The sequence below is a fragment of the Nicotiana tabacum genome, chromosome 17, assembly GCF_000715075.1.
Source record: "Nicotiana tabacum cultivar K326 chromosome 17, ASM71507v2, whole genome shotgun sequence".
NCBI lineage: Eukaryota > Viridiplantae > Streptophyta > Magnoliopsida > Solanales > Solanaceae > Nicotiana > Nicotiana tabacum.
The window spans coordinates 102,882,196-102,954,284 of record NC_134096.1 but is presented as its reverse complement, the minus strand read 5'-3'; the positions used below and the strand labels follow the sequence as shown (position 1 = coordinate 102,954,284).

Genomic DNA, 72,089 nt, shown 5'->3' with positions numbered 1-72,089 from the left:
AGAACTAAAAATAAGGAACCGTACGATAATTTCAAAGAGCAAAAAAAGAACTATGCTGAAAAGTCTACAAATTAATTTAAGTTGTTGTCTTGATTCTTGACACATTATATGCGTAGAACCTGCGCCTGAAATGTGCTAAATTAAGAAATCGTTTTTAACTGATGATAGATTAAATAAATTACCAACTTGAAAATTCATATTAACTTCCAAGAATAGAACAGAAATCGGGACGACCGAAGAGAACCGAAAGAAAAGAAGACATCTGCCACTAACTTCAGCTGTAAAACTGGAGAGACTGAAGAGAAATGGAAAAACTTCTGGCAAAAAATTAAGAAAAGCACATCTGAAATTAATTGTAACCCCCAACTGAGAAGACAAAACGAACTGAAAGGGTAGTCTTCGGAAGACCGAAGAAAAATCATGCAACAGTATAATAGATTAAGGGCAAAAAGAAAAGCAAAAAGAAGAAAATGAAGTCCAAAGAACATCGAAAAGAGGCAGAAAAATAACAACATCAGACATGAATTTGGAAAACACGAAGAGAATTAGAAGAAGATTTGGGCAAAAGATTACTAAAAGAAAAACATACCTGAGATTACTACACTAGTTGAAGAGACGAAGAGAAGATTGTTGGAATAAGAGTAGTCTTGCGTCTGATTTTTGGAATGAGAAAGATTGAAGAAGGATACTTCAAGAGCCAGCAAGAATTAAACACCAAAAAAGTCGTTATTTAAATTAGAGTATCTAAATTACTCTTTTACCCTTGGTCGACCTCTTTTCTATATGATAGAAATTATCATTGTTTTGTCCGGACTATTTACTTAGTGTGAATCTCTTGATGAGAATGAATGCAGAGAATGTTATAAAATAAAGACAGTAAAGTAAAAACAAGTATAGAGAGAAACTAATATATTATTCAATTTTAAATTGATGTACATAATGAACTAAAAACTTCTCTATTTAAAGAAAAAATAAAATTATTGTATAAGTTGCTACTGCAAGCTGTTGTGTAAGCTGCTACTGCAAGTTGTTGTGTAAGCTGCTACTGCAAGTTGTTGTGTAAGCTGCTACTGCAAGCTGCTGTGTAAGCTGCTTGTAAGCTGCTATTGTACCAGATATAGATAATCTTCTACCGGGGGTAATATTTATCTATAACGGAGTACCGAAAGGATAAGCTCATGGTACCAGGTATAGATAATCTTCTACCGGGGGTAATAACCATAACGGAGTACCAAAAGGATAAGCTTCTTCAGGAGACTTATTTCCAATAGAGTACTAAATAGATAAACATATTTACGGCGGAGTCCCATATGGATAAGCTTCTTTATAAAGGAGTACTAAATGAACATCCATAATATAATATATTCATAACACTCTCCATTGGATGTTTATTAAAAGATAATCTGCCTCATTAAAACCTTAATAGGAAAAATCCCATGGAAAAAAAATTCTAGTGAAGGAAAAAGAATACACATATTTAGTAATACGCATAACTAGTTGTCTCATTAAAAACCTTATAAGGAAAATCTCGTGGGAAAAACCTTAGTAAGGAAAAAAGAGTATAGCGCGTATTTTACTCCCCCTCATAAGAACCTTATTTTAAATATTTGAGTCTCCGCATTCCAATCTTGTATACCGTTTTCTCAAAAGTTGAAGTTGGCAAAGATTTAGTGAATAAATCTGTCGGATTGTCACTTGAACGAATTTATTGCACATCAATGTCACCATTTTTTTGAAGATCATGTGTGTAGAATAATTTTGGTGAAATGTGCTTCGTTCTATCTCCTTTTATAAATCCTCCCTTTAATTGGGCTATGCATGCAGCATTGTCTTCGTATAAAATTGTGGATCTTTTATCACATTCCAAACTATATTTTTCTTGAATAAAATGAATCACTAATCTCAACCATACGCATTCCCTACCTTCTTCATGAATAGCTATTATCTCAACATGATTTGAGGAAGTAGCAACAATAGATTCCTTTGTGGAGTGCCATGATATGACAGTACCTCCACATGTAAACACGTACCCGGTTTGAGATCGAGCTTTATGGAGATCAGATAAATAACCTGCATCTGCATAACCAACAAGATCTGCACTACCTTTGTTAGCATAAAACAAACCCATATCAATAGTTCCTTTTAAATATCACAAAATATGCTTAATCCCATTACAATGTCTCTGTGTAGGAGAAGAGCTATATCTTACTAGTAAATTAACAGAAAATGCTATGTCAGGCTTTGTAGCATTAGCAAGATACATAAGTGCACCAATTGCACTGAGATAGGGTGTTTCAGGACCAAGGAGTTCCTCATCCTCTTCTGGAGGCTGGAACGGGTCCTTATTCACTTCAAGTAATCGAACAACCATTGGTATACTCAATGGGTACGCTTTGTCCATGTAAAAGCGTTTTAAAACTCTTTCTGTATAGGCAGATTGATGTATAAAGACCTCGTATGCCAAATGTTCAATTTACAGACCAAGACAATGTTTTGTCTTTCCAAGATCTTTCATCTCAAATTCTTTCTTAAGATATTCAATTGCCTTTTGGAGCTCTTCTGGAGTTCCAACAAAATTTATGTCATCAACATAAACAGCAAATATAACAAATTCTGATGCTATTATCTTTATAAAAATACATGGACAAATAACATCATTTATGTAACCCTCTTTCAACAAATATTCACTAAGGCGATTATACCACATGCGCCCAAATTGCTTTAAACCGTACAAAGATCTTTGCAATCTGATTGAATACATTTCTCGAGATTTTGAATTTGCTTCAGGCATTTTAAATCCTTCAGGTATTTTCATGTAAATCTCATTATCAAGTGACCTGTACAGATAAGCTGTAATCACATCCATCAGATGTATATCAAGCCATTCACGTAAGGCTAAACTGATGAGATATCGAAATGTTATGGCATCCATAACAGGTGAATATGTTTCTTCATAATCGACTCCAGGTCGTTGTGAGAATCCTTGTGCGATAAGGCGAGCCTTGTATCTTTCAACTTTATTTTTGTCATTCCTTTTTCGCACAAAAAATCATTTATGACCAACTGGTTTTATACCAGCAGGTGATTGGACTACTGGTCCAAAGACCTCTCTTTTAGCAAGTGCGTTCAATTCTGATTGAATTGCCCCTTGTCATTTTGGCCAATCAGATCTTTGATGACATTCTTCGACAGATCGGGGTTCAAAATCCTCACTATCTTGCATAATGTTAAGTGCAACATTATATGCAAAAATATTATCCACCACTATTTCAGATCGATTTAAATTAATCCCATCACCAGTAGAACTTATTAAAAGTTCCTCACTCACTTGAGTCTCGGGTTCATTGATTTCTTCAGGAATCTCAGAACTAATCAGATCTTGGGTCTCTTCAGGAGATCCCTTCATAATATCATTTTGATCATTTGTCGATTTTCTTTTTCTAGGATTTCGATCCTTAGAACACAAAGGCCTACCACGCTTCAGGCGTGCTTTAGGTTCACTAGCTCTCATGCTAGTAGATGGTCCTGCTGGGACATCAATTCAGATAGGCACATTCTCTGCAGGGATATATGAATTAATTATCCTTTTCAAATCAGTAAATGCGTCTGGCATTTGATTTGCTATATTTTGTAAATGGATGATCTTTTATACCTCCTGATTACATATAGGGGTACGTGGGTCAAAATGAGATAATGATGAAACTTTTCACACAATTTTTCTTTTGATTTTCTTTTTCTCTCCCCTAATTTTGGAAAATTTATTTCATCAAACCGACAATCTGCAAATCGTGAAGTAAATAAATCTCCTATCAATGGTTCAAGATAGCGAATAATAGAAGGTGATTCAAACCCAATATATATTCCTAACCTTCTCTGTGGGCCCATCTTACTACGTTATTGTCACGACCCGAAATCCATAAAGGTCGTGATGGCGCCAGACACCACTATCGGGCAAGCCAATAATGAATACTTAAATGGATTCTCATTTTCGTTACTTTTGAAATCATATTTTCCTTCAATTTAAATAGCAAAAGATGGAGTTTACAAAGTAAATAATATTATTTTCAAAAATTTCAATACAAGACAACCCATAATCATCCCAAAATCCGGTGTCACAAGTTCATGATCATTTACTAAGAATGTAAAATAAAATACAACAGCTGTCCGGAATACAATTGGACAGAAAAAATGTAAGTACTCTGAAGGAGACTCTGTTGGCTACGGAACGTTGTATAGAATGAAACTCACCTAGGTCCCGCCATAATCGCGCCTTTGCGCCCACAAGGCCGCTAAACATATGTGTACCTGCACAAAAATGTGCAGCAACCATCAAGTGTAGCATGAGTACGTAAATCAACGCGTACCCAGTAAGTATTCCGCCTAACCTCGAAGAAGTAGTGATGAGGGGTCAACTCAGACACTTACTATGGGCTATAATCAATATACCAATGATGATAAATTATGAATTTTTATGAGGCAACGGTAAACACAATTACATGAGACACGTAAATAATTCTCTTGTTAATAGGGGATTTCTAAATTTATCTTCATCTTTTAACAATTTATATCTCCGACCAATGAGGCCATATCAATTGTCAATAATTCCAAACAATCAATTAAGTCATGCGCAAATCATGCCGAGGTCGTACGGCCCGATCCAACATAATATTTAAACTGTGCACTGCCAGAGGGTCGAATGACGCGAACCATAGATGCATCTATAAATTTCCCCACTCGCGAATCATACATGCGATGCGGTCCCCGCTCGCGAATCATACGTGCGACGCGATCAAATATAAATTTAACATTAAAATCATATCTCTTTCTTGATTCTTTTCAAACTAATGAAAATTCAGCTTGTAGCTTTTTAAGAAAACTACCCCGCTCGCGAATCATACATGCGACACAGTTACACATAAATTCTTCAGCTATTATATTATTCCTCAATTCTTTTCGAAATTTCGAAGTTCAAATGAAACCTTTTAAATATTAAGTTCTTCAATTTCAACTCCTTTTAAAATATTTAATAAGCAGACTCAATCTCGCTCCCTCTCAAGGCAAACAATAAACATAAATCAATAACAATATCAACAAGGCATGATGTGAATCTAAAACTACCCGGACTTAGGCATAACTAGTAGCTACGTGCGAACTCTCGTCATCTCGTGCGTATGTAGCCCCCACAAATAGAAGCACACAATAATTTAGTTCACCTATGGGGTTAATTCCCTCTTATAAGGTTAGAAATGAGATTTACCTCGCTCTAAAGTTTCATAACCAGCTTCTGAGCCCTTCAAACAACTCGAATCGATGCCCAACGCCCCAAAACTAGCCAATAATTATGCAAACCCATTAATATACACTCAAATTCTCAATATAATCCAATTTATAATAATTTCTAACCCCGATTGAAAAGTCGATGAAAATTACCCTCGGGCCCGCGTGCCCGGATTCCAAAATTTTTCGAAGATAAAGTTTACCGATAGCCTCACGAACTCATATATATAATTTCTATCCAATTCCATAACCATTTTCGTGGTTAAAATCTCATTTTTATAAAAATCTAGGTTTTTTATCTAAACCTTTGATTTTCAAGATTTATAAGTTATAATCCACCCAAAATCTATGTAGTTAACTCAAAGTGTGTAGAATTAACTTATCTTCAAGTTGCTGGTTGAAATCCCCTCTCAAAATGCTCCACAATCGCCCAGAACATGAAGAAATAATGGCTAAAAATACGCAACTCTGGACTTAAATGAAGGTTCTGCCTTCTACGATTTTCGCACCTGCGGAGTTACACTCGCACCTGCGGAACATTGCTCGCTTATGTGCAAACGCAAGTGCGCCCATCCCTTCGCACCTGCGCATCCATCCGCTTCTGAGCGCCAATCCTTCGCACCTGCACGTTCGCAAGTACACCAATATACTTCGCATCTGCGGTTGCTTGGCAGCTCCTTTCCTTCGCACCTACGGCTTGTGGTTCACACCTGCGGCTGCCCATGCGCAGGTGCGATCATACCAGAAGCTGGAAGCTTCAGCTCTTCTTCAAAATTCCAAAATTGGTCTGAGCCTCGTCCGGTTAACACTCGGGGGCCCCGGGGTCCCGCCCGAACATACCAACAAGTTTAAAATTATAAAACGGACTCGCTCGAACTCTCGGAACATGTAAAACAACATCAAATCTAAAAATCATATCCCAAACCAAATTGATTCAACTTAGAAATTTCAAATTCTTCAAACTTACTCCGAACGGGCCGAAATATACTTAAACTACTTAGAACGACACCAAATTTTGCGTGCAAGTCTTAAATCACCATACGGACCTACTCCAACTTCTAGAATCAGATTCCGACCCCGATATCAAAAACTCCATTTCCGGCCAAACTTCTCAAAATATTCAAATTTCTAGCTTTAGCCAAATGACTCCAAAATGACATACGGACCTTCGAATCCACTTCCGGATGAGCTCCCGATACCAGAATCACCATACGGAGCTATTCCCAGACTCAGAATCACAAACGTACATCGATAACATAAAATTCACCTCCACCCCAAATTCATGAAATTCTTCCAAAGTGCTAACTTCCACAATAGGTGCTGAAACGCTCCCGGGGCATCCAAAACCCAATCCGAACATACGCCCAAGTCCGAAATCATCATACGAACCTGCTGGACACTTCAAATCCCGATTCCGAGGCCGTTTACTCTAAAATCCAATGTTAGTCAATTCTTCTAACTTAAAGCTTTCGAAATGAAAATTTTCTTTCCAATTCAACTCCGAACTTCCCGAAATTCAATCCCGACCATGCGTACAAGTCATAATACCTGAAGTGAAGCTGCTCATGGCCTCAAACCGCCGAACGACGTACTAGAGCTCAAAACGACTGGTCGGGTCGTTATATTCTCTCCCACTTAAACATACGTTCGTCCTCGAACGTGCTAAGAATTGCGCTGGAGTTGTCCGAAATCACTGTTTAACACCTCGTGCACCTACCCGTGCTACCACAACTCAGTTGAGCACATTAGCTCGATCAAATCTGAAGATATTCTCTTTTATTTAGGCAAATAAGCCTTAGAGCCCAGTTCCAACATCCGAAATTCTCTGCCAGGCCGACTTCCCACATACGAACACTGTATCAATCACCACACGATGTACTAGAACATGACTGCATATCTTTGATGAATTCACACCATGCACCGCAACATTTACATGACCATAATAATATTCTTTGATCATAATAGCCGAAATCTCACGAATCTGATGCTCACAATACACCTCATGACATATATAAGTCTTGTTTCAACTCTGGCAACCACGACGGAAGAGATGTGTAGAAATGCATAACCAACTGCCGAGTCAACAAACCATTGAACCTCTCCTCTTGACTAGAATCATCACCTCATTATGAACCAAATAATGGTATTTTCTCTTTACTATACTTCATATAATCCGATCGCACTGATCTCGGATCCAATAATCTCATCTCATCCCAGTACAAGCTGCTCAGGCAATAAGCCACATCAGACACGGTCAAAAGTCTCGTGTGATGCCATAATGTGCCAACAAGCTACCAACTCGAATGTGATACATAAGGAAAATGAATCTATGGAAGGGACTACTCAACCCGCATAACTAATTAGACAACCGAAAAGGTGTTATGAACCTTCCCCAGAAAATGAGAAACAAAACACACAAGAATAGATAGAGGGAATTGTACTCAACATTACACTGTTGCGGCGTGCAACCCGATCCAAACAACATACACGTGGCGGCGTGCCACCCGATCCACACATAAAATCTACATAAAGAGATACTTACCGAGCTAGAATGCTCATTACTATAAAATACACGAATATCGGCCACAAGCACGCTAAGTGCATAATACCATCCCTGGGGAGACAGATAGCGCAATAGGCTACAAAACTCAAGCACAACTAAGGTGCGATATATGATTTGAATCTCGAGAGCCATCCTGCTCACATAACACCATCGTTATGCGGAACCTCAACACATAAGAAATTTACCAAGCCGTTTCACAACTCACACGACACAATATAGTATTACATGAAATAGCCAACGATGAAACGACATCCAACGTCCGAATACTCCTCCATAAGGAGCGCTATGCCAAAATGAACACATCCGGCCTGACATTGAACCCATATTCACTTTTAAATCCATCTTTAGACCTCAAGCCGATTCTAATCGCACCATACTTGGCTAATAACCTTTTAAGGGTCCATAATAACCCCTCTTTCCCATAACACATAAGAACAACAATCATAACCGGAACAAACTTCCACAGTCCACCACCAAATGAACCGAGCGCCCTCCAGGCATAAATTCCCAATTAGCGATATTACCAAAATCTTCATACTTGGTTTCCATTCTTCAATCAATCAAGTGACTACATGTCACACTTATACAATCTTCCTGTGGGATATGCTCCTATGACCTTCCGCACCAGGTAACAAGTCTGTACATTCATACTACCGGTCACACCAATTGCTGAAAAGTGAATCAAGGATCTGTAAATCAATACATAAGGCCTCTTATACATGACATCGAACTTAGGTGACACCGAAACAATACCATCTTACTTTAAACATCTGTATACTTTTTCCTGCTCATCCGAGCTCATGACATCCTTGTCAACACCGAACCGAAATCTAGAATCCTCAACTTTTGAATCCCTTGCTACTTGATGCACTTAATCACGCAAATGCGCAAGAGTACAAGAATTCCATCATAACTCCTGAACCACTAATAGGGTAAACACTTCATCATATAGAAACCCTCTACTTAACTCATTTCAAGGGAACCATTGCAACACGTGACTAAATTCTCTTATCCGCAGAAAATACCAACCTAAGTAGTGGTCTAAACCACCATAACTCTTCTGGGATCCATCTGCACATAATAGGCCATAATATTCGAAAGCCTCCAAATAAGATCAGTTACGGCGACCATCAAACCTCGCACGTACCGTCACCAATCACATGAGTAACCCGACACACTGAAAGAGCTGATCATTGCCATCATATGCCAATTCAACCATTGCTAATCGATCTGACTCCTTCTAATTTACCCTGGACTTGCCTTAGGGATAATAATAGCTCCATTCAAAAAATAGCGAACTCAATCTGCACTCGTCCTGAGCGATCCCATTTCACAAGACCACACTGACTCAAAACTCACGAACCATTTCATACCCTCCTTGTGTGCATGATCACGTCTTCAACTGATACACCCATTCTGATAATTCTTCTATAAATCCCAAGTTAAATGCTCTCATTCCTCTCATGACACCCCGTAGACCAAAGATAACACGGAACACTCCAAGCTCCTTTATCATAATCCGCTGCAAAAGCTCGATACTCAACTATACTACAAGCTCGAAATCCTTAGGCACCACACTTTACATTTGAATCCATAAGGACCGTTGTTGAGAGTCACCCATTCTGACCTGGTCCCGAATATAATCAACCCTAAGGCTCTGCTAGCACATGAACACTCTCTCAATAAGTACCCGGTTGAATCATTTTCCTTGTACATCACATCTACACGAAACATAGGCGATGAGTCTTTCCAAAAACCTGAACATGAATCGATAAGGCCAAATACAACACACATTCCTCAAATCCTTTGCTCAAATTGCCACTGATGTTTTCTTTCCTTAGTCGCAATAACCCACTAATACACCGATAACTAGAAACCGCACAAGTTGACAACTACGTAATCCAACCGTAGATGGTGAGGCTCTCCCACTTAGCCTGAAGCTACCATTGTATAACTCTAGAACCCGCCAAGATTCATTCTTTGAACTGATCTTGCACAACCAACTCGCCAAATTCCTCGAAATCTTTTTGTTAAACCTTTTATGAACACTCCGAACCACTAGCCACATTTACATATTCGGTATCTTACTGGGTAGCCAGTAGAATTCTTCGCAGAAGCTTCGTCAACACCACACGACCGCTAACCTACTCGTAGTAGATAACCCATCTGAGCATGTGCTCATTCACCAGTTGTACAAATCTGTCCACCCCTCACGGACATCAACTAAAGGTGCGACAATACCTTCAAATCCAAAGTCATGTTGTATCCTCCTTCATATCAAGCAACTCCTTTCTGTTGTATCCCATCTCCCGCCGTATAATAGCCAATATTTCAAATTAAGTCCGTAGACCTAGTCACTGACCACCATGAATCCCAAATCACTCTAAACTTTCCTCAAGACGTGTAGCTATCCTATCACAGAACCCACATGCTACTCTGTCACTCTCCCACTTTGGTCAAACTCACTCCTTTAAGCAACTACCCGACTCTTGTTTCTCACACTTGGCCTTCTATAAGTTTATCCACCGCAAGGCATCTCCCACATGTCCTTCCTCATCCTTCGCTGCCCAGTTGTTGCCTTAAGTCAAAATCTATTTCTGTAGCACTTGAACCGATAGATCCCTACCAATATTAAACCTTTCCAAAAATCATCTTTCTCGAGTCATCAATACCAGGAAATGTCGATTCGATCTTGAACCCCTGCACACTGCGACTTCTGACAGCCGCTTTCTCGGTACCATTTATAATACTCTGCCCCAAGGCGAATTGAAGGAAACCATAACAGTGGCAAACTTAACACATTATAACCAATCAAGGATGATGACGCCACATCACAGGCGAAGATTCTGCCATGTTCGAAAATATCAAGTCCCGCTACTCCATCAACCCAAGTCTGAACATTCTTAGTTCGATTGCCTTTCCTCCGTCGGAAGTAAAATACCGAATCTCTGAATAATGCACTAAGTAAACCTCCTTTCAAGTCATTCAATGCCCCGACACATAGGTAAGCATCCTACCATCACATCAATGCTGTGCGATAACAACTCATGAGCTTCATCGCAACATGTGCATAGCCTCAAAGCTCTCAGAAGTACAACTACTGAGCTGAAATAACAGAATATCCTTCTACAAGGCGACGACAATAGCAAAAATCAACTATGCAGGGAGAAACATCCCGCACCATATCTGTAGTACCTTTACAATTCCTCAATTCCCGATTTATAACCAGCGCTTCACGTCGCATAAGATTGAATAGGAAAGAAATGAAGGCATAAGCCTCAAAGGAATCAAATCACACGATGAGAAATCAAGAAGGGAAGTGCTCCTAATAGCCCTGTAGCCTCTCGAAAATAAGTACAGACGTCTCCGTACCGATCCGCAAGAACTCGCTCATGACTCTTGAGATCTAAGTGAACCTAGTGCTCTAATACCATATTGTCACAACCCGAAATCTATAAAGGTCGTGATGGCGCCGGACACCACTGTCAGGCAAGCCAACAATGAATACTTAAATGGGTTCTCATTTTCGTTACTTTTGAAATCATATTTTCCTTCAATTTAAATAGCAAAAGATGGAGTTTACAAAGTAAATAATATTATTTTCAACAATTTCAATACAAGACAACCCATAATCATCCCAAAACCCGGTGTCACGAGTGCATGATCATTTACTAAGAATGTAAAATAAAATACAACGGCTGTCCGGAATACAATTGGACAAGAAAAATATAAGTACTCTGAAGGAGACTCTGTTGGCTACGGAACGTCGTATAGAATGCAGCTCACCTAAGTCCCTGCCATAATCATGCCTCTGCGCCCGCAAGGCCGCTAAACATATGTATACCTGCAGAAAAATATGCAGCGTGCAGCAAGTGAAGCGTGAGTACGTAAATCAACGAGTACCCAGTAAGTATCCTGCCTAACCTCGAAGAAGTAGTGACGAGAGGTCGACTCGGACACTTACTATGGGATATAATCAATATCCCAATGATATGATAAATTATGGATTTTTATGAGGCTACGGTAAACACAATAACATGAGACAGGTAAATAATTCTCTTGTTAATAGGGGATTTCCAAATTTATCTTCATCTTTTAACAATTTATATCTCCGGACAATGAGGCCATATCAATTATCAATAATTCCAAACAATCAACTAAGTCATGCGCAAATCATGCCGAGGTCGTACGGCCCGATCCAACATAATATTTAAACCGTGCACTGCCAGATGGTCGAATGGCGCAAACCATAGATGCATCTATAAATTTCCCCGCTCGCGAATCATACATGCGACACGGTCCCCGCTCGCGAATCATACATGCTATGCGGTCAAATATAAATTTAACATTAAAATCATATCTCTTTCTTGATTCTTTTCAAACTAATGGAAATTCAGCTTGTAGCTTTTTAAGAAAATTACCCCGCTCGCGAATAATACATGCGACGCGGTTACACATAGATTCTTCAGCTATTATATTATTCCTCAATTCTTTTCAAAATTTTGAAGTTCAAATGAAACCTTTTAAATCTTAAGTTCTTTAATTTCAACTCCTTTCAAAACATTTAATAAGCAGACTCAATCTCGTTCCCTCTCAAGGCAAACAATAAACATAAATCAATAACAATATCAACAAGGCATGATGTGAGCCTAAAACTACTCGGACGCAGGCATAGCTAGTAGCTACGTACGAACTCTCATCACCTCGTGCGTACATAGCCACCACAAATAGAAGCACATAATATTTTAGTTTACCTATGGGGTTAATTCCCTCTTACGAGGTTAGAAAGGAGACTTACCTCGCTCCGAAGTTCCATAACCGGCTTCCGAGCCCTTCAAACAACTCGAATTGATGCCCAACGCCCCAAAACTAGACAATAATTATGCAAACCCATTAATATACACTCAAATTCTCAATATAATCCAATTTATAATAATTTCTAACCCCAATCGAAAAGTCGATAAAAATTACCCTCGGGCCCGCGTGCCCGGATTCCGAAATTTTTCGAAGATAAAGTTTACCCATAGCCTCACGAACTCATATATATAATTTTCATCCAATTCCATAACCATTTTCATGGTTAAAATCGCATTTTTATAAAAATCTAGGTTTTTCATCTAAACCTTTGATTTCAAAGATTTATAAGTTATAATCTACCCAAAATCTATGTATTTAACTTAAAGTGTGTAGAACTAACTTACCTTCAAGTTGCTAGTTGAAATCCCCTCTCAAAATGCTCCACAATCGCCCAGAACATAAAGAAATAATGGCTAAAAATACGCAACTCCGGACTTAAATGAAGGTTCTGCCTTTTGCGATTTTCGCAATTGCGGTTCCGCACCTGCGGAACAATGCTTGCTTCTGCGCAAACGCAGGTGCGCCCGTCCCTTTGCACCTGCGCATCCATCCGCTTCTACGCGCATATCCTTCGCACATGCGCATTCGCAGGTGCACCAATATACTTCGCATATGTGGTTGCTGGGCAGCTCCTTTCCTTCGCACCTGCGGCTGCCCATGCGCAGGTGCGATCATACCAGAAGCTGGAAGCTTCAGCTCTTCTTCAAAATTTCAAAATTGGTCTGAGCCTCGTCCCGTTAACACTCGGGGCCCCCAGGGTCCCGCTCGAACATACCAACAAGTTTGAAATCATAAAACGGACTCGCTCGAACTCTCGAAACGTGTAAAACAACATCAAAACTAAAAATCATATCCAAACCAAATTGATTCAACTTAGAAATTTCAAATTCTTCAAACTTACTCCAAACGCGCTGAAATATACTTAAACTACTCGGAATGACTCCAAATTTTGCGTGCAAGTCTTAAATCACCATACGGACCTACTCCAACTTCCAGAATCGGATTCCGACCCCGATATCAAAAAGTCCACTTCCGGTCAAACTTCTCAAAACCTTCAAATTTTTAGCTTTAGCCAAATGACTCCAAAATGATCTACGGACCTACGAATCCACTTCCAGACGCGCTCCCAATACCAGAATCACCATACAGAGCTATTCCTAGACTCGGAATCCCAAACGGACATCAATAATATAAAATTCACCTCCACCCCAAATTCATGAAATTCTTCCAAAGTGCTAACTTCCACAATAGGTGCCGAAATGCTCCTGGGGCATCCAAAACCCGATCCGAACATACGCCCAAGTCCGAAATCATCATACGAACCTGCTGGATACTTTAAATCCCGATTCTGAGGCCGTTTACTCTAAAATCTAATCTTAGTCAATTCTTCCAACTTAATTTCGAAATGAGAATTTTCTTTCCAATTCAACTCTGAACTTCCCGAAATTCAATCCCGACCACGCGTACAAGTCATAATACCTGAAGTGAAACTGCTCATGGCCTGAAATCGCCGAACGATGCGCTACAGCTCAAAATGACTGGTCGGGTCGTTACAGCTATGGTGGTGCTACTGGTACATATACAACACATCCGAAAATTCATAGATGGGTAATATTTGGTTCATGACCAAAAACTAATTATGACAGAGAATATTTATTATAATATATTGGTCTGAGACGGATAGGTGATGTTGCATGCAAGATAGCATGACCCCAAACAACAGTGGGCAATTTTGTTTTCATATGTAGTGGTCTTGCTATCAATTGCAGGCGTTTAATAAATGACTCTGCAAGACTATTTTGAGTATGAATATAAGCTACAGGATATTCAACTTTTATCCCAAATAATAGACAATAATCATCAAAAGCTTGAGATGAGAATTCTCCAGCATTATCAAGGCGAATAGTCTTTATAGGATAATCTGGGAATTGTGCCCTTAATCGAATTATTTGGGCTAATAGATTTGCAAACACCATGTTGCGAGATAATAGTAGGCGCACATGAGACCATCTTGAAGATGCATCTATTAGGACCATAAAATATCTAAACAGCCCACTTGGTGGGTGAATAGGTCCACATATATCTCTACGTATATGTTCTAAAAAGGCAGGGGATTCAATGCCAACCTTTATTGGTGATGGTCTAGTGATCATTTTGCCTTGATAACAAGCATCACAAGAAAATTCATTATTTGTAAGAATCTTCAGGTTCTTTAATGGATGCCCACTCGAATTTTCAGTAATTTGTCTCATCATTATTGATCCAGGATGGCCCAAACGGCCATGCCAAAGCACAAAAATATTTGAATCAGTAAACTTCTGGTTTACGATAGAGTGTGCTTCAACTGTACTAATCTTTGAATAGTATAAGTGTAACGACCCGACCGGTTGTTTTGACTATTGCAATCCCGTTCCCCTATTTACTGCTCAAATTATGAATTACAGTTGTTATTTGGCTTGCCGGGGTAATTGGTTTGGGTTCGGTGAGGTTTTGAAATGATTTAGAGCGCTTAGTTCCAAGGTTTAGAATTTAAGTTGAAAAGGTTGACCGGATGTTAACTTATGTGTAACGACCCCGGAGAAATTTTGCTAAGGAAATTAAGGTTTGGTGGTGCCGATGTGTAAAGAAAAATTTTGTCGGAAAATGATCATTTCTGCGACCATTATGCGGTCGCAGAATCACTCTGCGGACCGTATAATGGTCGCAAAGTAGATCAGGAGAGGGGCAAGATTTGAGAAAAATCTGTGGTGCACTATGCGACCGCAAACTATTTTGCGGTGTATTATGCGACCGCGAAACAAGTATGCGTGCCGCATAATGACTGCAGACCGAGTCAGTAACGCCCAGCTTTGGAGGCCAATTTATGCGGCGGATATGCGGACCGCATACCTGTTATGCGATCGCATAACTGTGTCGGAGCTTCCATTCTTTCTAATTTTTGACCCGACCCAACTTCGATTTATAGCCCTTGAAGCTCATTTTTGAGCCAAAAATCTGATATTTTGGAGAGAGATGAGAGCATTTTAGAGAGAGAAAGTGAAAACTTAGTGATTTATCCATCAATTCTTGTTCAAGGTTTGAAGATTTCACAAGGATCTTGCTAGGGCTTCAAAGAGGTAAGAATTTCTTTCCCTAATTCTTCAATTTTGGATTTAGAGTAAAGATGGATGATTAATAGTATGATTCTTGGGTGTAGAGTATCATATATACATACCAATAAGGTTGTGGAAAGATTGTTAAGTTCAAATGGGTAAGGATTGGGTTAAAAATGGTAGAAATCTTCATAGATTTTAATTGAAAAGAGTTGGTGTCGGATTTTGGTGAAATTTATATGGTTGGACTTGTGGTTGAATGAGCGTTCATATTCTGTAACTTTTGTTGGGTTCCGAGATGTGGGCCCTACGGGTGATTTTTGAGTTAATTTCGGATTTTATTAGAAAAATTAGTATTTCCTTATGGAATTAATTACAATAATTTGTATTGACTGATTCGAATTAATTGTGGCTAGATACGAGGCTTTTGGAGACCAATTCTCGTGGCAAGGGCATAGCGGAATAAATAAGTACACGGGTTGAGGTAAGTAACAATTATAAATCTGGTCCTGAGGGTATGAAACCCCGGATTTTGGTATCATGTGATTATTTTAGAGGTGGCACACATGCTAGGTGACGGGCGTATGAGCGTGCACCGAGGGGATTGTGACTTGGTCTATCCCGGGAAATTATAAAGTTTAATAATTTATTGTTAGCTATATGATCTCTATGTGTTGAAGAAATTTGACTATAAATCATCTTAGAAATCATGCTTAGGCTATGTTATAATACTGTTGAGACCCGTAGAGGTCGCGTACTTGTTGAATTATTTGCTAATTGATGTCTTGTACTCAGTCATGATTTTTCTTGCATATTATACCTTAGTTTTTCAGGATATTTGTTGATATACTATGTTATCTTTGTTTGGGCTGATCTTTGTGATTTCTGAGAGCCCGAGAGACTTGAGAGGTTGAGGACTAAGTAAGGCCGAGGGCCTGTCGGTGAGGTAAGGATATTATGGCACGTGAGTTGTTCGTGCAGGATATTATAGCACGTGAGTTGTCTATGCAACACGTGAGTTGTCTGTGCAGATTATGGTGCTTGGGCTGTAGGATCCCCTCCAGAGTCTGTACACATCCCAAGTGAGTGCGGGTACCCATTGAGTGTGAGTGCTGAGGGCTGAGAGCTGAGTGGTTGAGCTATTGTGATGAGTTGAGTGACTGTTGCCTGAGAGGCTGTACTTGCTTTGCATTTGTTGTTGCACTTGGTTGCCATCTGTCATTGTTGTGAAATCTCTGAAAGAATTTATATCCGGATTACTTGAAATTAAACTGTATAAATTGATTTGACTTAAACTGCCGGATTTGAAAACATGTCTATTCTTTGCTGGAACTACTGAAAGTGAACTATGACTGTGTAGCTCGTCATTATCTTCAGTTCCTTAGTTATTATTGTTACTTGCTGAGTTGGTTGTACTCATACTACACCCTGCACTTCGTGTGCAGATCCAGGTATTCCTGAACATAGCGGGTGTTGATCATTTCGCGCAGTTGACTTTCAGGAGATTTTGAGGTAGTTGCCGTGTTCCGCAGACCTTGTCTCTCCTTCTCTATCTCCTTGTTTACTGTATTTGGTCTCAGACTATTGTAGACCGTATTTTCCAGACTTGTACTCATATTAGATGCTCATGTACTCAGTGACATCAGATTTTGGGAGTGTTGTATCAGAAATTTCTAGATTTTTGGTATTGTATTAAATGTTACGTTTTTAAATTTAAAGGAAATCATGGGTTATTGATGTTATCGGCTTGCCTAGTACTGGGATAGACGCCATCACGACAGGTTAGGATTTTTGGGTCGTGACAATAAGCCAGAAGATAAAGTTGGTAACTTTTTTACAATGCATTTCTGGCCAGAAACATTGTTTGTAATATAAAGATATTCCATATTTATTTCATCTATTGTCTCAACATGATACCCATTTCGGCGGATAGCTATAAAACTCAACAAGTTTCTTCGAGACTTGGAGGAGAATAATGCATTGTTTATAATAAGTTATGTTCCCTTAGACAGAAATATAGTAGCTCTTCCGGAGCCTTCCATCAAACTTATATTATCAGAAATTATTGAAACATTTACTTTTTCCTTATGCAAATAAGAAAAGTATTTCTAATCTTTAAATATGGCATGAGTTGTTCCACTATCAATTATACAAATATCTTCATGATTGGTATTTGATCCAAATATAATTTGAGGACTATCCATATTCTTCAAAATGACATAAATAAAATAAATATGACAGTAAACATCATTATCAAAGTATAACTTTTGTTTATGTACAACAAATACATAACCATACTATCTACTACAAACAACAAAAATTAAAATATTTATATTTCTACAGATTCATCACCAATCACATGACTTGTTTCTCCTTCCGGGAGTGCAAAGTAATCAGCTACATACAAATGCATGAAGTCTAAATTATATTCAGAAATAAAATTTGCCTCAGTATTTTTCTCTGTCTTCTTCAGGGAGGCTTGATAAAGCTCAACTAGGTGCTTTAACGTGCGACAGGTACGTGACCAGTGCCCTTTTCCTCCACATCTATAGCATGTATTTTCTGCCTTTGTTGCTTGCACCGCTTCATGCTTTTGTTCCTTCCTTTTTCACTGCTGGATGGTGAGGAGAGTTCTTTAGTGCATTCTTATTACCATAATTAGAGTTTCTTACCCGACCACGGCCATGACCACGACTAGGGCCACGTCCTCTTCCACGTTTAGCTTGGTGGAAGTTCGTCTCATTCACTTCAGGGAATGGACAAGAACCAGTAGGTCGGCTTTCATAATTTTTCATTAATAGCCCATTATGTTGCTCGGCTACAAGAAGATGTGAGATAAGTTCAGAATACTTTTTAAATCCCATCTCTCGATATTGCTGCTGCAGGAGCATATTCGAGGCATGAAAAGTGGTGAAAGTTTTCTCCAACATATCATGATCAGTAATATTATCACCACATAATTTTAATTGGGAAATAATTCTGAACATAGCAGAATTATACTCACTGATAGATTTAAAATCTTGTAGCCTTAGATGAGTCCAATCATAATGTGCCTGTGGAAGAACGACCATCTTCAGGTGGTCATATCTATCTTTCAAATTATTCCACAGTATGACTGGATCTTTAATAGTGAGATATTCCATTTTCAGGCCCTCATCAAGGTGATGGCGTAGGAATATCATTGCTTTGGCACGATCTTGGTTTGATGCCTGATTTTTATCTTTGATAGTGTCTGCCAGACCCATCGCATCAAGATGAATTTCGGCATCAAGCACCCAAGACATGTAGCTTTTGCCCGATATATCCAGGGCTACAAACTCAAGTTTAGAAAGATTTGACATTATTTAGAAAAAGAAAGTTCGTACCTCTGATACTTTCAAAGTATTTGCTCGAGATGGCAGAGTCTCGTGCTGATAACGTGTTATAAAATAAAGACTGTAAAGTAAAGACAAGTATAGAGAGAAACTGATATATTATTCAAACTTCAAACTTATGTACATAATGAACTGAATTCTCCTCTATTTATAGAAGAAAGGAAGCTGCTGTGTAAGCTGCTACTGCAAGCTGCTGTGTAAGCTGCTTGTAAGCTGCTGTGTAAGCTGCTGTGTAAGCTGCTACTGCAAGCTGCTTGTAAGCTGGTACTATACCAGATATAGATAATCTTCTACCATAGGTAATATTTATCTGTTGTGTAAGCTGCTACTGCAAGCTGTTGTATAAGCTGCTTCTACCGTGGGTAATATTTATCCATAACGGAGTACCGAAAGGATAAGCTCATTGTACCAGATATAGATAATCTTCTACCGGGGGTAATATTTATCCATAACGGAGTACCGAAAAGATAAGTTTCTTCAGGAGGCTTATTTCCAATAGAGTACTAAATAGATAAACATATTTACGGCGGAGTACCATATGGATAAGCATCTTCAGGAAGGTTCTTTATAACGGAGTACTAAATGAACATTCATAATATAATATATTCATAACAGAGAACACTTTCTTTTAGGGTGAAGATCATTTTTATATGTAATTTTTGTTTTCAAATTCAGATATCTTAGTTATTATTTTTCACTTTAAGTAATTTGTCTACAATTCAATTGATGACGTGGCTTATTCTAAAATATGAATTTGTAGAGAAGTTGTTTAAGTTATTGTGAAACCCACCCTGAATTTCAGGTCCAAAACAACCCTAAAGCCATACGATTTTTTATGCTTAAAAACTCGAGCATGTGTGTTTGAGGACTCTAGGATACTTTTTTCGGGGAAAAAAAATGTTTTACTGAAAGATTAATTACCATTTTTATTAATTTAATTACCTTGGCCTCGTTGGATAGTCCTCCACCTCTTTTATCGTGGAGGTTTTTATTTTTCATATGTCCAAGGTCATAGAAATGTCACTTGGTAGATTTTCTATGAGAGTAGTAGTAATTTTGCCCTTTGTAATTTTTGTTTTCATATTACGATATCTTAATTGTTATTTTTACTTTACTTAATTTGTCTATATTTCAAATGATGAGATGCCTCATTCTAAAATAATAGGTGGAGACTTTAATTAATTTGATTAATTCGACGAGCCAGTTTGTCTTGTCTTTCTTTTTAAAACCTGTTATTTGTCAATTCGAAGTTCGAACACTCTTTCATGTTTTAATTCTTTGGGCGAAGTTTTAACCTTGTGGTTCCATATGAATACTTGAGCTGTTTTATTGATATTCTGTAAATTGTGGATTACCAAAAAAAAAAGAAAAAAAAAACATGCTATTGAAATACCAGACTTTGGAACCCCCAGTATTCTCAACAAACTCTCAAAAAATAAACAGAGAATCATTTTTTTTATTTGTAGTATTTATTTTATAAAGCAAATATATTTGTGCTATGTACGGGGAATTGTCACTTTTAGCCCGCGCCAGAAACTATTTACATTTGGTAGCCAAAAAAGTGTATAAAATTTATATAATTTTTGTTTAACATATAAAATGTATATATATATACAAAAAATATATATTTTTGGACTATTATTTTAAGAGTAACTATGCGGTGTCCTTTTCCCCTTTTATATACCATGCATTCCGTTATGGGTTAAAGCCCATACTTTTTGGGATGATTGAAACAACCCACTATCAGAGTCGCCCAAAGTTTTGTGTAGGTTACGATTTTGTCATCATTTTATTTTATGCTGCTTATAAATATTTATTTTGTACTACTTATAAATTTAAGTTTTCAGTATAATATTGTTTCCTTTTTTTTCCCCACCAGCAAATAGTATCTTGGTTGACAAGACAGAGAGATATATCATCAGCGTCATCAGGTCTAGGGTTTTATCGTGGAAGAAAAGAAAAAAAGATTAGGTTCGCTTACTTTGTATTTGTGTATGAACAACTTTTAATCATCAAAACACGCAACGATGTATGTAGTTATTTGTCGTCGATTCTCTTCATTAAAGCTTCTCAGAAAATCCTTCTTTCATTCTTCTTCTTCCTCTTCTTCTCCTCTCTCATACCTCACTACCCATCCTAAAGATCACTCATGTGTACGTAAACCCAAAAATATTAAGCTTCTTCTCTTCAATCTTCAATTGCCATAATAGTAGTATTAGAGATAGTAATTTATATACAACTATCTTATCCATTGTACTATACATTTGTCATAGTTGTCATTGTATTTCCATTCTCCTTTCTTGTTTGGACACGTAGCTGCTCTATGTGCTATATGTAGCCCCCTCTGTAACACTTATGAATTCACTGAAATAGGATATTCTTCTGTTGCATATTTGTTTTTGTCCATTTCTATATAGAGTAATATGGTATGAGAGCATTTTGTCTAACAAACAACCTCTCGATCCATCAGTTTCTTATTCTGCAAGCTTTTCCATTACTTTGCTGCAAGCTTTCCATTTTTGCCTTTGATTCTTACTTCACTCCTCTATAATTAATTTTTTTTATTGATATCTCATTATGTCGCCTTCCTCTGCTAGTACTGAGTCTGCTATCAACACAACCCCTCATGGATCTTCTTCTACTTTTCTTACATCTCCATTGTTCTCTACAAAGAAAGTGAATCTTTAGCTTAATGAAGATTACTACCTGTTATAGAAACAACAAGTTTCACTCATAATCAGGAGTCACAATCTCCACTACCTTCTGGATGACTCTCTTGCTGCTCCTTCAGCCACCATTGTTGAAGAAGGCAAAGCGATCCCAAATCCTGAGTTCCTTACCCACGAGCAACAAGACAGCGCCCTTGCATCTTGGCTACTCGCCTCAGTCAGTCCAAGTCTCCTTCCTTCCCTTGTTGGTTTGACCACCTCTGCCTACATCTGGAAAACACTCACCTAGATCTTTAACACACATACCACCACTAGAATTATGCATCTTTACAGTATGCTCAAGGGTCAACGTAAAGGCAACAAAAGTATGCGTGAATATCTCTCTGGTATCAAATCTCTTTGCGACTCATTGGCAAGTTGTGGCGAACGAGTATCTGATTCGATTCACCTAGCTACCATTTATGACTTGTGTGCAAAATTTAAGGTCAATCAGACTTGATTTGATAGGTTTCGACATTGAATGTAGAAGTTAAAATTTTTTAGTTTCATTAAGCTTGAATTGAGGTATGATTCGTATTTTAGCATTGTTTGATGTGATTTGAGGCCTCGACTAAGTTCGTATGATGTTTTAGGACTTGTTGGTATATTTGGTTGAGATCCTGGGGGCTTGGGTGAGTTTCGGATAGTTAATGAATCAAATTTGGAATTATAACAAAGCTGGGAATTTGTTGCCTACTGATGCAATCGCACCTGCGGAGATTATCTCGCAGGTGCGAGCTCGCAAAAGTGATCCTGGTATCGCATAAGCGTGAGGTCCGCAGAAGCGGACAAAAACTCGCAGAAGCGACAAATTGCACCGGACCGCAAAAGCGGATTGCTGTCCGCATAAGCGAAAGGAGCTACAGAAGCGGGTAGGACCTTGCATCTGCGAGACCGTAGATGAGGTTAAAAATTTCACAGAAGCAAAAAGCCCTGGACAGAATAAAAACAGAGGGGTTGCGAGATTTTGGCATGTTTGGACATTTCCAACACGGGATGAGGCAATTTTTCAGAGGGATTTCACGGGAAAACTTAAGGTAAGTCATTTGTGATTATTGTTAGTCAATAATATTGAATTATCATCGAGTATTTCAACTAGATAACGTGTTTTTGAGGTGAAATTCGAGGATTTGGGCCTAGAGGTTTGAAAATAAGATTTGAGGATTTGAAGGTCGAGTTGATGTCAGAATTTGGTAAATTTGGTATGGTTAGACTCGTGGTTGAATGGGCGTTCATATTTTATAACTTTTGTTGGGTTCCGAGACGTGGGTCCCACTGATAAATTTTGAATCAAATTTCAGATTTTGTTGGAAAATTAGTATTTTCATATGGAATTGATTCCTATAATTTGTGTTGACTGTATCGAATTAATTGTGACTAGATTCGAGGCGTACGGAGGCTGATTCGCGAAGCAAAGGCATATTGGAATAATGGACATGCACGGTTTGAGGTAAGTAACACTTCTAAACTTGGTTATGAGGGTATGAATCCCTAAATTACGTATTATATGAATTGTTCGGAGGTGACGCACATGCTAGGTGACGGGCGTGTGAGCGTGCACCATAGAAATTGTGACTTAAATAAATTCCATAGAGTTGCAAATCAAAGAATCATGTCATTATTCATATGTTCCCTACGTGTTAGAGAAATTGAGCTGAAGCTCGTATTAAAGATCATGTTTAAGCTACGTGCTGATATTTTAGGACACACGTGGTCGTGTTGCTGTTGAATTAATTATTTTAAAATATACATTTCATACTCATTCATGTTCATCCATTGTGAGGATATTTATGCGATCGAGCTGCGCGACGCAGCATGCCATATTGGTTTTATACATATTATTATTATATGGATCGGGGCTGCACGCCACAGCAGGCCTTATAGGCTTTATTATTATGAGATCGGACTGTACGCCGCAATAGGCCATATTGGCTTCATATAGCGCTTAGGCTGAAGGAGCCCCTTCGGAGTCTGCACCCCCCACAGCGAGCGCAGTTGATGTTTATATTTGGGATGGACTTCCCAGGGCATGGACTTGCCTTAATTATTTATTTATTTATTTATCTTAGGGATGGATCTTCCTCGGGCATGGATCTTGCCCGAAGTATTTATATTTTTGGACTGGATTGGCCTTATATAGTACTGAGTGGCTGTCTGTCAGTTGATGTATGTATATATATGGATGGATCTTCTCTGGGCTGGATTGGCCATATACAGTACTGAGTAATTAAGTATTTTGAGATTTGTGAGTAGAAGTTTTCCACTGAGGTGCATCACATACAGCACGTACATTGGCATGTAGATATAGAGATGTCATATTCCTCATACCATTGAGAATTGATCAATTTTACTTGTACTGAGTTTAACTGTTAAACTTGAAAGCATGCCTATATTTTTGTACTGTTATTTCTATACTGAACTGTACCTGTTAAGCTTGTCACTACTTTCAGCCCAAAGGTTAGTCTTGTTATTTATTGAGTTGGTTGTACTCATACTACACCATGCACCTCGTGTGCAGATTCAGGTACTTCCGGATATGGCGGCTGCTAGATTTCAGAGTTTCATATGTTGGGACTATCAAGGTAGTTGTTTGGCGTCCGCAGACATTGACTCTCTTTCCTTTTAGTTATTGTATTGTTCTATATTCTCAGACAGTATTTTTATCAGTCAGACTTTATTATCATTTAGATGCTCATGTACTCAGTGACTTCGAATTTTGGGAGTGTATTTATATCTATATTTGTGAGATTTTCTGTTGAATTCAAATATTATGTTTCAAACAAAAAGAAATTTGTGGGTTATTGAGGTTGTCGGCTTGCCTAGTATTAATATAGGCGCCATCACGACAGGTGTGATTTTGGGTCGTGACAGTGACTAGCGTTCTACTTGATGCAGAGGCTCGACAACAAGATAGTATTATTCATCTTTCCGTATCTACTAACCTTGTCACCAACCAGGCAAGTCCCATTTTTACTACTCCTTCCCCACTTCATGGCCTACCTTCTTATCAGCCTCCAAACTGCCAAGCTTCTCCATAACCTACTGCACCTTATCAGCCTCCAAACTACCAAGCTTCTCCACAACCTACTGCACCTTCTCCCTTCCAAGGAAGAGGCCGCAGGAGAGGTACTAGGCATCAGTGTCAATTATGTAGAAAATTAGGACATCTTGTTAATCGGTGCTTCTACAGGTTTGACCTTCGCTTCACTAGTCCTACACCTGGCCAACCTCTTCTATCACCACTAGTTCAACAGCCTTCACAAGCATATCATTCTTATCACTACCAAACATGACCTTCTCCATTCAACCTCTCTTATAACCCCCTTACCCAAACATATTCACCACCTACCTTTGCCTACTCCCAGATATCCACCTCACTTCAATTTACTCCCAACAATCTTGCTGGTTCTCAAAACTACAGTAACTCTGGTACTGGTTTTTCAACTTCACATGTCACTCCACAGGCTCACATACCGACTCCTGAAATAGTCAAAAATAGTGCTTGGTACCCAGACTCAGGAGCCACTCACCACATTACTAATGATGCAAACAATGTGACAAATAGCTCTCAATACACAGGCTCAGGCACAATTATAGTGGGTAATGGAAATTCTCTTCCCTTCACTCATATAGGACAATCGTCACTTCTTACAAATTCTAAACCTCTACTCTTGTCAAATATATTGCTTGCACCTAAAGTCATAAAGAACTTATTATTTTTTTCAAAGTTCTCAAAGGACAATAATGTAATGTTTGAATTTCTTTCTCTCTCATTGTTTTGTGAAGGATATGGTCACCAGGGAGGCACTCCTTCAAGCGCATGAATATGATGGTCTTTATCTTTCGCATCTCTCCTCACTTCAGAAGCCTTCTTCAAACTCTGGAGCTCCTCTCAAGCCATCTTCAAGTCATGCCTCACACCCAATCTCTGTTTCTAGTCATTTATTTCCTTCCTGCAATTTAGTTTAGACTGTTATGATGTCTGGCATAGATGATTAGGAAACCTCTCCATTGTTGTTGTTCATCATTCTCTGAAAGATTGTAATGTTTCCTTTTCAAAGTTTAGAGTATTTGAATCATGTACTGCTTGTTATATGGGAAAATGCACAAGTTACCTTTCAAAAGTCTTGATACTGTTTATACTGAGCCACTTGAACTTATTGAGGTTTTGCCCCTGTTCATTTGTCTGGTTTTTCTTACTACATCTCCTTTGTTGATGCCTATACATGGTTCACCTGGATTACATTCCTCACTCACAAATCTGATACACCTCAATCCTTTCTTAATTTTTAAGCAATGGCAGAAAGGCGCTATGATAAGAAAATTAAAGAAGTTCAAACTGATAATGGAACAGAGTTCAACTTGCTTAAACATCATTTCCTCGGAAATGGTATCATACATAGGTTCATTTGTCCATACACTTCACCCCAAAATGGCATTGTTGAACGCAAAAATAGACACATTGTTGAAACGGGTCTCACTCTCTGAGCTCAAGCTTCGTTACCATTAAAATTTTGGAGTGATGCATTCTACTCCGCTATTTTCTTGATTAACAGGTTACCTTCGAAGGTCATTCAGTACATGAGCCCTCATGAGAAGCTCTTTGGCAGAAAACTTGATTACTATTTTCTCAAAGTATTTGGATGTCAATGCTTTCCTTTACTGAGACCATTTAATAGGCACAAAGTTGAGTTTCGGTCCCAACCATGCACCTTCTTAGGTTAAGGTGCAAATCATAGAGGGTATAAGTGCCTTACACCAGATGGAAGAATAATTATATCAGGGCATGTCTCATTTGATGAGAATACTTTTCCTTTTGTATCTCAGGTTCCTCAAGGTATTTTAACAACTATTAAACCCTTCTCAGGAGTCATACCTCTTGTTGCTAACTCGAAGAACAATTGCACATTACCATCTCAGAACATCACATCAACTGTTGGAGAACCTGTGGGTATTCAACTTCCCCCTACTCCTCAAAATATGTTAGAACCGTCACGTATAGATCATCCCCTTACAACGTCACCCACACCTTCTTTCACTTTTGTTGAACAACTTGAACCACCAGCAATCAGATTGCCTGCTGACACAACACCTGAATTAGAAACAAAAGTTAACACACATCCTATGGTAACCAGATCCAAAGCTGGTATCTACAAACCCAAGGCTTACAATGTTGATCTCACTTCAGCTGAGCTTGTATCTATCCATGAAGCAATGTTAAATGATAAGTAAAAAAAATTAATAGTCTATGTTGAGCTTTAAGCATTGATCAACAATGACACTTGGAGTCCGGTTCCTCCTCCTTCATTGCAAAAAGTAACAGGTTATAAATTGTTGTTTAGACTCAAGAAAAATTCGGATGGGACTGTTTCCAGGCACAAAGCAAGGTTGGTTGCAAAAGGTTACTGTCACGACCCAATTTTTCCTACAGGTCCTGACGATGCCCAGCGTCACTGCTAGGTCAGCCAGCGGTGTACTAACCATGTGTTTATTCTTTTAACATTTTAGAAATAGTTAATTTTTAATTATTAAGTGAGTAAGAGGTGAGAAATTTAGTAAAATAAAGTGTAATCAATTATAAGAACAAATATGGTGAAGTAAATACTTAAAATCATCAAGTGTCTACTAGTGAAATTTCAACACCTGGTGTCGCAAGTGTATGAGTTACTAATAGAATATATAAAACACTAAGCTACTATCTAAAATAAAGTAGACGGAAAGTAAGTACAAAAGAGAGACTTCGGGTGCTGCAGAATGGGCTCGGGAAACAGCTCACCGCTAAGTCTCAGAGTATCAGGAGTGCGTGCCAGGATAACCACCAGATGCACCTGCCTCAGAACCTGCACGGTTAGTGCAGAAGTGTAGCATGAGTACATAAACAAAATGTACCAAATAAGTATCAAGTCTAACCTCGAAGAAGTAGTGATGAGGGATCGACATCGACACTTATTATTTGCTAACATTAAAGAAATACAGAAGTTCTAGATAAGCATGGGTTATGTAAATAATAAGAATAACCCAATAACAAACAGGAAAATAAATAATCCTTTCACCAATGATACATCCCGAATCAATTTTTGTCTTATAAAATTTTAACCTCTCAAGCCATGAAAAAAATATCAACTATAATCAAACTCTGAGTATTATCACGCACGATTATGCTGAGGTCGTACGGCCCAATCCAGAATAACATATATACTGCCGAGGGTCGTGCGACATAAACCATAGATGTATCTATCTACTGCCGAGGCGTTCAGCCCGCTCCACAAGAAGAGAGGATATTTTATGAACATCAGATTTAAAAGTTATTACAAAGATAATACACAAAGAAGTACAATTTTTGTTAGATGTCAAGTAACCAGCCAAAACTCAAGTAAGTGAAATTCGAACTTTTACAATTCATTTATCAAGTTCCAATATAATTTAGGCACTTTAATTAACAAGTAAGATGCAAACATTACAAGTATTTCATGATTCAGATCCTAAACTACCCGGACACAAGCATAATTAGTAGCTATGCATGAACTTTCGTCACTTCATGCATACATAATCCTCATAATTAGAAGCAAATTGCAATTTAGATCACCTATGGGGTAAGTTCCCTCGTACAAGGTTAGGCAAGAGACTTACCTTGTCTCAAATCTCGCTTTCCGGCCTCAAATTCACTCTAAAGCCTCAAATCGGTGCCGAAAAATCCGAAACTAGTCAAATATTGTATAAATTAATCAATACATGTTCAAAAGTTCATAATTTAACTATTAGAGTAATTACCCAACTCAAATTGGAAGATTCCTAAAATTCCCCCCCTCCCCCCCCGGGCCCACTTGCCCAGATTCCGAATATTTTTGAAGATAAATGTTACCCATAACCTCACGAACTCAAATATATAATTTTCACTCAAACCCACAACCATTTTCATTGTTAAATTCCATTTTTATCAAAACTTATGTTTTTCAACTAAACCCATAATTTTCACAATTTTACATGTTAAAATTGTTACATCCCATGTTTTCATACGTTAAAGTAATAAGTAAATTGATGAAAGCTCGAAAATGAGATGTTACATTTCGCATTTTCGTACGTTAAAGTTTTTTCGTAAGTTAATCGACGTAAGCTCGGGAACAAGATTATTTTGAGGTTATAAGTATTATGCTATTTCAAACAAGTGATAAGTAAACTCGTGAAGGTGAGAGGGTAAGTAAGTCAAAAGAAAATGAGTTTCATTGGTGATTGTCAATTTGGGATAAAAATACGGTCCGAGCTATAATACCCGGTATTTATGGACTAGTGCCATACAAGGTACCACATGACCATGATAGTAAGATGTATAAAGTGTGTTAAAAGTGAGTAGTATTTTAAGTAATTTAAAATAATTCTTAATTATGTGGATAATTAGTTAATTATTGGTTTAGTGAGAAATTAGCCATTTAATTAGAGATTAGTGGGTAAATCTTTGGTGAAAATAACCCCCAACGTGGCAGCAAGGAACCACCCCAAACAATGACTCTTGGTTAAGTGAATAGGTGGCATTTGGAGGATTTTTGTGGTTAACTCACCACCTTAGTGAGGCCCACACCCACTAAGGTAAAAGACATCTCAAAAATTCAAAGATAGACATATCCAATCTTCTTAGCAAAGTAAAATGCTTCAGCAAACTCATACAACGTGATTACTTAATGAAATAACAAAGAGAGGTATCATTCCAGTAACGTAAATTGCTACAACAGAAATTCATACAAGACTACTTAGCAACGTGAGAATTTCGATTCTAAGAAAGCACAGTACAATCGTTCTCAAGAATATCATACGAATATTTCCCTACTTCGATCCGCCGTTACATGATTTGGCATAATTGTCGTGTGTTAGAGGGATTATCAAGAGAATCGGCTCAGGTATGTTAAGGCTATCCCTTCTTTCTTTTTTTTTTGGCATGATTCCTACGATACAAACGAAACGAGAAAAAGCACAACTTTCATAAATGACTCTATTCATAGAAGTACTAGGGGTGCCTATGTTCTTGATTCCCCATGTGAATTATTATTATATCTTCTATTCATGGGTCTCAGAAAAATACGTAGTTGATAAAATTTATCCGAAGGCATATTGATCTTATGACATATCGAGAAGTCTTATTGACGTATCTCTTATGCATTTCATTTATTTATACATATACATTGAATCATGACCAGATGGCGTTATATACACGTATATTATATGTATATGGGATATGGGAAAAGGTTACGGTGTTATATACACACCACCACCTGATCAGCTGGTATACGTTGATGATTTGTCCACAGTGGCCGAGATGATATAATGGGATGCCCTCAGAGGCTTAATGATATTATGAACGCATATACCTATGCATGGTATGACATTTATACGCATGTGCATGACATTGTAAATATGAAATGATTCACAGATTTATTCAGACTTATATGTTGAGTCTTTTACTCCATGTTTCTCTCATTCTATTATTTAGTGATTATCATTTCTTACATACTCGGTACATTATTTGTACCGACGTCCCTTTGCCTGGGGGCACTGCGTTTCATGCTCGCAGGTCCCGAAAGACAGGTTGAGAGTCCTCCAAGTTGGCTATCAGCTCAGCGGAAGGTGTTGGTGCGCTCCATTTACTCTGGAGTTGCTTATTTGGTCAGTATGATTTGGTCATGTATTGATTAGTATGGCGGGGCCCTGTCCCGACCTCTATGGTGTTTATCTACTCTTAGAGGATTGTAGACATATGTCATGTACGTGAAAAATTGTATGGCCTTGTTGGCCTATGTTCAGTGTGCGAGTGATCATTTTGGCCTTATAGGTCCATATGTCATATGTATAAGTTTTTAGTACATGTTGGGTCGTCCAATGTTGAGTGTTTCCTCATGTTTTATTCTACTTATCTCACGACAGCCTCTCTGGCTCATTTATCTATGATAGTATGAAATGAAAGATACGTTCATTGGTACTCAGTTGAGTAAGGTATCGGGTGCCCGTCGCGGCCCATCGGTTTGGGTCGTGACAAAAGTGGTATCATAGCAGTTCTGTCTTAGAGAGTCTACAAGTCGTGTCAAGTAGAGTCTTCTTTATGGGTGTGTTGTGCACCACCTATTGAAAATATACCTTTTCGAGTCGTAGACGAGATTCCACTAGGACTCCACATGTGGTGGAACGACCTGGGGGAGGTCGCCAAGCATTCTGTGATAAAGGCTTTAGGTGGGCTCACTGGTCTTGTGGAGATTAAACCAAGGATTGATATAATCAAAGCTTTGATACCGTTTTAGGATCCGACACACAATGTTTTCCACTTCTCTGATTTCGAGTTGACCCCTACACTAGAGGAGATAGCAGGTTATGCTGGTTTCGAAGGGAAGCTAAGGCATCAATATCCAGTAGCACCAAGAACTGTAACCCCTCATAAGTTTTTGGACCTCTTGAGTATTAGCCGGCAGGTTAAAGATAAAAATTTAGCCGGAGGATTCTGCACATTCCGTTTCTTATACAGCCGGTATGGGGACCCCCACGGATTTGAGGCTCCGGACACTGGTTTGAATCATCAGGGAAATAAAGACAAATAGGAAGCACGCAGGGGTTTGGCCTTTGTGGTGGCATTTTTAGGCACTCTGATATGCCCAAGGAGTGACAGACATATAGAATTGGGGCTCGCAGGAGTGGCCAATTTTATGGTCATAAAGGCCAATGGAACTATCATACCGATGATTCTCACAGAAATTTACCGATCTTTAACCGCTTGTCGAGTCGGGACAAAGTTTTTTTAGGGTTGCAACTTGCTTTTACAAATGTGGTTGGTAGAACATCTTTGTCATCGCCCAGGTTACATGAACTACGGTCTGACCGGACTCAATTGCATCGAAGAATATGAAAGCCAAGTAAACGGTCATGAGTTGCTAGAAGGTACTGAGGCATGGTTCGCGTATTTGGTTTCTTTAAACGCAAATCGAATTGAGTGGACTTTCGGTTGGCTCCCGGTCGACGAAGTTATTTACATGTCTGCCGGAGTGTGCTTTCTTTTATTAATAGGTCTTCGGAGTATTCAGCCATATGCCCCGCATCGGGTCCTACGCCAATTGGGCAGATACCAAACGGTCCCCTATGATGAAGATTTGAGTCCACAGGTTATTGAACTATCCCCAAAAGCCACATTTCCAGAAGAAAGGGTTCGCCAAATTTGGCGTAGGTTCCTGGAACCACAGACTCAAGTACGAGATGTGTCCATGGGTGAAGTAGGATCCAACTACGCCACATGGTATGGTAAAAGAAGTCGGGTCGATCAAGAGCCAGAACAGCCCGCCAAAAGGCCCCATGTCCAATAATTCACCGATGGAGCACGAGAGCAATGGGTTTGGTTAGCTAAAGAAAAGGAATACCGGACAACTATAAACAAACTAGAAGAACAAATTGCAAAAATCAAATTTGATAGTAGTTTGCAGGCAGCTGAAGATGAAGGGGAAAAGAAGAGGTTGGCTAGGGAAAATGAAGCCCTTCGAGCCCAAATCCAGAGAATGAAAATAGCCGCCGAGACACCGGTAAGAAGTGAGAGAGATGAGAAAATTATAACCAACCTAAGGCGGAAAGTGCATGATTATGGTTTTGACTTGACAAAGGCCGAAAGGGACTTGTTAAATGCTCAAGCAAAGTTGGCCAAAAGTGCGGAAGAACATGCTAGATTAGCCCACCAGTTGAAGCAGAAATATGACAAAGAAGTAGCAATTTTACAGAAAAAGCTGGTTGCCCTGGAAAATGAAATGGTCAAGCAAATAAAGGATTTCAAGACAGAAAGAGAGCATTGCTATGCATTGATTTACCAACTACAAGAAAGCCTGCAGCAGTTACAAGACCAAAACAACACAGATACACAAGTGTTAGAGGACTCGGGCCCAGCAGATTGGACGTTTGCTTCAAGAAAAGGGTATCATCAGAATGAGGATTAAAGAGATAGCTGATTATGTTGTAATGAAATGCCATGAATGTGAAGACATGACCAAGTCTATGTCTTTTGCTTCTGTAATGACATTCGTGCGGAGACCGGCTGATGTCCCGCAAACCCCCGGAGTACCAGTGGAGGCTCTTATGTATTTTTGATTTTTTTAGTTAGTTTTTGAGTCTGTATTTTACTTTCCTCGAGTTTTGTTTGTCCTTGTCAAGGCTGCTTATTGCTTTATTTCGAGTCTGTAGATTTTTCTTTTGTAGTCATCACTACTTTTAAGTCCTTGTAATAGAAAATCCAAAAAGATGTCTTTTATTAATGAAATATTGAAAAAACAAAATTCATTTCGCATTTATTTTCCTGAACTACGTAATGATCTGATTCATGCGGCTTCATGATACGTAGGCAATCCCCATAGGATTCGATCATAGTCTTAAAAGAAAATAAAGAAAAGAAAAAAAAAGAGGAAAAGAAAAAAGGGAGGGAAGAAAGAAAAGAGGGGTCAAACAAAAGGAAAAAAGGAGAATGAGAATTAAAAGAGCGAAACACAGCAAAAGGAGAGAGGAAAAAATCAGGATTCAAAATTTGGGAAAAGAGCTGGGATGAAAACAACCGCATACCCGGCTCCGACATCTGCTCCTGTTTTCGTAGCCCCTCCATGAGCTACCCTCCACCGATCTTCTAGTGAACCTGCGTTCCAAGCTCCAGATACCCAATATTATGCTCCGGAACCAACTTTCAAAGTCACAGATCCTTATTCCTACACCCCTCACTTTGAACCTCCTGTTGAAACTGAGAAACCATCCCGGAATGTGGAGCAGGATGAGATATTCAGGAAAGTGAAGAGTCTAGAGCAATCTTTGAAGAACATGCAAGGGATAAGAAGCCAAGTAAGTGTGGCTTACAAGTATTTATGCTTATTCCCTGATGTCCAACTTCCCGCTGGGTTCAAGATGACCAAGCTTGACCTGTACGATGGACATGGAGATCCCGTGGCCCATTTGAGAGGCTTTTGCAGCAAGATTAGAGGCGCCGGTGGGAAAGACGAATTATTAATGGCGTATTTCAGTCAGAGTCTGAGTGGGGCGGCTTTGGAATGGTACACCCGCCAAGACACTAGCAGGTGGTACACATGAGACGACTTGGCTCAGGCCTTTGCTCGGCACATTCAGTACAATATAGACATTATCCCGGATCGCCTATCTTTGACCAAGGTAGAGAAGAAGTCAAGTGAGAGCTTTAGGGAATACGGTTTCAGATGGAGAGAACAAGCTGCACAGGTCAATCCTCCAATGGAAGAAGATGAGATGGTCGAGTACTTTCTTCAAGCCTTAGAACCTACTTACTTTGGCCATTTGATCTCAGCCATAGGTAAGTCCTTCAACGATGTGGTAAAGATGGGAAGAATGGTGGAAGAGGGACTTAAGTCAAGCAAGATCATGAGCTACTCCGCCATAAAAGCAACCACACAGGCAATTCAAAGTGGCACCGGAAGCCTGTTAGGCAAAAAGAAGAAAGATGATGTCGCTATGTTTGTCTTTGGATCAGGGCGTGGCCCAAGGGGTTCGCCTCACCAGTACACCCAACCTCGACCCCAACCCCAAGCCTACACCCAAGCTCCATATAATCCATCCCAACATTATTTCCCACCACAAGACCCTCAATATTCAGTCAGACCACCCCAATACCATGTTCACCATGCATAGTCATATGAGCAACCCCCTCCTTACCCGCAATGGCGTGCTCCAACTCCACAAAATCCTTATCCACCCTCACAACCATACCGAAACCCTACTGGTCTAAGCTTTCGATCAAGGCCGAATTATAGAAAAGAGAGGCAGCAGCGGAAAGAAACCTTCACCCCTCTTGGAGAGTCGTATACCAGTTTGTTTCAAAGGTTGAGGCAGTTGGACGTTTTGAGGCCGATTGAGCCAAAGACACCAAATCCACCTCCAAGGAACCTTGATTATTCCCTCAGATGCGCATATTGTTCTGATGCCCCAGGGCACGACACAGAGAAGTGTTGGCATTTGAAGAGGGCGATCCAAGAGCTTATTGATACAAATCAAATTGTGGTCCAGAGCCCGAAGGCGCCAAACATCAACCAAAATCCTTTGCCAGCCCATGCAGAGACACATATGATCGAGATAGTTCATAAGGACGGGCAGCCCAAGAATTCTTCCAAGTCTGTCATGATGATCCGGGCTAGCGAAAGTAATCCAGTTAAAGCTCTAGATTTTGCAAAAGCAATGCCTTTGACAGTTGAAGGGGTGTCGGAGAAGCTAAGCACGCTCAACGTGAAGCCATCTGTATTGGTTGTGAAAAGGCCTCCGATTGATGTTGAAGCGAACTAGGAAAATCAAAAAGTGATCGTACCAGGGGTCCCGGGCAAGCCTATCATAATCGTGGAAGGGGCTCGTATTACCCCCGTTATTATTAAGCCAGTGACCCAATTACCAATGGTTGACACAAAAGTCGTCCCGTGGAATTACAAACAGGTGATAGTAACATATAAAGGGAAAGAAGTAGAGGAAGAAGTCAATGAAACCGGAGGACTGACTCGTTCTGGGTGATGTTTTACCCCATAAGAATTGAGGAAAGCCAAGCCATTCAAGGATGGCCACATCCCAGTAAAGAAGCCAGTCACCGAAGAAGAGGCTGAAGAGTTCCTGAAAAAGATGAAAATGCAAGACTATTCCATTGTAGAGCAGTTAAGGAAAACACCAGCTCAGATCTCTCTTTTGTCTTTGCTGATACATTCAGATGAACACCGCAAAGCCCTGATGAAGATTTTGAATGAGGCCCATATTCCTAATAAGATCACGGTAAACCACTTGGAAAAGATTGCTAACAAGATTTTCGAAGCAAACATGATCACTTTCTCAGATGATGAACTTCCTATGGAGGGTACAGAGCACAACCGAGCTCTTTATCTCACAGTGAAGTGTGAGGATTCTGCTGTCTCAAGGGTACTGGTTGATAACGGTTCTAGTGCAAATATTTGCCCTCTGTCCACTTTGCAAAAGTTGAAGATCGGCACTGAAAGGATCCACATGAACAATGTATGTGTTCGAGGCTTTGATGGAGGAGGGAAAGATTCTGTTGGTGATATAATGCTCGAATTGTCAATAGGGCCAGTTGAGTTCACTATGGAGTTCCAAGTGCTAGATGTGGTTGTCTCCTATAACTTGTTATTGGGCAGGCCTTGGATACATGCTGCCAAGGCAATCCCGTCTTCTCTGCATCAAATGGTAAAGTTTGAATGGGACAGGCAGGAAATAGTTGTGCACGGTGATGAGAACTTATCTGCTTACAATGACACAATTGTTCCATTTATTGAAGTTGAAGATGACAAAGGGCCTTGGGTTTACCAAACGTTCGAAACAATGTCTGTCGAGAAGATTCCTGAAGAAGAATGCATTCCAGGTCCGAAGCTACCATCTGTGTCCATTATGGTAGCAAATGAAATGTTGAAGAATGGTTTTGTGCCGGGTAAAGGCCTGGGTTCATCTCTGCAGGGTATTGCACATCCGGTGTGTCCACGTGAAAGCTTCGGTACATTTGGTTTGGGATTCACACTCACAGGGAAGGACGTGAAAAAGGCTAAAAATTTAAAAAGAAAGGCATGGTCACTTCCTAAGCCTGTTCCACATATCTCCAAATCTTTTGTCAAGTCAGGGGTCGCAAAACGCCCAATATCAGCGATCCCAAAACCTGTGGTCGACTTTGATGAAGAGCTGATCAAGAGGTTCCAGAGTCTGTTTGATGAGGTTAATATGGTAGAAATCGGGGAAGGTTCCAGTAATGCCGATGTGCAGCTTGTTGGGCCAAATGTGAAGCTTAGCAATTGGAAAGCTACTCCTCTCCCCACCCGGAAGGAGTTTTGGTAGTTTGCTTTATTTTTCTTTCTGTTATCTGGGTTATTCCAGGGTTGTAATCTAGATTTTTTATTTTTTGCTTGTTTTGATGTACAAACCCTTCTATCCTTTTATTTTCAGTGAAATACAATTTCCCGTTTTCCATTATTCCTGATAGCGTTTCATTTTTGTTTTGTTTCTTTTTTCTGTACAGTTCTTTTTATGCTGGTTTCAATGACATGACATGCATGAGGAATTTTCAGCCAAATCTTAAAAGCCAATCTAATTCCGAAATAACAATCCAAGAAGTAGAGTGTGATGATGAAACAGAATATGATGAAGAAGCAGCATTTTAGGAAATCGGTAGAGAACTAAATCACTTTGAAGAAAAACCCAAGCCTAATCTGAATGAAACTGAAGCAATCAATTTAGGAGATCAAGATAATATCAGGGAAACCAAGATAAGTGTGCATCTGGAACCACAAATCAAGGAAGAAATAATCAAAGCACGGTTTGAATATAAAGATGTTTTTGCATGGTCGTATGATGACATGCCGGGTTTGAGCACTGATTTGGTAGTTCATAAATTGCCAACTGATCCGGCATTCCCTCCAGTCAAGCAAAAGTTAAGGAAGTTCAAGACTGACATGAGTGTGAAGATCAAAGAAGAAATCACAAAGCAGCTTGACGCAAAGGTCATTCGGGTCACTCGATATCCCACTTGGTTAGCTAATGTCGTGCCAGTACCAAAGAAGGATGGTAAGACCAGGATCTGTGTTGATTATCGTGATCTCAATAAGGCAAGTCCAAAAGATAACTTTCCATTGCCGAACATCCATATTCTGATCGACGATTGTGCCAAGCATGAGATTGGGTCTTTTGTGGATTGCTACGCAGGATATCACCAGATCCTGATGGATGAGGAAGATGCAGAAAAGACAGCATTCATCACACCATGGGGGACATACTGCTACCGGGTAATGCCATTTGGTTTGAAGAATGCTGGGGCAACTTACATGAGGGCAATGACTACCATATTTCATGACATGATACACAAGGAAATTGAGGTTTATGTAGATGATGTGATCATAAAGTCAAAGAAGCAGTCCGACCATGTTGGAGACTTGAGAAAGTTTTTCCAAAGGCTCCGCAGGTACAACCTCAAGCTCAATCCGGCAAAATATGCATTTGGTGTCCCGTCCGGGAAATTGTTGGGATTCGTAGTTAGTCGACACGGTATTGAGTTGGACCCATCAAATATCAAAGACATCCAAGAATTACCACCGCCAAAGAACAAAACCGAGGTGATGAGCCTTCTCGGAAGGTTAAACTACATCAGCAGGTTTATTGCTCAACTCACGACAACTTGTGAGCCCATCTTTAAGTTGCTGAAGAAGAATGTTGCGGTTAAGTGGACTGATGAGTGTCAGGAAGCATTTGATAAGATCAAGAGTTACATGTCAAACCCACCTATGCTGGTCCCACCAGAACCTGGGAGACCTTTAATTCTCTATTTGACGGTATTGGATAATTCTTTCGGTTGTGTGTTGGGTCAACACGACATCACGGGCAAGAAAGAGCAAGCCATTTATTATCTTAGCAAGAAGTTCACTCCTTATGAGGTTAAGTATACTCTTCTTGAAAGGACATGTTGCGCCCTGACTTGGGTGGCACAAAAGTTGAAGCATTATCTGTCATCCTACACTACTTACCTCATTTCTTGCATGGATCCTCTAAAGTATATCTTTGAGAAGCCAATGCCCACAGGAAGATTGGCAAAGTGGCAGATTTTACTCACAGAGTTTGACATCATCTATGTGACTCGGACCACGATGAAAGCCCAAGCCCTCGCCGATCACTTGGCCGAGAATCCGGTGGATGAAGAATATGAGCCACTGAAGACTTATTTTCCTGATGAAGAAGTGATGTATGTTGACGAGGCTGATCATAATGAAAAGCCAGATTGGAAACTCTTCTTTGATGGAGCTGCTAACATGAAAGGTGTCGGAATAGGGGCTGTACTCATTTCTGAAACAAGGCATCACTACCCCGTAACAGCTCAGCTTCGATTTTATTGCACTAACAACATGGCTGAATACGAGGCATGCATTCTGGGTTTGAGGCTAGCTATAGACATGGGAGTTCAAGAAATATTGGTTTTGGGAGATTCAGATTTGTTGGTTCACCAGATTCAGGGAGAATGGGAGACTCGAGATTTGAAGCTCATACCGTATCGACAATGTCTGCATGATCTTCATCAATGATTCAGGTCGATAGAATTCAGGCATATTCCCAGGATTCATAATGAGATTGCCGATGCCTTGGCTACTCTGGCGTCAATGTTACACCATCCGGATAAGACTTATGTCGACCCTCTGCATATCTAAATCCGTGATCAGCATGCCTATTGCAATGTGGTTGAGGAGGAACCTGATGGTGAGCCTTGGTTCCATGATGTCAAGGAGTACATCAAATCAGGGGTATATCCGGTACATGCCACAGGTGATCAAAAGAGAACCATTCGACATCTGGCTAGTGGATTTTTCTTAAGTGGGGGAATATTGTACAAGAGAACTCCAGATCTAGGATTACTAAGGTGCATAGATGCTAAACAAGCTTCGACTATCATGGCCGAAGTGCATTCCGGAGTTTGCGGGCCACATATGAGTGGGTATGTCCTGGCAAAGAAGATTCTTCGAGCAGGTTATTATTGGATCACCATGGAATGAGATTGCATCAGCTTCGTTTGCAAATATCATCAATGCCAGGTGCATGGTGATTTGATTCATTCCACGCCATCTGAGTTGCACACAATGTCTGCACCTTGGTCCTTCGTTGTTTGGGGCATGGATGTCATTGGACCAATTGAGCCGGCAGCATCAAACGGGCATAGGTTTATTCTGGTGGCGATTGATTACTTTACCAAGTGGGTCGAAGCTGTAACTTTCAAGTCCGTGACCAAGAAGGCGGTGGTAGATTTTGTTCATTCAAACATCATTTGCCGGTTCAGAATTCCCAAGGTAATCATCACAGATAATGCTGCTAACCTCAACAGTCATTTGAAGAAAGAGGTATGCCAACAGTTCAAGATTATGCATCAAAACTCCAATCCGTATCGTCCGAAGGCAAACGGAGCTGTTGAGGCTGCTAACAAGAACATAAAGAAGATACTTCGTAAGATGGTGCAAGGTTCCAGGCAATGGCATGAAAAGTTACCTTTTGCTTTACTAGGTTATCGCACTACTGTTCGCACTTCAATAGGTGCAACTCCCTATTTGCTGGTATATGGAACCGAGGCATTTATACCTACGGAAGTTGAGATTCCATCCCTGCGGATCGTTGCTGAAGCTGAAATTGATGATGATGAGTGGGTCAATACCCGGCTAGAGCAATTGAGTTTGATTGATGAAAAATGATTGGCAGCAGTATATCACGGTCAATTGTATCAGAAAAGAATGGCAAGAGCATACAACAAGAAGGTGCGTCCCCGTAAATTTGAGGTGGGTCAGCTGGTGTTGAAACGCATCCTTCCACATCAGGCTGAAGCTAAAAGCAAGTTCGCCCCAAACTGGCAGGGGCAGTTCATTGTGACAAAGGTGTTACCCAATGGTGCTTTGTATTTAACAGACATAGAAGGTAAATGTGTGGATATGGCTATCAATTCTGATGCAGTCAAGAGATATTATGTATGGTTTGTTTGCTTATCTTCAATCGTATTTTGTACTAGGTATGTTCAAAGTTGGAATGACGAAGGCATTTTATTCTGCTATCCCAAATACTTTTATCATTTGTTACCCCTTTTTGAGCCTTATTTATTTTCTTTCATACCCCTCTTTTAGAATCAGAAGTAGAGTTAGAAATATAAAAGAAAAGAAAAGAAAAAAAAGAAAAAAGAAAAAAAAAAGAGAAGGAAAAGAGAAAAGCAAAAAAAAAAGAGAAGGAAAAGAGAAAAGCAAAAGAAAGAAAAGAGAAAAGAAAGGAGAAAAAGAAAAATAAAAGCAAAAACAAAACAACTTTTATTAGTTGGAACTACATTAGACTTGATTCCTTTTAAGGATACGTAGGCAGCCTTACTCTGAGGTTCAGTCCCATCAAATAAAAAATTCAAAATTCCCCAGATTCAAAAAAAACTGGGACAGAAGTTTTAGTTTTGCAATAGGTCTGATTCCAAAAGTTGTAATTTTGAACCCTTTCATCTTAAGTCATGTTGAGCCTTATACCACCTTTTCTTTCTAACCCTTTCCAAAAGCCTATACTACGGTCCAAAGAAAGACCTTTCGATCAATCTTTGAGGATGCCAAGTCAAGTGAGATAGAGGTATGATTTCCATCATGGGTAACACTTTGTTCATTGGGTACAAGAAAAATAAATAAAATGAGAGAGTCTTATTGGTGAAAACCCTCACGGGCACCGTAAGGCGATGGTGAGTTGAGGAAAAATTTAAAATAAGAGAGTCTTATTGGTGAAAACTTTCACGGGCACCGTAAGGCAGCGGTGAGTTGAGAGATGAACAAATGAGAGAGGCTTGTCGGTGAAAACCCTTCGGGGCACTACAAGTCGAAAGAGGTTGGTGACTTTACAAAAAAGTTGGATCATTGAAAGCCCAGTTTTTGAAGTACGAAGACATGACATGAACTGAAATGTGATTAGTTGGATGGATTAGGCTGATCAATCCGAAATGCATGTCATGATCATTAGAGCCAGTTGATTAATTTAGATAAGTCTCTTTTCCATTTTTCTTCAAATAGTCATCTCAGTGTTTTCCTTTTTATTCCTAATTCTCGAAGTCACTTTGCTTCGTCTCTTTTGGGTCTATTTTTCTAAGTCTCTGTCAAATCAGTCTTTGTTAAGAGGGCAAGAAAGGACTTCAAAGCTCATTACCAGCTTTTTATTTGCACCAAGCGAAATTCGGCCAGGCACATCACAAGTGACATGATTTAGAATGAGCAATGCGGTGGTAACTGAAGTTCAGTGGTCAAGTGATTCGTGAATTTGTAGGAAATGCAAAGGTTCAACAGTTGTCAGAATGAAAGTGCCATACGACGAGTTGAGTGTAAGAGATTCAAGTCATTCAGAGGTTTTGTGGTCGAGGTCCGATCAAAAGGTCAAACAATTCTTTGTAGCCCGAAGCAGCTAATCAAAACGAAGCGGGGTAGTGGCAGAAGCAGTCACTTTCAGCAAGGATGCCACAAACTAACCACCATATTTTCAAACTGACAAAATTTTCTTTGTTTTAAGCAGGGGAAAGAAATCTTGTTTGCTTTGCTAGGAATCCCCCATGAGGAAAGCATGTTCCAGATAAGTTCAGTTTTAACTGTTCAGGACCCTCCTGGATAATGCGATTTAATGTCAAGTTTTCAGAACCCTCCTGGATAATAGGATCTAGTTTTAAATTTTCAGGACCCTCCTGGATAATGGGATTCAACTAACACTCAAGAATGTTCCTGGAATAAACTAGGGCAGAAAACTTTCTCTGTTTTGTTTGTGTTGTCATGATTGCAGGCGCCCACCTGGAGAATGAGGGAATTCATTTCAGTTTTAAGTCAGCAGGCACCGACCTGGAAAACGAGGGAATTTATTTCAAGTTTTAAGTTATCAGGCGCCCACCTAGAGAATGAGGGAATTCATTTCAAGTTTTAGAGTCATCAGGCACCCACCTGGAGAACGAGGGAATTTATTTCAAGTTTTAAGACATCAGGCGCCCACCTGGAGAACAAGGGAAATCATTTCAAGTTTTAAGTTAGCATCAGGCGCCCACCTGGAGAATGAGGGAATTCATTTCAGTTTTAAGTCAGCACAGGCGCCCACCTGGAGAATGAGGGAATTTATTTCAAGTTTTAAGTCAGCAGGCGCCCACCTGAAGAATGAGGGAATTTATTGCAAGTTTGAAGTCAGCAGGTGCCCACCTGGAAAACGAGGGAATTCATTTCAAGTTTTAAGTCAACATCAGGCGCCCACCTGGAGAATGAGGGAATTAATTTCTGTTTTAAGTCAGCACAGGCGCCCACCTGGAGAATGAGGGAATTTATTTCAAGTTTTAAGTCAGCACGCGCCCACCTGGAGAATGAGGGAATTTATTTCAGTTTTAAGTCATCAGGCACCCACCTGGAAAACGAGGGAATTTATTTCAAGTTTTAAGTCATCAGGCGCCCACCTGGAGAACGAGGGAATTTATTTCAAGTTTTAAGTCATCAGGCACCCACCTGGAGAACGAGGGAATTTATTTTAAGTTCAAGTTAGTCGCAGGCGCCCACCTGGAGAACGAGGGAATTTATTTCAGTTTTAAGTCATCAGGCGCCCACCTGGAGAACGAGGGTATTCATTACAAATTCAAGTCAGCATCAGGCACCCACCTGGAAAATGAGGGAATTCATTTCAAGTTTTAAGTTAGCATCAGGCGCCCACCTGAAGAATGAGGGGATTCATTTCAAGTTTTAAACATTAGGCACCCACCTGGAAAACGAGGGAATTTATTTCAAGTTTTAAACACCAGGCGCCCACCTGAAGAATGAGGGAATTTATTTCAAGTTCAAGTCATTAACAGGCGCCCACCTGGAGAATGAGGGAATTCGTTTCAAGTTCAAGTCATTAGCAGGCACCCACCTGGAGAACGAGGGAAGTCATTTCAGAATTCATTTTAGGTTTTAAGTCAGCATCAGGAGCCCGCCTGAAGAACATGGTCAACTTTTAGTTTTATTTCAAGTGCAAGCAGTAGGGTGACCGCCTGAAGAATAGGGTCAACTTCCAGTTTATTTCAATTTTCAAGTCATTGGCAGGCGCCCACCTGGAGAACGAGGGAATTCATTTCAAATTTCAAGTCAGTTGCAGGCACCCAACTGAAGAACGAGGGAAGTCATTTCAGAATTCAATTCAAGTTAGAAGTACAGAAGCTCGCCTCAAGAATGCAAGTCGACAGTCCGAGATGACCAAAATAAGAAGTCTCAATCCAGAATAAAAAAAAGTGAATTCAAAATGCAGAAGCAAATGAAAGATATGGGCTGCTCAAGACATGACTGAAGTCGCAAGCTTTGCATGTTCCGTCTTGATCTGAAAAGCCAAAGAAGAATGAACTAGCACCTGCAGTTAGCAAGCATCGAAGTTCAGATCAGAGACTGCATGAAGAACCAGCCAAGACTCAAGATCACGCTTCAAAAGACTCATATAGAAATCTTGTAACTCGTAGCTCATAGGCTTAGTTAGTCTTTTTCATTTTGACTTTGGTGTAATAAGGAGCTCAGCAAGCAGTAAACATCAGCAACAACAGTGAAATCACAGCTTCTCGGTAGTCCCAGCTACCTAAACTTCCAGAACTACACTGACTTGATTCCTTTATAGCCAAGGATATGTAGGCAACCTCCGAAGCAAGGTTCGGTCAAACTTTTCAAAAAACAAATGCTTCCCATGGAGTACCAAACGGGCAAAAATTATTCATGATTGCTCATTTTATCTTTGCCCGAAAACTCTTCGTGTTCCCGAGCAAAGAGGGGCAGCTGTGAGCACCTGATTTTTGCCCCACATATAAAATTACTCCTAAAAAATAATCAAAAAATAATTTTAATTATTTTATGAATTTTAAAAGTTTTTCTTTATTTATTTTGCATTTATTCGCATTGTTTATGCATGTTAGGAATATCGCAAATCATAAAAATCCTAAAAAATATCCAAATCTTAATTTCATAGCATTTTAGATTTTAAATTGCATTTTTAGAATTTAATTATATTGTTAAATGCATTATATAAATATCTAGAAACAAAAAAAAAAGATGCATTCTTAGGTTAGTTAATTAATTAGGTCATTAGTCAATTAGTGAGTAAAATATATATAATAGTTTAGCCACACAAATTGGTTTAGTCAAGCCCATCCCTTTAGAAGCCCAATTTTCATGACCCGCCTGGCCCAACCGGATCCCCACTCTCTTTAAAATACCCATTTTCCCAAACCCTAAAGGGCAGAAAAGAGAAGAGAAGAAAAGGGATTCCCCTCATTTTGAAGGCAAACCCTAGCAGCCTTCTTCTCTAACAAGAACAAAACCAGTTGCCGCCCTAATGAGATTTTCTCTGAAGAACGACCCTCCCCCAAATCTCTGAAAACCCTACCAGCTGTCCACGCTCTTCTTCAACCCCAGCCGTTTCCACCTTTCTCCAACTCCAAAGACTCCAGCAGACACCCCTTAAATTATATAGAGAGGTTCTGCATTTTTGGGATAGGGACGAACTGACAAGAATTGACTACTTTTTCAGAAATCTTTCCTTTTTTGTTCATCTTCTTTTGTTTTGAAATATCCAGTTTGAAAAGCTCAAAAAAATAAAAAAGGATCTTCTCATTTTGCTTTGGTTCATTGTTGTCTTGGTTTTATTTCTCTGGGTTATTAAATTCAAATTGGCTTCAATTTCTGCTGTTGTGCTGTTGTGTTGCAACTGTTGATTGAACCTGAATTCTAGCTGGACTTCGCCAAAACTAGTGTCTTATTTTCCTATTGCTTTTGTTCCAGTCCAGGTACTTTTTTGGAACTTTGGACTGCTAATTGGATAGGAAACGTATCTCTGATGGAAGATGCATGTGGATTATGAAGTTAATGGAATTAGTTTCGCTCAGCTCTAAAGCTTTGTTGCTTTATCTCTGTTTTTGGTATTTTGTATCCCTAGTGTCTTATTCTGTTTTAAGGTTTGCATAAGCAAAAACATAGATTTATTGCTTGTTGTAGTTTATTTATGGTTGTAATCAATCAATATGTAAATAATTATGAAGCTGTCTCTACTCCTCGTCATTTTAAAATGCTTCGTCTGTCAAAGATCGATTACTTCACTTGGTTAGTCTTTGGTTGTTTTTTATTGCCTGTTAGAACACTAAATGCCCATAATTTTACACACCTATGTTTGATCATCTAACCCCTCCCCCTCATTGATTAAATGTCAAATTGTATTTCCTTTTAGAGTGCGATTTAACTACTTTTGGTAGTATCCTACTAGCTAATTTTAAATGGTTTTACTGCAAGCTTGACTATATTTTGGACTCATGGATTAATTTAGTAGTTGTGTTAAAACTAAAAAGCGTTTCCTATAGGTTAGCGTAAGTTAACAGATTATAGTAATGGGCAAATTCTTATGCATAAAGACTTCACGTTTAAGATCCATACTCGTTTCCGTTTTAATCGAATCCCATACCTCATCCACAAATGATGCTCATACTTAAATGTCCTCACAACAATCTCAAATCATAGTCAATAAATTAATTCTTATAAACATCGTAGTTTGCTTTAGGTGCGATTAATAAATTATCGTGACTATGGGTACGGTTCCCGTGGCATAGTTATGATACGTAACCCCAATTCGAGTGTGCGTTCCACGTGACTCGACCACAACTTCAAACAATAATAAAAATAAGCATGTCGTAAATCACGGGTGCATTTCATGTGGCGCGGTTTGCGACGTGTGCTAAAACGACAAGTGTACGACATCGTGACTTGTTCCAGAAATAATTTCATAAATAATTAAAAGCGGTTAGAAGATAAACAATGCACCGTAAGTTTTAAATATGTATTAAATCAGATAATTAGGTCAATTATTAATAGTTGAGCGACCGTGCTAAATCTACGGAACTCGGGAGTACCTCACACCTTCTCCCGGGTTAACAGAATTCCTTACTCGGTCTTCTGTATTCGCAGACCATAAATAAGAGTCAAATTCCTCGATTTGGAATTTAAAGTAAACCGGTGACTTGGGACACCATAAATATTCTAAGTGGCGACTCTGAATCTAATAAATAATCCCATTTCGATTAATGTCACTTTAAAAATCCGGGCACAACCCGTTTATAATGACCCGCCCCACCTTCCTCTTAATCTTAGCCGTTGATCTCAAATGATCAACGACCCGAATTAAAACCCCACTCTCCTTATATCCCTTCACCCAAACCCTAACCCCCATTTTCCTTCATCAGCCACCTCTAAACACTCCTCCCACCTTCAGAAACCCTAGACGCCCCCTTAATCTTCTCTGAATCTGTCTCAATCATGGATTCCTTCTGTGATTTTCTTACCTTTTACGTGTTACGTCATTATTACTTGCAAGACTATGGTATCACTTAGTACTTGCCTAAACTTGGCAAGTACCGTCTCTCAGATTCGGGCCCGTTCAACTTCAATTGCTAAGACCTAGACAATATCTCATCCATATACACGGAAGAATAGCTGATTTCTCATACGAGTAGACGGATTTTCAAACGTTGAACCCTAATTAGGGTTTGATTTTCGATTTCTTTCCTTTACTGGTTGCTTTATGATTGCATGTATATTTTTCCTTTCCCTGTTTATGTTTGATTGACTTCTTTCCCTATTTACCCGTCTTATTTAACCACTATATAGATCGCCCCCCCATTCCCCTTCGAGGGGGACGGATAATCAGAAGATTCACTAAAAATTGAAGTTATTGTGCTATCATTCTCTCATTCTCTTATTCTATACTTTGGTTCTTGGCCGGCTGAAAGCCAAGGCCACCAGAATTTGATTTTTCAACTTTTCTTGGTGTGAGTATTGCCTGGGGTTCATCTGAAGCCCTTGGGAACTCTGACGTATTAAGATTCTGGGTTCTTGTTCTTTGTTGGTATTCAGAGTACTGTGGAGTTTGTTCTATCTTATTGTCTGTTTATTCAACTGGTAACTGGTAAGTCTCCTGTGTCACGGCCCAATTTCTCCCATCGTGAACCGTCGTGACGGCACCTAGTCTCTACGACTAGGTAAGCCTAACACTTTTGTGGAAATAAAACTAAAGCATGAACATTAACTACTAACAGTAATAAATATCTAATAAGCAACTGAAATGCCACTCGGCATATACAATTATCACCTTCGACAATGTACAAAAACAATTCCCAAAATCCGGAATACCGTAAGTCACAAGCTACTAAGAAGTCTTAACCGTTCTATACATCATTTCTACAGAAAGAAGGCAAAATGAACACAGGGGATAGAGGGGGACTCCGAGGATCTGCGGGCGCGGGCAGATGTACCTTGAAGTCTCCAATAAGCAGCAGCGACCACAACTAGTGATGAGGCTGGTAAGATGAACCTGGATCTGCACATGAAAAATATGTGCAGGAAAGGGCGTGAGTACACCACAACGGTACCTAGTAAGTGCCGAGCCTAACCTCGGTCGAGTAGTGACGAGGTCAGGCCAGTCCTACTGGTATAAATATAATAAAATAAGACAGAATAAAATATCGCAGTACAATAAATATGGAAATCTAACAGGAATAGAATCAACGAAAGACAACAGCTCAGAACATAGTGGTAATAACAGGCGATCTCCCGAGATACCGTCTCGTAGTTCCAAACGTAAATATGTAGGGGGATCTCCCGGAATACCGTTCCGTAGTCCCAAAATAAATATGCAAAATAGGGGGATCTCCCGGAATACCGTTCCGTAGTCCCAAAGTAAATATGCAGTACACGGGGATCTCCCGAAATACCGTTCCGTAGTCCCAAAATAAATATGCAGCACAACCCACCGAAATAACAGTTATAGCAAGAAATCCTATAGTTTAGACTAAGCTCAAGTCACGAAAAGCAGGTAATTTTACTAAACATGCTGCACAGAGTTCAAATAGGTAGTTAAACAAGTAAGCATGTTATTCTAGTCTACACAGGATTTTTACATATGCTAGTATGTTTCAATTACGGAGAAAACAAGTTATGACTTAGTGAAAATGGAGTTTTACAACAAATAGCCCGTGTACGTACTCGTCACCTCACATACACGGTGCTCACATATTAAACAGTTCCAAATCCTAAGGGGAGTTCCCCCACACAAGGTTAGGCAAGCCACTTACCTCAAACCAAGCTCAATTCAATCTGTCACAATGCTTTTCCCACAAATATCCGACTCTGAGTGGCCCAAATCTAGCCAAAATCAATTACATAGCATAAATATAACTACAAGAAACTAATCTAGCTAGTGAAATCAAAGCTAATGCAAGAAATTGAAAAATCGCTCAAAAAGCCTCCCCAGGCCCACGTCTCGGAATCGGGTAAAAGTTATGAAATATGAACACCCATTCACTCACGAGTCAAACCATACCAAATTCACTCAAATCCGATACCAAAATCGCGATCAAAACCCCAAAATTTGGTCTAAGAACTTTTCTCAATTTTTTCCCAATTTTCACCCCAAATCCGAAATTAAATGATAAAATTAATGATAGATTAGTGGGTTATAACCATAAAGGAGTTAAGAATCATTACCCAATGACTTCCTCTGAAAATTCCTCAAGAAATCGCCTTCTCCCAAGCTAAAAAAAAAATCAAATTTGAGAATATGTACCTCAACCCTCGATTCTGCCCCTTTCTGTCCAGCGATCTTCGCACCTGCGGGCCATGGGTCGCACCTGCGGACAATCCCTCGCATGCACGGAAATCACTTAACAGAGCTGGGTCCGCATCTGCGTCATGGGGGCCGCACCTGTGCATGCGCGCTTGCGGAACACTGTCCGCTTCTATGGTCTTCCTCCACGCGTGCGAGTCCTTAGGCGCATCTGCGGGCATTGCAGATGCGGAAAATCCTGGCACCTGTGACCCTTGGTCAAGCCTCCAAAGTTCGCATCTGCACCTGATCTTCCGCGCATGCGAGCCCGCACCTGCGGTCTCCCCTCCGCAGGTGCGAGACACCAGAACCAGCAAAAGAACTCAGCAACTTTCCTAAGTCCAAAATTCATCCGTAGAGCATCTGAAACACACCCGAGACACCCAGGACCTCAACCAAACATACCAACAAGTCCTAAAATACCATACGAACTTAGTCGATCCCTCAAATCACATCAAACAACACTAAAATCATGAATCACCCTCCAATTCAAACTTAAAGAAACTTGAAACTTCCAAATTTGACAACCGATGCCGAAACCAACCAAACCACGTTCGATTGACCTCAAATTTTTTCACACAAGTCATATTAAACACTACGGACCTACTCCAACATCCGGAATCAGAATTCGATCCCGATATAAAAAATTCCACTACCGGCCCAAAACTCCAAAAAATCGACTTTCGCCATTTCAAGCCTAAATGAGCTACGGACCTCCAAAACACAATTCGGACACGCCCCTAATCCCAAAATCACACAACGAAGCTAACCGAATCGACAGAATTCCATTCCGGAGTCGTCTTCACTGAGTTCCGACTAGAGTGCCAATCCTAAGGCTTAAACCTCCATTTAGGGACTAAGTGTCTCAAACACTTCTAAAAACCAAAGTGAAACCTCCCGGCAAGTCATAATAGCAGAAAAAGATACAGGGAAATTCAGTTAATAGGGGATCAGGGCTATAACTCTCAAGACGACCGGCTGGGTCATCACATCCTCCCCCTCTTAAAATAATCGTTCTCCCTCGAACGAGTATAGAGACATACCTGAAGCTGTAAAAAGATGAGGATAACTGCTGCGCATATCCCGCTCGATCTCCCAAGTCGCCTCCTCAACCTACTGGCCCCGCCACTGAACCTTTACTGATGCAATATTCTTTGACCTCAGCTTCCGAACCTGCCTGTCCAAAATAGCCACTGGTTCCTCAATATAGGATAGATCCTTGTCCAACTGAACTTAGCTGAAATCCAACACATGAGACGAATCGTCGTGATACCTCCGGAGCATCGAAACATGAAATACCGGATGAACTCCTGCTAGGCTGGGATGTAAAGCAAGCTCATAAGCAACCTCCCCAACTCACTGCAACACCACAAAGGGGACAATAAACCTTAGGCTCAGCTTTCCCCTCTTTCCGAACCTCATAATGCTCTTCATAGGCGAAACCCGAAGCAGGACCCGCTCTCAAACTATGAATGCAACATCGCGAACCTTCCGGTCCGCATAGCTCTTTTGTCTGGACTGGGCTGTGTGACGTCTGTCCTGAATCACCTTTACCTTCTCCAAGGCATCCTGAACTAAGTCTGTATCCAATAATCTGGCCTCGCCCGATTCGAACCAACCCACTGGGGACCGACACCGCCTACCATACAGAGCCTCATACGGTGCCATCTGAATGGTGTACTGATAACTGTTGTTGTAAGCAAACTCCTCAAGTGGCAAGAACTGATCCCAAGAACCTCTAAACTCTATCACACACGCATGGAGCATATCCTCAAGAATCTGAATAGTGCGCTCGGACTGCCCATCCGTCTGAGGGTGAAAAACTATGCTCAACTTCACCCGAGTACCCAACTCCTACTGTACGGCTCTCCAGAATCGTGATGTAAACCGCGTACCCCGGTCAGTGATGATAGATACCGGTATGCCATGAAGCCTGATGATCTCACGGATATAAATTCGAGCCAACTGCTCGGAAGAATAGGTAGTCATCATAGGAATGAAATGAGCTGACTTAGTCAGCCTGTCCACAATCACCCAAACTGAATCAAACTTCTGATGAGTCCATGGGAGTCCAACAATGAAGTCCATAGTGATCCGCTCCCATTTTCACTGCGGAATCTCTATCTTCTGAAGCAACCCACCCGGTCGCTGATGCTCATACTTCACCTGCTGGCAATTTAGACATCTAGCCACATACTCTACTATGTCCTTCTTTATCGTTCTCCACCAATAATGCTGCCTCAGGTCCTGATACATCTTCGCGGCACCCGGATGAATGGAGTACCGCGAGCTGTGAGCCTCCTGGAGAATCAACTCACGCAAACCATCCATATTGGGCACACATAACCTGCCCTGCATCCTCAATGCACCATCTTCCCTAATAGTGACCTCCTTAGCATCATCGTGCTGGACCTTGTCCCTAAGGACAAGCAGATGGGGGTCATCATACTGACGCTCCCTGATATGATCATAAAGAGAAGACCGAGAGACCACACAAGACAATACTCGACTCGGCTCAGAAATATCCAATCTCACAAACTGGCTGGCTAAGGCCTGAACATCCAATTCCATAAGCCTCTCTGATGCTGGTAGATATGCTAAACTCCCCAAACTCTCTGCCCGACGATTCAAAGCATCGGCCACCACATTGGCCTTTTCGAGATGATACAAAATGGTAATGTCATAATCCTTAAGCAACTCTAACCATTTCCTCTGACACAAATTAAGATCCTTCTTCTTGAACAGATGTTGCAAACTCCGGTGATCAGTGTAGATCTCACAAGGAACACCGTACAAATAGTGCCTCCAAATCTTCAAGGCATAAACAATAGCTGCTAGCTCAAGGTCGTGGACATGATAGTTCTTTTCATGCACCTTCAACTTTCTGGACGCGTAGGCAATCACCCTACGGTCCTGCATCAACACTGCGCCGAGGCCAACTCGCGACGCATCACAATAAACTATATAAGACCCCGAACCGAAGGCAATACCAATATTGGGGCTGTAGTCAAAGCTGTCTTGAGCTTCTGAAATCTCTCCTCACGCTCCTCTGTCCACCTGAACGGAGCACCATTTTGGGTTAGCCTGGTCATAGGTGCTGCAATAGAAGAAAATCCCTCAACAAACCGACGGTAATACCCCGCCAAAACAAGGAAGCTCCGGATCTCTGTCACCGAGGACGGTCTGGGCCAACTCTACACTGCTTCCACCTTCTTCGGATCCACTTTGATCCCATCACTCGATACTACATGGCCCAAGAATGCCACTGAGCCTAGCCAAAACTCACACTTAGAAAATTTTGCATACAACTTCTTTCTATCAAAGTTTGAAGCACAGTCCTCAGGTGCTGCTCATGATCCTCCCGAGTCCGGGAGTTCACAAGAATGTCGTCAATAAACACAATGACGAAAGAGTCAAGATAAGGCCGGAAGATACTGTGCATCAAGTGCATAAAGGCTGATGGGGCATTGGTCAGCCTAAAAGACATAACAAGAAACTCATAGTGACCATATCGGGTCCTGAAAGCAGTCTTCGGGATATCTGGCTCCTGAATCTTTAACCGATGATAGCGTGAACGTAAGTCAATCTTGGAGAACACTCTGGAACCCTGTAACTGATCAAATAAGTCATTAATACGAGGCAATGGATACCTGTTCTTCACTGTAACTTTGTTCAGCTGGCGATAATCAATACACATACGCATAAAACCATCCTTTTTCTTCACAAACAAGACAGGAGCACCCCAAGGTGACACATTGGGCCGAATGAAACCCTTATCAAGCAACTCCTATAATTGCTCCTTCAACTCCTTCAACTTAGGAGGAGCCATATGATATGGAGGAATAGAGATGGGCTGAGTGCCGGACAACAAATCAATGCCAAAATCAATATCTTTGTCGGGAGGCATGTCTGGAAGATTAGCTGGAAACACATCTGGGAAATCCCTCACTACTGGAACTGACTCAATTGTAGGGGTATCAATACTGACATCTCTCACATAAGCTAGATACGTGTCACACCCCTTCTCAACCATTCGTTGAGCTTTAAGAAATGAAATAACTCGGATGAGAATATACTCTAAGGTACCTCTCCACTCTAATCGTGGTAAGGCTGGCATAGCCATCGTCACGGTCTTAGCGTGATAATCAAGAATAGCATAATGGGGAGACAACCAGTCCATGCCTAAGATAACATCAAAATATACCATGATGAGTAATAATAAGTCGGCTCTGGTCTCAAAACTACTAAGAGCAATCAAACACGACCGATACACGCAATCCACAATAAGAGAATCTCCCATAGGAGTAGACACATAAACAGGGAAACTCAAAGAATCCCGAGATACGCCCAAATGTGGGGCAAAATAAGAGGACACATATGAATACGTAGAGCATGGGTCAAATAATACCGACGCATCTCTATGACAGACTAGAACAATACCTGTAATGACAGAGTCGGAAGCAACTGCCTCTATACGAGCCGGAAGAGCATAATACATGGCCTGGCCTCCCCCTCTATGGCGACCTCGACCTCCCTGACCTCCACCTCGAGCTAGCTGAGTAGGTGAGGCAGTAGCTGGTGCTAGAATCATAGCCTGAGGACCCGGTGGAGCACGTGGTGGCTGAGAAGTCTGTGGAGGTGCAACCATCCTAAGTCTAGGGCAATCCCTCACCATATGGCGGGTGTCGCCACACTCAAAACAACCCCTCGGAGGGCGTGGCTATTGTGACTGACTCAGGCCAGGTCTGCTGGACTGGCCACTAAAAGTACCCCGAGCAGGAGGCACACTAGATATTGGCGGTGCATAATAAGGCTCCTAGGGCCTAGAAGGGGCTGGAACACCACTGGCAGCTGGAAGAGCTGAATGAATGGGGCGACCCACATAACCCCTACCATGGCGAGTTGCTGGGGCACGAGCTCCAGAATGAGAACCAGTCTCTCGAGACCTCTTGGCCTCTCTCTCCTCTCGGTCCCGAGCAAGCATGCCCCCCAATCACCTAGCAATACTCATAACCTGCTGGTAAGGAATATCCATCTCTAGCTCTCTGACCATACTAATCCTGATACTGGGGTGGATTCCCTCAATAAATACTGTGGCAACCAAGGTCGGTGCATGTCGGGCCAAATCACTGAAGCAGACTGCATACTCTGACACAGTCATAGCACCCCGGCGCAGCTGCTCAAACTCCGCGCGCCATGAGTCCCTGAGGCTATGAGGGACATACTCTCTCAAAAAATATGTCCGAGAACTGAGTCCATGTAAGTGAAGCTGCCTCATCTGGACTACTCAACTCATAAGCACGCCACCACTGATAGGCTGCTCCTCTAAGATGAAAAGTGGCAAAAGAAACCCCACTCGTCTCCGCTATGCCCATAGTACGGAGAATACGATGACACTCCTCCAGAAAAACATGAGCATCATCTGTAGCCAATCTGCTGAAGGTAGGTGGGTGGTACTTCTGGTACCTCTCAAGTCTGAGCTGCTCCACCTCAGAAGCGGCTGTCCTAGTCTCATGCTGAACCGGAGCTGCCGGCGTCATAGGAATGAACTCTGGGTCCTGATCAACCTAGACCCTCTTCTCAGGAGTACGGGCTGCGGGAGTCTGTGCCCTTCCCCCGGCATGAGATGTGGCGGGAGCTAACAGAATCAATCCAGCCTGAGCTAAGGTGCTGAACATGCTCATGAACTGGGCTAGAGTCTCCTCGAGGGCTGGTGCAGCAATAGGAACCTCCGGTGCCTGCCCTCCAGCTGGAACTGTTGGGGGCTCCTCTGTCGCAGCTCGCGTGGGTGCCCTGGCTGCACTGCGTGGATGTACTCTACCCCGGCCCCGGCCTCGGCGGCTCTAGCAGAGGGCGCGGGTGCCTGGTTGTCAGATCCTCCGGTACGGGTCCTCACCATCTGTGAGAAAGAATAGAATAGAGAATTTTTAGAATGTGATGCCAATAACTCGCACGACAAGGAATCAAAAGAAGTATGTTTGTTCCTAACAGTTCCATAGCCTCCCGAAGATAAGTACAGATGTCTCCGTACTGATCCGTGAGACTCTAATAAACCGGCTTATGACTCACGACTCCTATGAACCTAGAGCTATGATACCAACTTGTCACGACCCAATTTCTCCCTCCATGAACCGTCGTGATGGCACCTAGTCTCTACAACTAGGTAAGCCTAACACTTTTGTAGAAATAAAACTAAAGCATGAACATTTAGTACTAATAGTAACAAATATCTAATAAGCAACTGAAATGCCACTCGGTATATACAATTATCACATTCGAAAATGTACAAAAATAATTCCCAAAAATCGGAATACCGTAAGTCACATGCTACTAAGAAGTCTTAATCGTTCTATACATCATTTCTACAGAAAGAAGGCAAAATGAACATAGGGGGGATAGAGGGGGACTCCGAGGATCTGCGGACGCGGACAGATGTACCTTGAAGTCTCTAATAAGTAGCAGCGACCGCAACTAGTGATGAGGCTAGTAAGATGAACCTGGATCTGTACACGAAAAATATGTGCAGGAAAGGGCGTGGGTACACCACAGCGGTACCTAGTAAGTGCCAAGCCTAACCTCGGTCGAGTAGTGACGAGATGAGGTCATGGCCCTACTGGTATAAATATAATAAAATAAGACAGAATGAAATATCGCAGTAAATTAAATACGGAAATCTAACAGGAATAGAATCAACGAAAGACAACAGCTCAGAACACAGTGGTAAATAACAGGGGATCTCCCGAGATACCGTCTCGTAGTCCTAAATGTAAATATGCAGGGGGATCTCCCGGAATACCATTCTGTAGTCCCAAAATAAATATGCAAAATAGGGGGATCTCCCTTAATACCGTTCCGTAGTACCAAAATAAATATGCAAAACAAGGGGATCTCCCGGAATACCATTCCGTAGACCCAAAGTAAATATGCAGTACAGGAAAATCTTCCGGAATACCGTTCCGTAGTCCCAAAGCAAATATGCAACGCAACCCACCGAAATAACAGTTATAGCAAGAAATCCTACAGTTTAGACTAAGTTCAAGTCACGGAAAGCAGGTAATTTCACTAAACATGCTGCACAGAGTTCAAATAGGCAGTTAAACAAGTAGGCATGTTATTCTAGTCTAAACATGATATTTACATATGCTAGTATGTTTCAATTAAGGAGAAAACAAGTTATGACTTAGTGAAAAATGGAGTTTTACAACAAATAGCCCGTGTACGTATTCGTCACCTCACGTACACGGCGCTCACATATTAAACAGCACCTAATCCTAAGGGGAGTTCCCCCACACAAGGTTAGGCAAGCCACTTACCTCGAATCAGGCTCAATTCAATCTGTCACAATGCCTTTCCCACAAATATCCGGCTCCAAGTGGACCAAATCTAGTCAAAATCAATTACATAGCATAAATATAACTAAAAGAAACTAATCTAGCTAGTGAAATCAAAGCTAACGCAAGAAATTGAAAAATCGCTCAAAAAGCCTCCCCGGGCCCACATCTCGGAATCGGGTAAAAGTTATCAAATATGAACACTCATTCACTCACGAGTCTAACCATACCAAATTCACTTAAATCCAATACCAAAATCTCGATCAAAACCCCAAAAATTGGTCTAAGAACTTTTCTCAATTGTTTCCCAAATTTTCACCCCGAATCCGAAATTAAATGATAAAATTAATGATTGATTAATGGGTTATAACCATAAAGGATTTAAAAATCATTACCCAATGACTTCCTCTAAAAATCCCTCAAGAAATCGCCTTCTCCCGAGCACAAAAAAAATCAAATTTGTGAATATGAACCTCAACCCTCGATTCTGCCCCTTTTCTGCCCAGCGATCTTCGCACCTGCGGGCCATGGGTTGCACCTGCAACGCCGCACCTGCGGAAAATCCCTCACATGTGCGGAAATAACTTAACATAGCTAGGTCCGCATCTGCGGTAGGGGGGCCGCACCTGCGCATGTGTGCCTGCGGAACACTGTCCGCTTCTATGGTCTTCCTCCGCGCGTGCGAGTCCTTGGGCGCATCTGCGGGCATCGTAGATGCGGAAAATCCTCGCACCTGCGACCCTTGGTCAAGCCTCCAAAGTCCGCATCTGCGCCCGGTCTTCCGCACGTACGAGCCCGCACCTGCGGTCTCCCTTCTGCAGGTGCGAGACACCAGAACCAGCAAAAGAACTCAGAACCTTTCCTAAGTCCAAAATTCATCTGTTGAGCATCCGAAACAAACCCAAGGCCCTCGGGACCTCAACCAAACATACCAACAAGTCCTAAAATACCATACGAACTTAGTCGATCCTTCAAATCACATCAAATAATGCTAAAATCACGAATCACCCTCTAATTCAAACATAAAGAAACTTGAAATTTCCAAATTCGACAACCGATGCCGAAACCAAACAAACCACGTCCGATTGACCTCAAATTTTGCACACAAGTCATATTCAACACTACGGACCTAATCCAACTTTCGGAATCAAAATTCGACCCCGATATCAAAAATTCCACTATCGGCCCAAAACTCCAAAAATTCGACTTTCGCCATTTCAAGCCTAAATGAGCTACGGACCTTAAAAATACAATCTGAAACGCCCCTAAGAATAAAATCATACAACAAAGCTAACGAAATTCCATTTTGGAGTTGTCTTCACTCAGTTCTAACTACGGTGCCAATCCTAAGGCTTAAATCTCCATTTTGGGACTAAGTGTCCCAAACACTTCCAAAAATCAAAATGAAACCTCCCGGCAAGTCACAATAGCAGAAAAAGATACAGGAAAAATTAGTTAATAGGGGATCGGGACTATAACTCTCAAGATTACCGGCCAGGTCGTCATATCCTGGTTTTTTTTTTAACAATTTTGTTCTTCTGTGTTCATGTCTTGTGTACTCACACCTCTGAAATTCAATGATCTAATGTGTTTTTGGGCTATCTCTGTGTGTAACCTTGTCAGAATTGAACTTGTTTATGATCTGAACTTCTTTAGCATTTGATTTTACTTGAAATTTCCAGTTCTGAGATATGTTATTTGTACATGCTTAACTTGAACAATTTGGACTATCTTAAGCTTGTATGTTAGTATCTGAGTATTTATTTTAACTGCCTGGCATGAGTGGCTTCCCTACTTTGTTCTGAATTCCTATAATAGAATATACTCTAATCTATGTTGAGACCTTCACTCTAGCTGTGACCTGCCCCCATGCTATTTTATCACTCACTATGCGTTTGGCCTGCTTAATCCTGTATCTTTAGCGATCAGTTGGGACCTTTAGAGTAGCTATCTTAATTTGTGTTTCCTTACAATTTTTGATACTATTTTGTCATAACGTAAGTTGGCATGTCTGTCTTTCTGATATTGTGGTGGATGCCTAACATAATTTGAACCCCTAGGTTTTAACTCCTTTAAGTTAGTGCTTGGCATTGTGTGCCTTTGTATGTTAGTAATCTCAGAAAACCTGATTCCCCTGCTTTCTACAAAATATTTTTTGTCCAATCTGCTAAGCGTTTGAACTTGTGATATCAACCTGTGCTTTGAGTTTTGTTGATTCTCTTTGCTTGAATGTTCTTTGGTTAATTACCCTGTTATGTCTGTTTCTAAAATATAAGTGCACCTCTTCAAGTTCTATTATTTGATTATTGTTCTCTCAATCTCATTTGTTACCTACACTATTCTGAATCTATCACTCTTGGCTGGCTGAAAGCCAATGCCACCAAAACTCTCTCTATTGACCTCCCTAGTGTGAGCACTGCTCAGGGTCCATTTGAGACCCTTGTGAACTCTGACACACTAGGATTTGGGGGTTTTGGTCGCTCTATTTGCTGCTGGAGTTTGAGTTATTTCTGGCATTTAGCTTTTCTTCCTCACATTATTTGTATAATATGCAAACTAGTTTGTTTAAGTGATTTCTGTGTAATCTAATATTTGGGTCATATGGTCAATTTGTGACTGTTTGGTTTGGCTTGAGTTCCTCTATGGTTTTTGTTCTATGTTGATGGGTAAAGTCCCTTGTTTGGATCTGAGCATGCCATTTGCGAAGAAAGAGTTTGTTGAAGGCCCAGGCAATACTGGGTGTCTCCTTTTGGGCCTGTTGTAGGCCTACTATTATTTCCTATGTAATATTTATATTTACATTCTTTGGGCCTGTAATAATTTGTAATAACAAACAATTTGGGGTGCTAGTGAAATTGAGGAAATGGGTATATTCTAAAGTTTACATGAAAGGGTAAAAAACATGCCTATAGGGTTCGCATGATTTACATGTTGTCAACCTGCTATATATGCTGTTTAATCTCAATTTACACTAGTAGAAATCATGCTATTAGGGGAATCACGCACTCACACAACTTGTTTACTATCAAAGCATGGGCTTAAGTACTTTATTTATTCCTATGTCTACTGTTATGTGTTAAGTTACTAGACAACATGCCTATAGGAAACAAAATGCCAATAAAATTTCCTTCAATTTGTATAAATGCAGCATATTAGATACCATGCCTATAAGATTATACTAGCTTATGTTCTACTGATCTTCATCTAGAAATCATGCTTATAGGACTTTAATTGGCTAATTTGCTATTGTTATTATAATCATATTGCGCGCCTACAAAATATGCCTATAGGGGCTAAGTATAAAAAAAATCAGTTTCCATTGTCAATCGTTAGAAATCCTGCCTATAGGGTATTATCACTCGCTTAAAATAGTTATAAGATCAACAATGTTATAGACTCTCAAATGCGGTTTCATTGCTTAACTATGCCATCGTTAAAAATCATGCCTATAGGACCGTGTCACCTTCCTAAGACGCATATCTATAAAATCGCCGCTAATAGCTCTAAGCTTACAAATAGTTTACTGCTCCTTCCACCTAAGCCCCTAAGAGCAATAATGCTGGAATTCAGAGTCGCATAGAAACCATGTCTATAGGGGCTTAATGACTTTAATTTGCCTCAATTCTGAAACTGCTTATTCATAATCCTGAATCTGCTTGCGTGCATTCGTTGTCTAAGTGTGGAGGCTAACTTGAGCCTTTAACTGCCTTTACATGAAGTCCTACTTGTTTTGTATGTCGCTTAGTTTTATCATTTTGAGCAGCCTAAGTAAAGTCTAGAACCACCCAAACAGAGGTCCAGTGCCTCCTGGACTATAGGCATGGGACAGGTAGAGCACGCATAGGGTACGACTTAGAATTGAACTAGCTCGCTTTAGATAAATAACTTTAACATAGTAATCGGGTAGCAGGAGATGATAGTCTGTTCCCGCTGAATAATATGAGTAATTTCCTATCTCAAGGGAATTGCGAAGTATTATTTATGTTGCACGGGGTGATCCTTTAGGCTAAAAAACTTAGGACCCCCCTTTCTTTATACATTTATTCATCTAATATAGACCACTATAGTTATATCCTTGTAACTCTTAAGATTTCTATCAATTCTCATTGTGTTATACTAAAACTCTTTGACCTTTTATTCTCTTTGATCATCTTGCTAATCATAATCCACATAGTTTTAAGTTCGTCCGGGACCCACAGTTGTGGACCTCGAAGAGTGCCTAACACCTTCTCTTTGAGGTAATTTGAGCCCTTACCCGATCTTTGGTGGCGTTGACTAGTCATGCAAAGTTATCTGCACAATAGGTGCCCTAACGCACCTTAAAAATCGTTAGGTGGCGGCTCTCATCTTTTAATACTGCCCATTTAAAAGAGTTGTCATAACATCGAAGCCCGCTTTCGCGAGAAAACGGGCGCGACAGCATGGCGACTCTGCTGGGGATATACTTAGGCTCTTACCATAATGAACTTGGCTTACGTGGATTACTTTCTTTATTACATGCACTTCCCTTCTTCACCTTTATGTGTTTAAATTTGCTATTACATACATATCCCTTCCCCTATTCACCTTTATTTGTTTAAATTTGTTATGACATGCACATCCCTTCCTCGTTCACCTTTATTTAAATATGTTATGACATGCACATCCCTTTCCCGTTCACCTTTATTTGCTATGACCACTTTTCATTTCATCTTGTCTAAGATTGCCATATCATGCCTCCCCATACCTTTTCCCATATCTGTTTTATTACATTCTTGCATATATTCCACGAACTAAACTGACTCTTTCCTTTTATCTTTCCTTTCTATGTTTACCTTACTATTGTATTTACTGCTTTTACATATTTATTATGCAAATACTTGACAACGTGTTATTTTTGCACAAAGCATGCTCCACATCATACTCCACTTGTGCCAATTATCAACATAGTGGCGCTTGATGAGTGTCCGCGCTCTTCCAAAATTACCTTTTTAAATTGAAAAGGCTTATTTGCGGTAGACTAGTCGATCAGCAGTGCAATAGACGGTCTTGTGTCTTTCCCTCTCAATTTTTCCACTTGGGAGTACCGGTCTAGGACATTCTAGAAACCTTACTCCAATATCAAACATACATGCATCATGTTAAACCTAGTACGGGTTAGAACGTTGTTAATGTAATAGCCCGCTAAGATAAGCCTTGTCCAAAGTCCGACGGGATTTCTACAGTCCCAATGGACACTACAATGTTATGTGCATTACTTGGAGAAAACGTGCCAATATGTTGATCATTATTGTGTGAGTGGTCGAATCTGGAGGGGGAAAGGGCTAACTTTATTTGTTTGCAGAAAATGAAGCACGAAGTCCCCAGGTTTGGCATGGTCCAAAACATTCCACCTCTGCTACTTGACTGGTGGAAAGACCTTGCGCCTTGCGACAAGAATCATGTGAGAAGAGTACTCGGTGACTTGCCGTCTTTGCTTAATATCCAACCAAATAGAGCTTTGATTGAGGCTGCTACCATGTTCTGGGATGAGAAAAAAATGGTCTTCCAATTTGGTGACATAGAAATGACTCCTCTCCTAGAAGAAATAGGAGGCTTCGCTAAGTTGCCGTGGGATAGTCCAGGGTTATTAGTACCGGAAAATCTCACCCCTCGCGATTTTCTGAAAATGCTAGGTTTCAAGAAAAATGATGAGTTGCTTTGTTTGAAGAAATCACACATCCCATTTGAATTCCTTTATGAGCGTTATGGGTATAGTAAGTCATACCGTATTCATCATGAGGAACTTGCCATTACCTCTTTAAGTTGGATGCACCACCGAGTTTATATATTCATCATTTGCTTCATGGGTTTGTTGATATTTCCAATGAAAGGGGGAAAGATTCACACTCGTTTAGCTATGGTTGCAAGAACTTTAATGGGAGGCATCGAGGGGAAAACCTACACCATTATCCCTATGATCCTATCTGAACTATACCGCGCTCTAGATCGGTGCAAGCATGGGTTCGGACATTTTGAAGGTTGTAACCTATTATTGCAAGTCTGGTTATTGGAACACTTTCAGAGGGGAGAATATCATCAAGAGCTTCTGCGACGGCCATTGAATGACTACATAGCTTACCACGATCCAAAGAAAATGACATTCATCCCAGATAGGTTCGCACAACCCGGAAGTGCTGTAAGTTGGGTATGTTTCTTCAGCAATCTGACAGACGAGAAGGTATATTGGATGTTTGAGTAGTTTCCTAGCAGTGAGTTCATCGTCAGGTCGAGAGATACTACTCATTTGGTATTGATCGGGTTGCGAGGCATTTATCCTTATGCTCCTATAAGGGTAATGAGACAAGCAGGAAGAAACAGGTCATACCTCGAGTTTCCAACATGGTTCAGTACAAGACAGATTTCAAAGGGGACATCATTCCTTTCAAGTTCAAGGCACAACATTTGTGGAACCAGAAGGTCATTGTGGAAAAAGGGACTATCGAGCCAGACAGGTACCATGCCGGTCACGAGTATTTTTATCCATCATGGTTGGCAGATGATATAGCAGGAGACGTCAAGCCAGGGGTCAATTTGGAAAATAGGATCATTGATGATGCTGCTAAGGCACATGTCAAGTATAGAAGGCTTCGCAAAAGGGCTTTTGAGTCGGAAGATAGGCACCTGGAACAACATAAAATAGACATGGAGTCTATAAATGAATGGAAGGGGATCGCCACTAATGCAACAGAAAGGTTAGAATATCTAGAACAGGGATTGATGGAGCTTGAAGGGAAAATGAGAAAGAGGCTTTCAGATTGTCAAAATATAGATGACAGTGAAGGAGGGCATCTAGCAAAGGCTTACATATTGTTGGATATGCGCGATCTGGGGAACTTGATTGATGGAGTCAAAAGAGCCAAGCACGGAGAAGGTCCTCTAGGGACCAAGTAGACTAGAAAATAATGTCCTTTATTGTTTTCTAGCTTAGTTTCAGATTTCAATTGTGATAAGGCTAAATGCCATTAGTAGCTTTATTATTATTATTGTCGATTTAGAGAAGGTTTGGCTCATTTTCACATTAATGAAATGACGCAATTATTGGCATCAATTTTCTCCAAGTCTATGTGTCGCTTAGGCCTACCTCGGGCACAACGAGGTTCCCAAATTAGGACGCGAATTATTGCATGATTTTGCAAAATATGTTTAATATTGCAAGCATTCTTTCAATATCCCTTACTAACTTGGTTACCTTTTGCTTTTCCTTCTTTTTGATTATTCCCATTCCCCAAGGTTGGTTCGTGCATACTGGCATCGTCAGCATATCATACTAGATCCAGAGGTCCTCTACCTGCTCCTCCACCAAGTGATCCTAAAGGCAAAAGCAAAGGGAAAATGGATGATTTTAGTGGTATCAGGAAGAAGAACACTATTATAGCTGAGAACGTCGAAACTTCAGATGGTCAGAGCACCCCGACACAGAATGAACTGGTCTTACGTCTGGAACAAAAGATTTTGGAGCTACAAGGAGAACTTGAGCAGGTCCGGAACTTGGCAAACCTCTCTTTTGCTCTAAATGTCCCTGATATTGGCCAACAAAATCCAATTACCCAGAACCAAGCACCATAAAACCCACAAAACCAAAACCCGCCACCAAACCCTCCTGCACCACACCAGTACCCAACACCTCCTCAAAACCCTAATCCTCCTCCAATACCAACTCCGCAACAACAACATCACCACCCAATCCAATACCCGTAGACTACCACTTATCATACTCCCCAGAATATACCACAACCCACTCCTGACCTCCAAAACTCAACAAATGATCACCTTTATACCTAGATCCCCGGAGTCCACCAAAGTAACCCAATATATATGGAGATCTTACCCCACACCGCACAACAAACCCTATACATACCTGAATCAACCGAGAAAGAATTACTCATTAATAACATGGCAGAAGAACTCAAGAAGCTCACTGGTAGAGTTCAAAATGTCGAAGGTGGTAAAGGCATTGAAGGTTTAAACTATAAGGACTTGTGCATTCAGCTAGATGTGGAACTGCCGGAGGGTTACAAACCTCCCAAGTTCGAAATGTTCGATGGAACTGGTGATTCGAAAGTGAATCTGAGGACGTATTGTGACAAACTTGTAGGAGTGGGCAAAGATGAACGAATCTGTATGAAATTGTTCATGCGAAGCCTCACCGGAGATGCGTTGTCTTGGTATATCAGTCAGAACCCGAAGAAGTGGGTTAATTGGGTAAGTATGGCATCAGACTTTATGGACAGGTTCAGGTTCAACACCGAGAACGCACCAGATATTTTCTACATTCAAAACCTTAAAAAGAAACCAACAGAGACCTTCCGTTGAATATGCTACTCGGTGGAGGTCTGAGGCTGCAAAAGTAAGACCAACACTTGAAGAAGAACAAATGAATAAGTTCTTCGTCAGAGCTCAAGACCCGCAGTACTATGAAATGTTGATAGTTATTGAGAACCACAAATTCTCTGACATCGTCAAGCTAGGAGAAAGAATAGAAGAAGGGATGGTGACGAATTTCGAAGCACTGCAGGCCACAAATAAAGCCTTACAATCGGGAGGTATCTCGAAGAAGAAAGAAGTGGATGTTGTAATGGTGGCCCATGGTCCTAAGTCTCCCCTCACATACCAAACACCTCCACCTACATACCAAGTGCCTCCACCCACATACCAACCTTCACCCCCAGATATCAACAACCTTCTACCACCTACCACAACTATAACACTCAACCCGCATATTATCATTCACCACCACCCGCCCGCCAAAATTACCAAAGACTAAGAGCAAACTTCGACCGCAGACCACCTAGACAATACACCCCAATTGCTGAACCCATAGACCAACTATACAAGAGACTGAAGGCTGCTGGTTATGTCACTCCCATCACTATCGTTGCTATGGAGAACTCCTCTCAGTGGATTAACTCAAACAAGACATGTGCCTATCATTCAGGCATGAGGGGTCATACAATTGATGAGTGTCGCACACTGAAAGACAAGATTCAGACATTGATCAACAACAAGGTCATACAGGCAAATGAAGCTACACCAAATGTTCGTAACAATCCTCTCCCGAATCACAAAGGTGAGGGAGTGAACGTGATAGAGATTGACGAGGAATGGGATCCGGAGGGGTCAGTTGGACTTATTCGAGAGGGAGATGATCCTAAAACATCTCCGGTCACCCTTACACCTGTTATGGTACAAACCCAAGCACCGTTTGAAGTCGAGGTAACCACACCAACACTGTTTGAAGTCGAGGTAACCACACCCTTCACTGTGATGGTATCTCCCATGCCATTTTACAAGTCTGATGCTATCCTATAGGATTATGTTGCGGAAGCAAGGAGGAAAGGAAAAACAAAAATGGAGGAAACAGGTGCGGCACAAGGCATGACTAGAACTGACAGAGTTTATACACCTGAGCACCTGGGAGGAACAAGCAAAGAAGTTGCATCTAAGCCGCATGTCGTTGATACTAGCCCTGCTGACCTTTGGAGAGAAAGCTTGAAGAGCTTCCCTTCATTCATTACTAAGCTAGAGGTACAAGCAAGGGAATACTCTGTTGTCGATCATCTGAACAAAACTCCCGCTCAGATATCCATCTTGTCACTGCTGCAAAACTCTGAGACACATAGGAATGCCTTGATGAAAGTGCTGAGTGAAGCTTATGTACCCACCAACATCAGTAGTGGGAAGATGGCTAACATGGTCGGGCAGGTACTAGAAAGACACAAAATCACCTTTCACGAGGATGAATTACCACCAGAAGGACTAAGTCATAACAGGTCACTACACATCACAGTGCAATCTGAGGATAAATTCATCGCCAGGGTCCTGATGGATGGGGGTTTAAGTCTCAATATATGCCCACTGACTACTCTAAAGAGGTTGGGTAAAGGTCTGTACGAGATACGGATGGGAAGTATGAATGTAAAGGCATTTGATGGATCCCAAAGAGCCACAATCGGAGAAATCAACCTCAACCTACAAATGGGCCCGACCTGGTTTGATATTGAGTTCCAAGTGCTGGATATATCTGCTACCTATAATCTATTGTTGGGACGACCCTGGATACACGTCGTTGGGGTAGTGGCTTCTACTCTGCATCAGGCTATGAAATTTGAATGGAATCATCAAGAAGTGATTATCCATGGGGATGGAAGCAACCCCATCTACACCAATCAGACTGTTTCGGTCATCGAGAATAGGAATAAGCTGGGTGGAGAAACATACCATCGCATTGAGCGAGTCAACTCAATTGAAAAGGATCAATGGTGGAGTAACAAGATAGAAAGTATATTAATATGGACAGGATATGAACCTGGCAATGGTCTCGGCAAAAACCTCCAAGGGATCACCAAACCCGTACAACCACAGCGTCATGGCACAACTTTTGGGCTCGAATATGAATATACTTGGAAAGAGTACCAGGATTGGTCGCCGCCATGGCGTGGTCCTTATTATCCACTGGAACGACCAGTACCACCTCTGCACCAGATATTTCATCAAGCTGACATGATATGGGGATCTGAAGAAGATGAAGTCTTAGCTGGCATGAGGAAACTGTTTCTGGATGAAGAAGATATGGATTGTAGTGCGATAGTTGAGGAGGAGGAGGAGGACCTTACCATTCAGACCATGGGGAAAGGAGTTGTTCTCAAGAACTGGACTGCTGCACCATCCCGGGCCCGTCGAGTTCCTGGGTAGCTTGGCAGATTAGCATCAATTATTTTTAAGTATTTTGAGACATTTTCAGTATTTTGTTTTGAAATAATTGCTCGAGTCATTGAGCCGCATTTGTTAACATTTTAAAGATTTCAATTAATGCATTGCTAATTTTTGTATTTACTATTATTCTCTACATTTTCTCTTTTTACAGCATTATTATTACCTATCTCGATGAACCTGTGACTGTGACATGTAATGAGACAACGCAACATAAGGATAGTGATTCAGAAGACCTGGAAGATGATACGATACCTGAGGAAATCGTCAGAGAAGTGAAAAATTTTAAAAACAAGCCAAAGTCCAATTTGGATGAAACTGAAGCAGTTAACTTAGGGGATTCCGAACTGGTCAAGGAAACACACATAAGCATTCATCTATCACCATCTGAGAAAGAAGAGTACATCAGATTCCTAAAAGAATATGAAGATATCTTTGCATGGTCCTACGACGATATGACGGGTTTGAGCACATCCATAGTAGCTCACAAGTTACCCACTAATCCCACATTTTTACCGGTAAAGCAGAAGCTCAGAAAATTCAAGCCGGATATGAGTTTGAAGATAAAAGAGGAGGTCACCAAGAAGATCAAAGCCAAGGTTCTTAGAGTGGTCGAGTACCCGACTTGGTTGGCCAACATTGTGCCAGTTCCGAAGAAAGATTGGAAAGTCAGAGTATGTGTTGATTACCGACATCTAAACAGAGCAAGTCCCAAAGACAATTTACCGTTGCCCAATATACACATATTGATTGACAACTGTGCCAAACATGAACTCCAATCCTTTGTGGATTGCTTCGCGGGGTACTATTAGATCTGGATGGATGAGGAGGATGCTGAAAAGACAGCCTTCATCACGCCATGGGGGATATATTGTTATAAAATGATGTCATTTGGCTGAAGAACGCCGGAGCCACCTACATGAGAGCTATGACAACTATTTTCCATGACATGATACACAAAGAGATAGAAGTGTACGTGGATGACGTTATCATCAAATCCAAAAGGAGTACGGACCACATAGCGAATTTGAGGAAATTCTTCAATCGGCTTCGAAAGTATAATCTGAAACTGAATCTTGCAAAGTGTGCTTTCGGAGTCCCTGCCGGAAAATTGTTAGGATTCATCGCCAGTCGTAGAGGAATTGAGTTAGACCCATCAAAAGTCAAAGCAATCCAGGACTTTCCACCTCCGAAGAATAAGAAAGATGTGATGAGCTTTTTAGGGCGTCTTAATTACATCAGTCGCTTCATAGCACAATCAACAGTGACATGTAAGCTGATCTTCAAAATGCTGAGGAAATATGCTGCAACAAGTTGGACTGAATAATGCCAGAAAGCCTTAGACAAAATCAAGGAGTATTTATCCAAACCGCCCGTTCTGGTCCTACCAAAGCCAGGAAGACCACTACTGCTTTATTTGTCTGTACTGGATGGAGCTTTCGGTTGCATTTTAGGACAACATGATGAAACTGGAAGACAAGAACATGCAATATATTATTTGAGCAAGAAATTCACACCCTACGAAGCCTAGTACTCTTTTGCCGGAATGCACCTGTTGTGCTTTGACATGGATAGCTCAGACGTTGAGGCATTATTTCTGTGCATACGCTACATATCTCATATCGCGGATAGATCCACTGAAATATATCTTTCAGAAGCCCATGCCTACGGGAAAGTTAGCAAAGTGACAAAAATTGCTGAGTGAGTTTGACATCGTCTATGTAACTTAGAAGGCAGTCAAAGGGCAAGCATTGGCGGATCACCTGGCAGAAAATCCCGTAGACGGAGAATACGAACCATTGAAAACATATTTTCTCAATGAGGAGAAAGATTAGCCAACCACTTCTTTCAAAACGGAGGAATTTTGTATAGAAGAATTCCTGACTTGGGGTTACTACGGTGTGTCGATGCCAAAGAAGCATCCAGATTGCTCGAGGAAATACATGCCGGAACTTGCGGACCGCACATGAATGGCTTAGTCTTAGCCAAGAAAATACTAAGAGCAGGGTATTTTTGGATGACTATGGAAACAGACTACATCACATATGTGCAGAAGTGTCACCAATGCCAGATACATGTTGATATGATACGAGTACCACCCAATGAACTCAATGCAACAAGTGCGCCTTGGCCTTTCTCTGCTTGGGTCATGGATGTCATCGGCCCAATCGAACCCGCTGCTTCAAATGGGCATAGGTTCATTCTAGTGGCCATAAATTATTTCACAAAATGGGTCGAAGCCGCATCTTACAAAGCTGTAACTAAGAAGGTCGTCGCTGATTTTGTTCAGGATCACATTGTTTGTCGGTTCGGAATGACAGAATCAATCATCATCGACAATGCCACGAATCTCAACAGTGACCTAATGAAGTCCATGTGTGAAACTTTCAAGATCAAGCATAAAAATTCCACGGCATACATGCCGCAAATGATTGGAGTTGTAGAGGCCGCCACCAAGAACATCAAGAAGATACTAAGGAAAATGGTAGATAATTACAAGCAATGGCACGAGAAGTTGCCATTTGCTATGCTCGGGTATCGTACCACGGTTCGCATATCAACTGGGGAAACTCCTTACCTATTGGTTTATGGCACTGAAGCAGTTATTCCTGCCGAAGTAGAAATCCCTTCTTTGAGAGTTATACAATAAGCCGAGCTCAGCGATGCAGAATGGATACAGAGCCGCTATGAACAACTGACTCTCATTGATGGAAAGAGAATGAATGCAGTATTTCATGGTCAACTCTATCAGAACAGAATGGCAAGAGCTTTCAACAAAAAAGTCAGACCAAGGCAATTCACACCGGGGCAGTTGGTGCTAAAACGGATCTTCCCACATCAGGATGAAGCCAAGGGGAAGTTCTCACCCAACTGGCAAGGTCCCTACATGGTTCACTGAGTGTTAACAGGAGGAGCACTCATACTTGCAGAAATGGATGGAGAGATTTGGTCAAAACCTATCAACTCAGATGCATTCAAGAGATACTATCTTTAGGATTGTTTACATTTCTTCACTTGATGTAACTGAACTACGCTTGACCTGATTCCCGTTTAAGAGGGGATACGTAGGCAGCCCTGTGGGTTCGGTCACATCTTAATAAAATCTTCATTTTCCCATGATCAGAAACTGGGGCAAGATCGCAAATTCAAGTCGACATCGTCATGTGTGGAACAACCAAAAAGTATTGTCAAGAGTATATATTTAAACTGGGGCAGAATTTTAAGGAGGACCCTCAAAATTCTAAGGCAAAGAGGTTGCAATGTCTCTAAATGTATCACAGTAACTGGTTCATCAAAATTATTTGATCTCACAAACATATTTCAAACAACTATATTTTTGCAAATAATTTGTCAAATGCATACATATGTTTAGAAAACTTTGTTTCTATGATAGCCGGATGCTACCCAGGGTAACTCAAAGAGGGCTGCAAGACAAGAGCGAAGGCAAAGCAAGGAGTCAAGAGCACGAACCAACCTTTTCCCCGCAAAACTCATAAGTTTTCTTTGAATGCAGGCACAATGAACACAACAGGAATATTTGCAAATATATACACACAGCAAAATCACTATCTTCATAACGACAAGGTTGCCAAATGCAACACATCAAGCTAAGAAATACTTCACCCTCTCACAGCTATCCTTTTCTTTTCCCGCATAAGGCTAAGCATTTCATTGCATGAGACTAAGCATTTTCTCCTTTCCTTGCATGAGGCTAAGCACTGCCTCCAAGCAATGGCAAGGCTAAGCACTACCTGCATGAGACTAAGCATTGTCTCCTCTTCTTGCATGAGACTAAGCACTACCTCCCTAATTGCATAAGGCTAAGCATTGCCTTTCCTTGCATGAGAATAAGCATTGTCTCCTCTTCTTGCATAAGGCTAAGCATTGCCTCCCTAATTGCATAAGGCTAAGCACTGCCTTTCTATGCATGAGACTAAGCATTGTCTCCTCTTCTTGTATGAGGCTAAGCACCGCCTCCATAATTGCATAAGGCTAAGCACTGCCTTTCTCTGCATGAGACTAAGCATTGTCTCCTCTTCTTGCATGAGACTAAGCACTGCCTCCATAATTGCATAAGGCTAAGCACTGTCTGCATGAGACTAAGCATTGTCTCCTTTCCTTGCATGGGGCTAAGCATTGCCTCCAAAATTGCATAAGGCTAAGCATTGCCTGCATGAGACTAAGCACTGCCTTTCTAATTGCATAAGGCTAAGCACTGCCTTTCCCTGCATAAGAGTAAGCATTATCTCCTCCTCTTGCATAAGGCTAAACACTGCCTCCCTAATTGCATAAGGCTAAGCATTGCCTTTCCTTGCGTAAGAACTGAATACTATCTCCACTACGCTACCTAAGACCTAACACTATCTCTTTGGTCACCTAGGTCTAAGCACCGCCCTCATCTCACATAAGACTAAGCCTTGTCTTGTCTCGTCCTCGCATATGGCCAAGCATCATATCTTTGCATTTCATGGGCTGAAACATCGCCATTTTGTCCAAAGGCATCATAGTCCGAAGGCATCATCTTCATAGCCGGAAGACACCATTCCATGGTCTGAGGATCTCTCAAAATTGCACATCATTATTCAAAGGCGTCATAGTCCAGAGGCACCATCCTCATGGCCCGAGGACACCATTTCATGGCCTGTAAATCCCTTATCATACGCTTTATGGCCCAGGACGTCATGGTCTAAGGACATCATCCTCACCGTCCAAAGATAACCTTCATGGTCCAAAGGGAATTTGCATCACGTTTAAACTTTCACAATAACCCATATATATATATATTCACATGCACCGTGTTTTTAGTTTGCAGGTACCCCAAGAGGAAACCGTTCTACAGACGGGAGCAATCTTCGCTCCGGTTTCCGTTCACAACGTTCACATCCTTCAATTGCTTCAAACGTAAACAACTACCAGCAATTGCCTGCCTTTTACTCTATGACCGTTCAGGTATTTGCTCTGTGATACATCCATAACATTTCAAATTCATATTC

The 72,089-nt window shown here is 40.7% G+C and overlaps 1 long non-coding RNA gene across 1 annotated transcript in view; it reads right to left on the bottom strand.

Annotated features, from left to right (window-relative positions):
* LOC107790969 (uncharacterized) overlaps nucleotides 1-695 on the bottom strand; it is a 3,129-nt gene extending 2,434 nt beyond the window's left edge. Inside the window, exon 1 of the long non-coding RNA XR_001649151.2 lies at nucleotides 590-695. This is a non-coding gene — a long non-coding RNA (uncharacterized LOC107790969). The remainder of the gene's footprint in view (nucleotides 1-589) is intronic.
* Nucleotides 696-72,089: the final 71,394 nt, after the last annotated feature.